The sequence below is a fragment of the Pseudopodoces humilis genome, chromosome 12, assembly GCF_049639895.1.
Source record: "Pseudopodoces humilis isolate 2021_Gansu_Grassland_sample_001 chromosome 12, ASM4963989v1, whole genome shotgun sequence".
NCBI lineage: Eukaryota > Metazoa > Chordata > Aves > Passeriformes > Paridae > Pseudopodoces > Pseudopodoces humilis.
The window spans coordinates 1,257,758-1,329,846 of NC_142211.1; the positions used below are offsets into that span (position 1 = coordinate 1,257,758).

At 44.7% G+C, this 72,089-nt stretch overlaps 2 protein-coding genes across 2 annotated transcripts; one reads left to right on the forward strand and one right to left on the reverse strand.

Moving 5' to 3' along the window:
- Window positions 1–2,892: 2,892 nt before the first annotated feature.
- Window positions 2,893–50,061, reverse strand: LOC148183268 (E3 ubiquitin-protein ligase RNF38-like). Its single transcript, XM_088061374.1, has 8 exons — window positions 49,982–50,061; window positions 49,056–49,098; window positions 47,917–48,078; window positions 46,710–46,816; window positions 36,647–36,731; window positions 33,401–33,522; window positions 32,232–32,331; window positions 2,893–2,955 (listed from the first exon to the last, which is right to left on the reverse strand). Exons 1-8 carry the CDS (start codon window positions 50,059–50,061, stop codon window positions 2,893–2,895), a joined length of 762 nt encoding a protein of 253 aa, XP_087917500.1.
- On the forward strand, window positions 24,398–25,711 carry LOC148183269 (uncharacterized). Its single transcript, XM_088061358.1, has one exon. The coding sequence runs from the start codon at window positions 24,398–24,400 to the stop codon at window positions 25,709–25,711; it is 1,314 nt and encodes a 437-aa protein (XP_087917484.1).
- Window positions 50,062–72,089: the final 22,028 nt, after the last annotated feature.

Genomic DNA, 72,089 nt, shown 5'->3' on the forward strand with positions numbered 1-72,089 from the left:
TATGCTGCCTTCCTGTGAGCCCCTTCACTGGCCAAACATGCTCAACCCCAAAGAAAGCACCCAGATGGCTGATTGATGTGGCAGGAGGTGACTGCTGCGGCACGTCCATCTCGGGCCGCACCATGGCTTCTATAGCGGCGGCTACGACCCTGGACTCCGCCTTCATATCTTTTAAGGTATCCAGCACAAGTTTACATATTGAACCGAGCACTACTACGTCTTTACTTTTTCCCGTGATTGCCGTTACCTGTTGTTCTAATTAGGAACGGCGGGAAAGAACGACACAGACTCTCAAGGGAGTCAGAACAGGAGAAAATCCTCTAGTTTATTACTCCAGGTCTCTTTATAGACCGATACGTGGAAAGTACAGAAAGGAAACTCTTATTGGTTAGTAAATCACTACATCACCATCATTGGTCAGTGGGGTTCACCACCCCCTGACTTTCTCCTGCAAGGAAAACAAGAGGACAGACAAACAGCACCTGGCAGTTGTTTTCAGTTTCTGAGGATTGTTTTGAAATCCTCCTATGAATTTCTCAGGCTAGCTTCTCAGGCAGGACTGAGAGGCCATGGGGCCTGCAGCCTGCTCCAAAGCTAGCATCCACAGTTACCCACATCAGAGCCCTTATATCCATCCATTCTTCCACTGCAAAAAGCAGTGGGGGCACCGAAAAGCGCCGATTTTCATCAGCCCATATAATGAGCTTTTCCAGGTCCTTTTCCCTGGCTGCTTCGCCTCGTTTAACGATAATACTAAGAAGCAGTTTTTTAGCTGCCGCAGACTCCACATCCATTTTTCATGCAGCCATGGTGGGAAGAGGGGCGCGACCCCTCACTTACTCCTCTGCCTTCGGACTCCCCCAGCGACCTGCCCCCTTTTCCACGGGTCGCCTATCCAGTACTGATCCAAGGCAGCGCCTATCTGTGCTCAGATCTGCTCCACCAACCTCGGTCCAAGGCTTCGTCCCACCATGCGTGGACCCGTTGAAGTCCCCCTGCCCACAGGGTCCCGTTTGAAGTGCCAGATATTGAGAGACCGCCAGCTATTCACAACCCTTCACAGAAGTAAATGTGAACACCATTTATTTCTATCTTTAGCACACCTTTTATAGGGTTCTACAGGGTCCGCGGGATAAGCAAGTTACTATTGGCTAATACACACAGGTTTACATTCTTTCTCTTATACACAAGGATATTGTTTTGCTTTACTCTCTCTTCTGCAGGAAGGTTTCAAGGACTTTAGACTTTAATATCACGACTTATTCCAAAGGCTGGTTTGTGCAGACAGGCCATTACTAATATATAAAATATTACAACACATCCCTTGATTAACTATGGAATGTTTAGAACCAGTTTTTCACTAAAACGTCTTTAAATTCTTAATAGTCTGAAGTGTTAAAGAAGTCAATATTTTCAACCACACAACTAAAAGTATTATTTGAAAGGTAGCCAACTGAAAGTTAATTCCCATTTCACAACATAATTTGTTCTGGATGGGGTACCAATTTATTCTTCTACAGCACAACATTCTGGAGACCTGACAGAGAAAGAAATGTTTTCATGCTAAGCCTATAAGAAAATACAGAAGTCTAAGGAGCAGCACACCTAAGACAACTATATTCTAGCAGTGAATGACCATCAACCCCTTTTTGATGCACAAAAATAAAAAAAATTACTTCTCTGAAAAGCATTAAAAACTTTATTTTGTTCATTAAGTCACAGGAATAAAATCATATCCTTTTACAAGTTATTTTAATTGTATACCAATTCTTTTATAAACAACATCAATGATTAAAATCAATGTTTGTATACTAAAGGAGTATATACTTAGCAAGTATAATGGTCAAAGTGAAGGAACTTTGCAGAAGACCCTCAGCACCTTTTCAAGTTTATTTTGGAGGAGGGGCACAAATTACAGGAGCTTCAGAACTTAAGTCTAATCTGAAATCAACTATATATAAATAAAATCCAGCTAGAAGAACTGAGAAGAACAGAAAAGCTTCAACATTAAAGTCACCAGTTGGAAGTGTTAATATTTTTAACTGAGTTATACAATATGGCAACTTTATATTATATTGATAATATAAGCAATAAACTTGTCATACTGAAATTTGAATTTCCTATACTGTATAAAACCCCATGGTTACTCACATACTGAGTAGTGAACACACTTTAGAGGTACACTTAAAAGCCTCCAATAAAGGGGAAGCATAACATCTGTTTGAACAGCAAGTTAAAAAGTCTTTTTTTACCATTAAGTATTTTGGGGAGGAAATATTAAATGTCTATAATTGCAACACCCTTTGCATTCAGTGCGTGACTCCAAACATAAGGAAAGAAACCAGCATACGGTTCTAGTACTGTTTAAATAATATAAGAATATACATTGCAGCATAATTAATACTACATACATACATTCCTAGTATGTGCTGGTATATATGTTCTCAAACATATATACACACCCTGTCACAAGTGCACTTCATACATCTTCTCAAACTCCCATCCATTCATTCCCCCTCATAGTATCTGAAGGTAGATTGCTATGTTGTTTGGAGCTACCACTTTTTATAAAAGCACGTACTAAAAGATTATGTCCATTGTAATCTCACAGCAACACTCAAAATGATCCCACAAAAGCCAGGAAAAGTTAGTGCACACACAAAACAAGGCTAAGAAAGTCTTTGGGGTTCCAATCACAGTTAGTATAACAATCTCCCAATTGTGAAGACTAATGATAAGCTTTATAATTGATTAAGTCACAGAGTGCAAATCAACATCCATTGACTCTTTTGTGTGAATTGAATGATGGAAGCTACATGGGTAAGTTCAATGGGTAGTTCATATATACATGTGACCAGGAACAGCCAAACCAGATTTGTGCTCTTAGATTAATCATTCTGAATCACGATGCATTTCTGAAGCCTTAGCTCCGCAAATTGGGCAGGTACGATTTGCCTGTAAAACCAGAAATAAAAGGAAGTTTAATGCACTGACAAATACGCTTGTTACAGTAACAGTGTCTGTAACCCAGAAACAAAATTAAATTGACACTTGCAGTGATCAAGAGTGCCCAAAACAGACACACACACACATACAAAAAAGATAAACGCAGCATATTGTTTGCTGATACTTTGGAGTATGTGAAAATGACCTACAAGTTTTGTAAACTCAAAAGAAAAGCAGTGGGTAGAGAAATCCACCATCACTAGAGAAGCAAGACAGAGGTGGAAGAATGTGCCCTATATTAGGGCATCCTAGTCTTTACTATGACCCACAGCTTTTTAGACTCTCACTATCTTGTTATCCCAGCAGAAGAGCAGAAGTCTATCATGCAAATTTGGCCAAAGTTTGAAAGTGAGTGAGGTGGGGGAAAAGAAGGGTTTTTAGCAACAGACACAACACACAATCTGACTAAACAGCTCCAAAGCTGAACATGCAGAGAAGTTTAGCCTTTTAGTGAAAAATTTGTTGAGAATGCACTGATTCATAATATTATTCATGCTGGAATGATCCTCTGAAGGTCTCTACGTCAGCCTTCTGCTCAAAGCAGGATCAACTGTAAGGTCAGACCAGATTACTCAAGTTTCTCTCCCATTAGGTCCTGAAAATATCCAGGAAAGAGGCTGCACAGCATCTCTGGTTCCCTGTTTGACTACTTGCTTTTGTGTATTTCATCAAATTAATTCCCCTTCACATCTTAACATAACCAGTTTAAAGATGAATTGAGTGCATATGATATATCATAGGCTGCAATATATGTATGTATGTATGTATAGGCTCTCTTAACTTGCTATTCCTTCAGTCAAGCTAACTTCCTGTAATATAAGAGCTGCACAAGGAAACTGCAATTATCATAAGAAACATTAAATAGAAATATTCTAGCTGAAATAAACCTTATTTAGAAGAAAAGGATTCCTAGACTGAGCCTTCAGGGTGAATACAGGTCATGTTTTCAAGTTTTTCTTTGTAATTATGACTAAATCCTGCTTTAAAAAAAGGTTACTCATATATTTCTTTGACTCAGTGTTGGAGGTTAGTGTTTTTCTTTTTTTTTTTCTTTCTCTCAGGGAATTTTCTCCCCTTTGTTGCCTAAGAGATAATACTGACAGTACTTATGAGAGACAAAAGATGGGTGCAGCTGGCTGCAGTCTCTTAGCTTGGGGGCTTTTTCTGGGGAAGGGAAGAGATACTGTGAGATTTTGGCTGAGGGGTGAAGGACTAGGCTCAGCTCCTTGCTCTCTCTTGTTCTCAGGACTGGAGGAAGAGTGGTGCTGTTGCTGATGTGGGAAGAATTCACTGCCACCGCAGAGTTCCATCTCTTACCATTTCTCCTACCATGAGGGAGGCCTTGCTTGCAAGAGCGGCCAATGAACTGCGACCTTATTAACACCCGACCTCACTGGGAAGGACCCTCACAATCTACTTGGGTGCCCCAGGGGAAAACCCAGGACCCCAAGCCTCTCCAAGGGAGCATCTCCCATCTGCTTTCAGGAGCCCGGCTGCCGCTGCCCAATCCCACTGTTTTCTGTTGCTGATTTTGGGTCTTTTGCTACACTTTAACTTGACACCCCATGTCTGCCTGGATCCCTGTGGGTCCTGCTACAGCTGCAGAATTTCTGCTACATTTTGTTTGTCACCGTGGGTGTGCTTGCCTCTGCTGTTCCAGCTTGCTGTTCAAAAGTTCCTGCTATGGTCTGTTTCACCATCTGGAGGGGCACTGAGACCAGCTCCCCCTGTAGGTTTGTAAAGGAAGCCCCTTTTCTATCTCTTCCGCCAGCTCGCCTGCCATTACTCACATGCAGAGAGACAGCTGAACCTGCGCCACAGTACTCCCTGCAGCTGCAGGGGAATCATCACACTTGCCCTGTCCCACCGGAAGCCAACAGTGCCCCTGCTGGCTGTGACCATAACTACACCAAATGCTTAAAGAACGGGAAGAGACCATTTAATGGGTTTTCTGTTTTGATTTGCTGTTGCTGCCGTTGTTTTTTTGTTTGTCTTGTTATATATATATATATATATGTAAATAACTGTTATTTCTTTTCCCATATCTTTGCCTGCAAGCCCTGTAATTTCAAAGTTATAATAATTTGGAGGGAAGGGGGTCACATTTTCCATTCCGAGGGAGGTTCCTGCCTTCTTTGGCAGACACCTGTCTTTCAAACCAAGACACTCAAGGAGTTAGGATATCAATAATCAATCAGGTATTGTGAAACATGATAAAACTGAGAGCTGAAAAGCCCGACAAGCAAAAAGATTATTCTCTCTCCTGTTAATCTTGTCCCATTCACTGTTTAACCTCTTTTTCATGAGTCTTCAGCCTTATGTAACATGGATTTTTTTCTCACTGTAGTCTAATGTATAGGCACATAATTAATAATTCAATATAAAATAGGTTTTCCTCTGGAAATCTCATATTGCCTGAAAAAGTCTTTCTATGTAGGGTTTTATAACTATAGGACAGACAAAAATTCAAATTTAATATGTAGATGTGTCAAAGTTTGCTTTGATGCCCTCTACTGTTGCATCACCAGCTTGTAATGGGATAGTAAGCTTTACTAAAATTAACCAATGATAATGTGTTCCCTTGCACAATTCATCATCATGAGATATGAATTTAAAGAGCAAAAGTTATTTTACCCCAGTCCCTAAACAGTCTAAAACTTTGTGTTGACATAGTGTAACTGTACTCCTTTTAAGAGCAGATTGCAAAAATCTTTCAGTTAAAGAGAAACCTGCCTAGTTGACACTTATGCTGATGCATTTTTATAAAGTCAGTCATCCTTTAGCCAATACTAGTGTTAAAAGTATGCAATTTCTAAGTTTGGTTAGAAGCATCAGCACAAAATCACTACAGTTCACTTCAGATTACTAAAATAAGAATTCCCTAGAACTGTTTTTCTCCCATTTTGCTCGTCTCTAAGAGCTATTTTCACTATCCTTTGATTACTAATTGAAAGTGCTTAATGTAACATAAGAACTGCCATACTGAGTCCAACTAAAACTTCATTTAACCAAATACTCTGAACTGAACAGTGATCAACAGCAGATGCATGAGAAAAAGCATACATAATAGAATCATAGAATCATTAAGGTTGGAAAAGACCTCCAAGATCACCAAGTCCAACCTTTAACCAAATACCAACACTAAACCATACTGTCTGTCGCCCTGAGAATCAGGCCCTCGATATTGTTTTTCTACATGCTTTAGCCACTTTCCCAGGAAAGTAACTATAAACATAGGTGTTTATACATTCCATTAAAGATATGTCTTTTGATGGACATCTCTCACAGCCAGTGCAGTTGGGAAGGTGTTAACCTGACTATCCAATCCCTGGTTGTGGTCAGAAACTTATAAATACTGAAAGGAAAAATAAAGCTTTCTCTTTCATTCACCACACCTGGAACTGCGTCCGTGTGAATCATTTTGTGTCCAACAGCGATATCTGGTGACCCTGATGTGTGTTGCAGGTGATGGCTGCAGGGTACTGTCTAGCCCTGGGGCCATGGCTGCCTTTGGGTTTTTTCCTATGGAAGCCCTGGTTGTGGGGGTGTGACGTGCTGTTTTTGATCAGAAATGGACTGATGTTTCAGATGCTGACTTCCAGCAATTGTATGCCTATGGGAGAGCTGAAGGTTTTTTTCCTGTGGTTGAGGCGGTTTTTTCAAAGCCAGCATGGGACACGTTAGGCGATTCCCTGATCTGGGCGATGTCTGTGGCATATGATCACCACCTGGCCCAGCTGCTGCAGATCTGGCGGCAGTGTCACTGTGCTCTGAACAGCTGTGCGTCCTCTTCTGCCAGATCGGTAGCCACTTTCTCTGACCTGGATGAGAGGGACGGGTCTGACTCCAGTTGTGGGAGCGAGGCAGAGCTCTCCCTCTCCCCGGTGACGCGGAGCTGGGGGGAAGCTGTGTCTCGGGTTCCGAGGTCGGCTCCCCCAGGGCTGCCAGGGCCCCGGTGGGTTGGATCCTGGCCAGCGGGCCGTCGGGGGCAGCGGAAGCCTGGGGCGGGGTTGCCCCCTTTGTGTGCCTTCCCGGCGCAGGCCGATGGGGAGCTGCCTGAACAGGGGGCGGTGTCAGGGACAGTCCCATGTCTCCGTTGCAGCTGGGCTGTGCCCTACCCCGCCATGGGGGACAAAATGGGCCCAGGCTCTGCGCTGGCGGCCGCGCATGCGCACACTGTTCCAATGGAGGAGGGCCTGGTGCCACTCCGCGCAGAGCCGCTGGTGCCAATTCTTGGGTTTTGCGCCCCCGCGAAAACGCTGTTAGTGGTGATTCCGAGCGCTGCTCCTCCCGTGCTGGATTTGTGAGGTGTGGGGACGGGTGCTGCGAGTGGTGCGGACACCGGGGCAGCTTCTCCTGGCTCCATGGTGCGGGTTTACCCTCCTGCGAGCCCAGGATGACCCCTGGCAGCAGAGTGGGATGGTGCACGGCTCCGCGTGCCGTGCCTCTACCTGCGCCTTGGTCCCCCCGCCCCGCGCTGGAGGCGGGCTGTGCCGAGCTGGCTCCACCCCGCCCCTCCTCAAATTCCTGGGCATTGCATGAGCCTGTGGCCACGGCGGATCGGGGTCCTGCGCTGTTTACTATTGGCTCGGGTGGTGATGCCGCAGGGGCGAAGCCAGTGGCCTCCACGGGCAAGGCGTCCCAGGCTGTTGGAGCTTCTTCAGCTGGTCTGTGGACTCTGCACCCCTGCCGGATGACTGTGCGGCCACGGGATCAGGCATGATTTTGGGGCACTGTGAAGGCTCAGGTTGATGAGGTAGCTGGCTGTGATTCTGAGCACAGCCCCCTGGATGGCGGGGATGGCTCCTCGGGTTCTGCTGGTGTTATGACGGCTGTGGTGTCAGACGCTGTTGTGGGGTCTTCCGGCCAAGTGCCTGGTCCTGTCTCGGGAAACTCTGTGAGACAGGACGTAGCAAGCGAGGCCGCTCCTCTGGATTGGTATCAGGCATTCCCTGTGCTTCAGGATGCGGCTCAGAGGACTCATCAGCCGTTATCCTAGAAGGCCTTGGCGGATCTCAGGGAGACAGCTGAAAAACATGGGCTGGGGTCAAATGAGGTTATGCAGGCTCTTTGGGGCCTTGTGAGTGGTATCCTGGTACCTTATGATATCCGGAGTATAGCCCGTGTTCTTTTTCAGCCGGTGGAGTATGGCATTTTTGAGGTGGAATGGGCTCAGATAGCCTGTCAAGTGGTGCAGCAAAATACTGCCTTGGGTGAGCGGGATCCCAGGCGGGTGATTGGCTCTGATGCTCTGCTGGGTAAGGATGGCTTTGCTGAAGTTAGTAGGCAGGTTGGCCTTGACCTTATTGTGCTTGAGCAGTGCAAGGAGACAGGCATGGTGGCGTTGGTGAGGGCCATAGAACTGGCTGCCCCGAAGGAGCCTTTTGCAACTGTTGTTCAGCGGGCTGATGAGTCTTTTCTGCATTTTGTGAATTGGCTGACTGCTTCTGTGGAGCCACAGGTGCAAGATAGTGCGGCGAGGCAGTTTGTGCTCAGGAGTGTCGTGAAGACTAATTGTAATGCCGTGTGTCGGAGGACCATTAGGGCGCTCCCTGGTGATCCCTCGCTGACACAGATGGCATGGGCTTGTGTAGAGGAAGGTGATGCTGCTGAGGAGCCCCCTGCTGTGGTTGCTGTGCTGTGGCCAACTTGGGTGAAGCCACAGGGTGGGCAGCGGCCACAGGGTGGGCAGCGGCAACAGGGGACTGCTCAGGCCAGCAAGAAGCAGAAAAAGATGGCACAGGGGGCCTCAGCTCCTCTGTTTTACTGTGCATGGTGTGGTTGGCCGAATCATGCGGCGAATGTGTGCAAGGCAACAGTCCATGCCAATGGTCAGCCTCTGTCAGGCTCAGAAAATGGGAAGCCAAGCACGACGGGGAGACACGCTCAGACACAAGCCTCTCTTCACACCCTGGAGCCGATGGAGGTCTGCTTGGCCAGCTCATAGCCAGCACCTCTGGCTCAGCAGGCCTTGAGGTCTGCACAGCGGACACAGTTGTCTTGGACTCTTGCAGGATGTACAGAGTTCCTTTGGATGTTTTTGTCCCAGTGGGTGAGGGCATGAGTACTTTTCTTGTGGGAAGGCCTAGTACCACTGCTCAGGACATCATTGTGCACTTAGGAATCATTGATTCGGATTTCATGGGGTGGATTTATGCCATGGTTTCCATGCTCACCCCCCTATTACTATCCCTGTGGGAACCAGACTTACTCAACATGTGCCTTTTAAGTCTTGTGTTCGCAGAGCGGATAACCAGCTGTGGGGAGATGGCGGCTTTGGGTCCACTGGGCCGCCTCAGATTCACTGGACCACTGTCCTTACTGCCAAGGATCGTCCTGAATGGGTCTGCACCCTGTCCATCCCTGGTGAGACACGGTCAGAGGTTAGCCTCAGCGGGCTTCTTGACACTGGCGCAGACATCACGATTGTCAGGTTTGCCGACTGGCCCCCAGAGTGGCCCTTGGAACCGGTGCGGACATCTGTCGCGGGGTTGGCAGGAGCAGCACAATGCTATGTGAGCCAGAGGCCCGTGTTCGTCACAAACACCGAGGGAGACATGGCCATGGTTTGGCCCTACATCACGAAGGACTCACGGATAACTCTCTGGGGGAAGGACATTCTGGCTGCATGGAGTGTGCGTATCGGGACAGATTTTTGATGGGGCCACTGTGTTGGAGGGTGCAGACTGTCCTACGCCACCCATACACTGGCTGGTGGAGAAACCCATTTGGGAGAATCAGTGGCCCCTCCCTCATGATAAACTAGTCTCCCTCCATGATTTGGTGCAGGAACAGTTGGACCAGGGTCATCTGGAGCCTTTGACCAGTCCCTGGAACACTCCTGTTTTCTGTACCAAGAAGTCCAGGAAGTGGAGGTTGCTGCAAGACCTCTGGAAAGTTAACGCTGTGATGGAAAGCATGGCGCAGTTGCAGGTTGGCATGCTGTCACCCACCATGCTTCCTGCTGATTGGCCAGTCCTCATCGTGGATCTGAAGGATTGTTTCTTTACAATTCCTTTGCATCCCAATGACAGACCAAAATTTGATTTCTCAGTGCCAGCTGTCAATAATGCTGACCCCGCACAGAGATATCAATGGAAGGTTTTGCCACAGGGCATGCGGAATTTGCCTTCCATTTGCCAATGGTATGTGGCTCGAGCCCTGTCTGGAGTTCGCAAGCAGTTTCCTGATGCTCATCTCTATCATCATACAGATGACATCTTGGTGGCTGCGCCCATCCAGGATGAACTGCTGGAGATTCAGCCTCGGCTGCTCAGTGCCCTGCATTCTCATGGGCTGCAAGTGGCTCCAGAAAAGGTTCAGCGCCAGCCTCCTTGGAAGTATTTGGGGGTCAAAATTTTGGAGCGAACAGTCTAACATCAAGAGGTGCAGTTTGTGCATTCAGTGAGGACACTGAATGACGTCCAAAAGTTGGTGGGTGTTGTCACTTGGTTGCGTCCCTATTTGGGACTGAGCACAGCACAGCTGTCTCCCTTGTTTGCTCTGTTGAAGGGAGACTCTGATTTAAAGTCACCTCGGACACTGACCCCAGAGGTACAGCAGGTGCTGGAGGAGGTTCGGCGAGCAGTTTCAGCTCGTCAGGTTTATTGCATTGATCCTTCCATTGATGTCACTGTTTTCATTACCACTCCAGATTTACATCCCACAGGTATCATTGGTCAATTGAATGATGAATGGTCCGATCCCTTGGATGTCCTGGAATGGGTCTTCCTGCCCCATAAACAGCAGAAAACAGCAACTGCATTGTTTGAGCTGATAGATCACTTGATTGTCAAATGCCGGCAACGGTGTTTGCAATTGATGGGTGCGGATCCCGCAAAGATTGTGCACCCGGTACCGTGGGAGGACTTTGATTGGAGCTTTGCAAACAGTATTTCTCTGCAGAGTGCTCTGGAGAACTTTTCCGGGCAGATCACTTATCATCTGCTCAGCCATCAGCTGCTGCAGGTGGCAAAATTCACTGAAATTTCTTTGCAGCCCAAGAATAGTCAGGAACCTCTGCAAGGCCTCACCATCTTTACTGACGGTTCGGGGAGAACTGGGAAGGCCATTGCTACCTGGAAGGACGGATCTGAGTGGCAGGTTCTGGAGAATCATGAAGATGGGTCGGCCCAATTGGTGGAATTACGGGCTGCCGTCATGGTGTTTCAGAAGTTTTCCCAGGAACCTTTCAATCTGGTCATAGATTCCGCCTATGTGGCGGACATAGCCCAGCGATTGGGTCATTCGGTTTTGAAGGAGGTCAGTAATCCTGCCTTGTTTCATTTACTGAAGACCCTGTGGTGTGCCATTCAGGCCTGGGTGCATCCATATTACGTCCTGCATGTGAGGAGTCATACCAATTTACCAGGGTTCATTGCGGAAGGTAATGCGAGGGCTGACAAGTTAGCTAACCCTGTGTGGGTTACACCTCAGCCTGACACGCTCCAGCAGTCTAAAGCGTTGCATGGGTTTTTCCACCAGAACGCACATACTTTGAGGAAACAGTTCCAGTTGATGTCTGCTGAGGCCCATGACATTGTTGAGTCTTGTGACGACTGTAATGCACTTGCTGCACCTTTGCCAGCAGGGGTAAACCCCAGAGGCCTTAGGGCCTTGGATCTTTGGCAGACGGATGTCACCCAAGTTGCCAAGTTCGGTCGGCTCTGGTATGTGCACATCAGTGTGGACGCTTTCTCCTCTACCATGTGGGCTTCTGCTCACACAGGAGAAAAGATCCGCGATGTCATTGTCCATTGGAGGCAGGCTTTTGCTGTTTTAGGCATACCTTCTGCTGTGAAGACCGATAATGGTCCTGCTTACGCCTCTCAGAAGGTGCAGCAGTTCCTGCAGTTGTGGGGTGTGTCACACAAGTTGGCTAACCCTCATTCCCTGATAGGTCAGGCTATTGTGGAACATGCTCATGGTACACTAAAGCGAGTTCTACAGAAGCGGAAACGGGGAATGTAGGGTGAGACCCTGCACAGTCGGTTGGAAAAAGCTTTGTATATCCTCAGTCACCTCACGGTGCCACAGAACTCTGATAACCCGGTCATGTTGAATCATCACCTTTCACTGCGGGCTTCGGATGAGCCGCATAACCTCAAGCGAAGGTTCGAGTGAAGAATTTGGTCACCAAGCAGTGGGAAGGTCCTTTTGACCTTATCGCTTCGGGGCGCGGGTATGCATGCATATACACAGATACTGGGGTACGCTGGGTACCTGAAAAATGTGTTTGCCCTGACCTGCGACCGCAAAGGCAACATCCATCCAACGAGTAGGTTGGAGACCGTGACCAGATTGAAAGCCATCCGATGGATGGGCCATCGCATGATGACTCAGATGCGGGTGACGTAAGTGATCACCCCGATGGCCTGTCCATGAGCAGACATTGATGCCAGACACGTTCTTTTTTTTTTTTTTTCTTTCTTTTAATGAGAGGGGTGAGATGTCACCCTGAATTTAAAAGCCTTCTGATATTGTTTGGAACATTGTTTGTCTTTCTCTGTTAATTTTCTTTGAGTGTTTAAGATATTGTTTGTTTTCTCTGTTCATTTTTCTTTTTTTCTTTTTAACAAAGACAGGGTGAGATGTCACCCTGAGAATCAGGCCCTTGATATTGTTTTTCTACGAGTTCTAGCCACTTTCCCAGGAAAGTAACTATAAACATAGGTGTTTATACATTCCATTAAAGATATGCCTTTTGATGGACATCTTTCACGGCCAGTGCAGTTGGGAAGGTGTTAACCTGACTATCCAATCCCTGGTCGTGGTCAGAAACTTATAAATACTGCAAGGAAAAATAAAGCTTTCTCTTTCTTTCACCACACCTCGAACTGAGTCCATGTGACTCATTTCGAGTCCAACAACGACAATTGTCTACTCTTTTTTTTGAACACTTTCAGGGATTTCAGGGATGGTGACTCCACCACTTTCCTGGGGAGCCTGTTCCAATGCTTAACCATTCTGTCAGTGAGGAAATTTTTCCTAATATCCAATTTGAACCTCCCTGGCACAACTTGAGGCCATTTCCCCTTCTATCACTATTTGCTTGGGATATTTCCCTGACACATTTCCCTACCTTCCAGCAGCCTGTGGGTCAAGTACTTTTTGACACAGATGCAATGTCTCTGCATTAACAACCCTCACCTCAGAAGAATTATTTTTTAAAAAACTTAGCAACCTTCACAGAATTTCAGCATCCATCATGTCATGGGGTGCATGACACCCAATGGTCCTTGTTCTCATTTCAGAAGAGAGAGCAAGCTATTTTTCCTTGTTTACTTTCTCTCCATGCCACACATAGAATAATAAAATATCTCAAGTTGTAAGGGACCAATAAGGATCATTAAGTCCAACTCCCTTCTCCTTTTAGGGCTACCTAAAACTAAATAATATGACTAAGAGCATTGTCCAGATACTCCTTAAACTCTGAGAAGTCTACTGCTGTGACTGCTTCCCTGGGGGTCCTGTTCCAGTGACCAACCTCCCTCTCAGTGAAAAATCTTTTCCTAATGTCCAATATGAAATTCTTGACGCAGCTTCTTTCCATTTCCTTGTGTCCTATTGCTGGTTACCAGAGAGAGATCAGCATATCCCCCTCCACTGCCCTTCTTGAGAAATAACAGAATCAACTAGGTTGGAAAAGACCTCTGAGATCATTGAACCCAACTTATGACCTAACACCACCATTATCAACTAGACCATGGCACTAAGTGCCATGTCCAGTCTTTCCCTAAACACCTCCAGGGACGGTGACTTCACCACCTCCCTGGACAGTCCATTCCAATGTCTAATCACCCTTTCTGTGAAGAAATTCCTCCTAATGCCCAACCTAAACCTCCTCTGGCACAGCTTGAAGCTATGTCCTCTTGTCCTGTCTCTAGCTGGTTGGGTAGAGGCAGACCCCCACCTGGCTACAAATTCCTTTCAGGTAGTTGTAGAAACGTTGAGGGTTAGGTGTCCTCTTTTTTTTGTTTTGTCGTTCTGGCCTGCCCGTGGAATTTTTACCCATTAGCTGCGGAGACAACCTAACTGTGGGTATTTAGTGGGTGATTGATAAAGGACAAAGAGTGGCCGGGCCCAGGGGGGGAAGGGGGCAGGAAAGGAGGGTGGGGACAGTTTTTGGCTGGCTTCTTCGGCTTCAGGAAAAGACATTTTGTTTTGCTGGGTCGCGGAGCTGCTGCGGTGGGGAGAAGGGAATTTCGCCATCACCCAGACGGAGCTGCTGCTTCTTCTTCTTCCCTCTTTGTTGGTGGCCTCGCACCCCCTGTCCTGCCGGGACGTGTGGCAGTGCCAGGCACCGCCAGGGAGCTGCTGATACACCTCATCCACCAGCCCAGGATCTCAGCTCATCCCTGCTGTTTCCAGCCGACTGTTCCTTGGAGCCCTGCAGGAGCACCGGGACTGCCCGCCCGAGGGGGTTTGTGAAAAAAAAGCCTCTCCCCCATCCCATCTCAGCCAAGAAAGCTGTCCCGGGGTCCCTGTTTCTGTTTTCTTGTTAATGCTGTAGTTATTGTTGTTTGTTTGCCTGGTTATACTAGTAAAGAACTGTTATTCCTATCCCCAGATCTCTGCCTGAAAGCCCCTTGATTTAAAAATTATAATAATTCGGAGGGAGGGGGGTCTACATTCTTTCATCCCAAGGGAAGCTCCTGCTCTCCCTAGCAGACACCTGTCTTCTAGAACCAAGACAAGAAAGCAATAAGGTTTCCCTCAAGCCTCCTTTTCTCCTGGCTAAACAGCCCCAGCTTCCTCATAAGACCCTTCACCAGCTGTGGTACTTTGGCATTTAGGAAAAAAAGTGGGGAAACATGCACAGAAGTGATTTCTCTGAGAGAGGCTGCTGGGAATTTCTTCTCTTACTGAGATCAGGCCAATAGCTGGCCAGTTCTGAGAGCTGACAGCATTTTGCACCACTGAAAAGTAAGATCACCTTTGGGAATACCACCAATTAAACCCAAGCCCGGGAACTGCTTCTCTTTTTGTTTCCGGCTTTGAAAGGTATCAGAGCTCTAGTGTGGCTGGCTCCGCTCCCCCGTGGCCTGTGCGGCCTGGGGAGGGGGTGCTGAGCCGGACTCCAGTGGCTCCTGGGTGGGGAATGGAGACTGTGGGGCTTCCCCTGTCCCCAGGCTGGGCTGGGCTCTGCTGTGGCCCCTCTTGGGAAGCCTTCCGGGTCCCATTCCAGTGGGGTGGCTGAAGCCCTTCCCAGGGGGGCCCCCGGCCCTAGGCTGGGACCGGGCCACGGCTGCTGACATCTTGCTGATACCCTCTTGCCCCCTCATGGCCCACACAGATGGCTCCAAGCTGAAAACGGTCTGCTCCCTCCCTGCAGCTGCTGGGCTGAGAGAGACACCTGAAATCTGACACCATGAAGGCCTGTGCGGCTTGGGCCAGATTTAACCCTTTCACTACACAGATGAGACCTGCAGACTTAATCCCCTCTCCAGAGAGAGGAAAGTGGGAAATCGACATGTAAAAGACAACATGAAACATCAAGATCAGTAAGAGAAAGAGTCAAGCTCCAGATGGAAGGAGAATGAGGAGATGCTTTAATAAGCTGAAATATTCTTTTGGTAAGGCCATAGAGATGAACAATAATGTTCTGAAAAACTCTTTTAATTCATGAAAGAGTATTGGGGGGATTGAACTATTCAAACTGTAAATCTGAGCAAAGGTATCCATTGATGAAACTAAGCAGATGGTAGAGTAACTGTGATCTCATGAGATGCTGAGATGATTGAACAGAGAGAGAGATGAGAGCTGATGAAGACCCTTTGCCCCAAGGGAGAGAAGAAGTAAACCTCTGTTCCCAGAGATGATCACAGAAACAGATGAAGAGAACTTTTGTCTTTGAATAACTCATCCTTAAAATAATACCCATTGAGTTTATGGCCCATGAACACACCTCTGAGTAGTGTGAAAATGAGATTAAAGCATAATGGCAGAGTTTTTTCCCAGGCAGCTGCCAGTCATGGAAATGAAAAGCCACAAGAAAACTGTTTTTCTTGTTGAGAAGTCTCTATGGAATGACAAGAGAAAACTCCTCTCTCTACAGAGACTGATGAAAAAAACTACTGTATAGTTGGTACTGCTTTAACATCCCAGGTTTTGTCTCTACGGTGTCAGCTGGGAAAGGAAAAAAGTTGGGTGGGGAGGAGAAAAGATTTCTGGAGGTTTTATTCTGGTTTCTTATTCTTGTAGTCCTATTAATAAAGTTTCTTTATTCCTTTTAAGTTTCAAGCCTGTTTTTCCTTTCTCCTAATCCATATCTCACAGTAAAAAATTATTAAGTACTCTAGTCATTTTTAGCTAGTGCTAAAAACCACCACACCAGCTTTGTTGCCCTTCTCTGGACGTGCTTCAGCATCTCAATGTCCTTCCTGAATTGAGGGACCCAGAACTGGACACAGTGCTCAAGGTGTGGCCTCACCAGTGCCGAGCACAGGGGGAAGTTGTTGACTGAGATGAGGTCACCCCTCACCCTTCTCTTTGCTGAACAAACCAAGTGATCTCAGCCACTCCTCATAAGTCTTTCTCTTGAGGCCTTTCACAATCTTGGTCACCCTCTTCTGGACACAGTTTGATGTCTTTTTCATACTGAGGCATCCAAGACTGCACAGTACTCAAGGTGGGGCTGCACCAGTACAGTGTAGAGTGGGAGAATCATCTTCCTTGACAGGTTAGTTATGCTGTGCTTGATGCACCCATGGACACAGTTGGACCTTTTGGCTGCCAGGGCACACTGCTGACTCATATTCAGCTTGCCATCCATCCAAACCACCAGATCTCTTTCCATGGGGCTGCTCACCAGTGTCTCTTCCCTCAGTTTGTTCATATAGCCAAGATTATCCCATCCCAGGTGTAGAACCTGGCACTTGATCTTGACATGACTAAGCTTTATGCAATTATATGCTTTAATACATCCAGTGTGGAAAAATGCTTCAGCGTTGTCCCAGACCATAGACATGACTAGCAGGGGACTGGAAAATATTCTGTACTGACACTTGCATATATGTTAATTTGAGCTAGTTGATAATCTCTCTATATATCAGTCTAAATAAATATCTATGAATGCTAACATGCTTTAAAAAATATTTCAAGTTCGAACAACACATTACAGTCATCTAGTTGATTCTCAGACATGTTCTTTTACTGAATTCTGAACCCAAGCACAGATTTCATTCAAATAAGCTATCAAGAAAAGACAAAGATCAGTATTGTGGAAAGATTAACACCAGTCCTAGAATTTAGTATTACCTTTAGAATATATTTGTGGTGATGCATATTTCTGGGAGTTACCTGGTTTCTGTGTAGACCCTCCCTGCAGCTGTGATGTGTTTTCCCTCCCCTCCCAGTCCCTGAAATGTTATCCCATTGGTTGGTGTTATATGTCCCCCCGCCCCTCTCCCGAGGTTTGAAAAAGCCCAGGAAGGAGAAACCCGGTCTCTTTTTCCCCTGGAAACCAGCTAGAATAAACATCCTCTGTTACTCCGGGGGGAGAAGCAGCACTTTTTGGTCTTTTTCTTGGTCATGAAGGATCTCCCTGAACCCCTCCATCGACAGAGCTAGCTTGGATTACTTCGAAGGGCAAAGGGACGATCTCTTCAGGTGGCGACCAACATTGGGGCTTTAGATCCCCTCGAGATGGCTGGAAAACACCCCACGGGAGTTCTAACAAGCCTAGGTACCGTCACCTACCCTGCAGTTTTTACTGACGGGGGTCAGGTTGGTAGCTCGGTGGGTACACGAGTCAACTCGGACCGAGAACCTTTTTTTTCTTTTCTTCGAACACCGCGCGTCCTTCAGGAAACAGGTACTAAAGGGGGGTGCGGGGGGTGTGGGAGATCCGGCGGTTGTTGTGGGGTTTTGCGAGGCATGGTGGTGTGGTGTGGTGCTGGTGCCAGAGCCTCTCCCCGGTATCGGGACCGAGGGAGCCCATATGGCACTACACGTGGTGTGGGGGGGGTGCACCAGCGGCGCGTCCCGGGCTCCGTGGTGGTTTTTAAACCTGGACCGCAGTTTGGATCTTTTGGATCTTTTCTGCTTTTTGGGAGGAAAAAAAAAAATGGTTAGACCAGCCTGTGTAGTAAAGCCTTAAAATTGGCCATGGGTACTCTTTTGTCTACACAGGAAAGGAATAAATATTCCCTTATTAAGAATATTTTAAAGGCTGGAAATATCAATTTCTCAAAAAATAAGCTGAGGAAATTAGTAAAATGGGGTTTTTTGCATTTTCCGGATTTGAATGTTGATTCCCTGCCTGACTGGGAAAAGGTTGGACAAGCCCTTACTATGCAAGTTGAATTGGGGGACAGCACAGCTGGGAGATACCTCCCCCTGTTCCTTTTAATTCGGAAAACGATTCGACAGAGGCAAAAGCCTCCAGCTTGCTCTTCCCCTTCCCTTCCCTCAGCCCCCCCGTCAGAGGGTTCGTCCCAGGCATTACAGGCAGACAAAAACTGCCCGTACCCTTCCCTCCCTGCAGAAAATCCCAAAAAACATAGCTTTAAATCCTCCCTGCAAGGAGGGGAGGGGTCTGCTGAACTTACTCAAGAACACATGGCTGAGAGCCAAGATGGCGCTGGCCACGTGTTACCTGGCCACATGGTGAATCCTCCTGTGTATCCCCTTTCTCCTACCCATGATCCCTCCCACCCACCGGTTCCCGCCCCCAACCCTTATCACAACCCCTTTGTTCCTCCTGACATTCCACCCTGCACCACCCCCCAGCCCTGCCTGGCCCCACCCTATGACCCTGCCCACCGAGGCTGTAACCCTATCCCCTATCCCTCCGGCCCCTGTCCCGCGGGGAGGAGGGGCGGGGAGGGAGAGAGTTACACCCTTTGCTCCTGCAGAGGGGCAGGGGGAGGAGGGGTGTCCCGGCCCTGCCCCCCGATGGGGGGGTGCCAGCCTACCGAGCCTGGTGTGGGGGGGCGCAGGCTCTCTCCCGGCTCCTGCAGGGGTGGGGCGGGGTCTCTCCACAGGCCCGATGAGGGGTGCAGACCCCCGGGACCCGGCGTGGGGGGGGGGCGGCCCCCCGCCCGGCTCCTGCGGGGGAGGAGCTGTGTCTCTCCACAGGTGTGGGGAAGGAACAGGCACCCCGGAGCCCGGCATGGGCGGGGGCGGGCTGAGGAGCCCAGGGAATGCCAGCCCTGGAGAAGATGAAGTTATGCTAACAGCAGCCCCTGTAGTATACAGTAAGAGCAGAGGAGCAATGCGATTACAACATCAGCCTTTCAATTATCAAGTAATCAAAGATATTTGTAAAATTAAAAATGATTTTGGTCGTGACAGTGAAGTCTTAAGGGGAATAATAAGAACTACATTGAAATCACAGGATTTAATTCCTGCAGATATTAAAGATTTATTTCGGTGTTTGCTAACTCCCTCTGAATATGATCTTTGGGAAAGCTTATGGAAAAGATCGTTAACAAAACTCCTAGCTGAACTCAAACAAAGTAATCAAAATGCACATGATACAGAGAACAATGAAATCACTTTAGAACATTTATGTGGGGAGGGAAATTGGATTAATCCTGCTGATCAAGTGAAAATATTAACAAAGTTTGTTGCAGATAAAGTTTGTGATGTGGCTGAAAACATTTTTAACCAATTACCAACAGTTGATATTCAAGTCAGTTATGTTAATATTAACCAGTTTCCATGTGAGAGTTTCTTACAGTTTGTAGATCGTCTGAGGCTACAGATACAGAGACAAGTTAAAGAACCAGTGGCCCAGACGGAACTGCTTAAAGAAATGGCCCAAAGAAATGCCAACGAGGCTTGTCGTAGAATAATTCTGAGTCTTCCTATCAATCCTCCACCCACCATAGCAGATATGATTGAAGCGTGTGCCCAGAAAGCAGACTTGTACAGTGTACACGACAAGAAACCAGACAACCCAAGGACAGTAGCAGCAGTGACACCAGGAATGAACAAGCCACAGATGTCACCAGGACAGCTGCAGCACATTGTCTGTTTCCAGTGCAAGAGGCCAGGACATTTTGCAAGGAACTGTCCTCAAACCCAGCAACAAGGGAAACAGCAGAAAAAAGACTCTGTTTTAATGGGAAAAGGGGAGGAAAGGGAGAGGGGTGAAAAACTGCAAAAGTATAATTGCGAAAAACGTTTGCCTAATAAGGTCTGGCAACCGCAAAAGCGATTCAGACTTGTAACTTCTAAAGCTTTTTGTTTCAGATCTGACCGCTGGGCTGTCATTGGAGTAGATTTGCAGGATAATTCACAAGACCTGGCTGGACTGGATAGTAGGTATTTTGTTATTGGAGACACAGCACACACACCAATAGAGATTGAGGTGGCTCCCATGACAGTTAAGGGAGACCTAACACACCTCATTCTCTTAGCAAGGTGCCCCCAACCACCTTACTATATAGACAAAGGGCAGGTAATAGCCCAGGTGATCCCTGTTCCAAAAGAAGTCCCAGTAGATGACAAAGCACCAGGAGTCTACTGGGCAGAAGTAGTGGGTGAAGAGAAGCCCATTATGGGGTGTAATTTAACATATAAATCAGAACATCTCCATGTAGAAGGGTTAATTGATACTGGGGCAGATGTGACTATCATACCAGAGAAGGTGTGGCCCTCACATTGGGAACTACAACTGGTGGCAGGAGAAATACAAGGTGTTGGAGGGATGAAACTGGCTAAAATTGCTAAAGATATCGTCCAGATCAAAGGCCTGGACAGTAGGATAGCTAGTGTCCGGCCTTTTGTTATTGACTACAAGTGCCCCCTGTGGGGGAGAGATACCATGTTGCAGTGGGGGGTGAAATTAACAATTCCTGAGACACCTCAGGATTTTTGATAAAGGCCACTGTAGAGTGTCCGGTCCAAAAGTTATCTTTGCTAGATAATGATCCAATTTGGGTGAACCAGTGGCCTCTCAGCAAACAAAAACTTGGGGCGCTAGAAAAATTAGTGGAAGAAGAATTGGCTAAAGGACACATAGTAGAAACAACCAGCCCTTGGAATTCCCCGGTGTTTGTAATAAAAAAGCCAGGGAAAGATAAATGGTGTCTCCTTCAAGATTTAAGAGAAATAAACAAAAAAATACAGGACATGGGATCTCTCCAACTAGGTATGCCATCCCCGACTATGTTACCACAAGATTGGTTACTAGCAGTACTGGATATTAAAGATTGTTTTTTTCAAATTCCCCTGCACCCAGAGGATGCACCAAGGTTTGCCTTTTCCATTCCTACCATTAACAGGGAAGCTCCAATGAAATGATACCACTGGACAGTATTACCTCAGGGGATGAAAGCCAGCCCCTTCATCTGCCAGTGGTATGTGGGGTCATTGCTGTCCTCAGAGCATGCTGCAAAGAGAGAGGCTATCATTTTGCATTACATGGACGATATTTTAATATGCTGTCCCAATAACAACATACTGAAAGACACCCTTGACCTAGTGGTTAAAGTTCTAACCTCTGCTGGATTCCAATTGCAGGAAGACAAACTTCAAAGGATGCCACCTTGGAAATACCTGGGCCTGGAAATTACTGCACGGACTGTTGTTCCACAAAAATTGGAAATTATTGGTAATCCTAAAACTCTAGCAGATCTCCATTCTCTATGCGGGTCACTAAACTGGGTCAGGCCGTGGCTAGGTCTCACAAATGAGGACCTGAGTCCCCTACTCAATTTATTGAAAGGGGAGAGAGAGTTACTGTCTCCTAGGGAGCTGACTCTAGAAGCAAAAACTGCAATTGAAAAAGCAAAAAAGGCCTTGACAGAAAGACAGGCACACCGCTTCAAACCTGAGCTGCCTTTCAAATTTATTGTCCTGGGGAAATTGCCACGCCTACATGGGTTAATATTCCAATGGGCCGAGGGGCAGAGGGATTCACTCTTAATAATAGAATGGATTTTCCTCTCCCATCAAAGACCCAAAACTATCACCAAGCCACAAGAGCTGATGGCTCAGCTGATTGAAAAAGACGGGGTAAGGCTGTGGGAACTGGCAGGTTGTGACTTTATGTGTATTCACCTCCCAGTCAGGCTCTCTGGAGAAGGCAAAAACTCCCCTGAGAGACTGACCAAAGAGATGTTTGAGCATCTGCTGCAGAGCAATGCTAACCTCCAGTTAGCTCTGGACAGCTATAGTGGGCAAATTTCAGTTCATGCACCATCACACAAATTGTTTCATGAGGAATTCCATCTCATTCCTCGTGAGAAAAGGAGCCGAACGCCACTCAAAGCTCTCACAGTGTTCACTGATGCATCTGGGACATCCCACAAGTCGGTGATGACTTGGAGAAATCCACAGACTCAGCTTTGGGAAGCTGATGTTGAGTTTGTAGAGGGGTCACCCCAGATAGCTGAACTAGCTGCGGTCATGAGAGCCTTTGAAAAATTTCCAGAACCAGTTTGGTAACTGACTCAGCCTACGTAGCAGGAGTGGTGTCCAGAGCGGAACAGGCAGTTCTCAAGGACATTGAGAACGAGCATCTCTTCAGATTGCTTTCAAAACTGATTTATTTGGTTTCAAATCAAGAACAACCTTTCTATGTGATTCACATAAGATCGCACACCCCGTTGCCAGGTGAAATCGCTAAGGGGAACCGGAAGGCAGATTCCCTTGCTGCCCCAGCCGAAAAGGTATGTCTCCCAGATGTGTTTCAGCAGGCAAAGATAAGTCACCAGCAATACCATCAAAATGTGCCAGGACTGATTCGTCAGTTCCAGCTGACACGGGATCAGGCTAAAGGCATCGTGGCTACCTGTCCCAATTGTCAGCTCCAGGCAGTGTCATCATTAGGCATCGGGGTTAATCCCCGAGGCCTTAAGAGCTGTGAGGTGTGGCAAACAGATATCACTCACATCCCCAGTTTTGGTCGCCTTAAGTATGTACATGTGAGCATTGATACATACTCAGGAGCAGTGTGTTGAGGGTTAGGTGTCCTTTTTTTTTTTTGTCATTCTGGCCTGCCCGGGGAATTTTTACCCATTATGTGCTGGGACAACCTAACTACTGGTACTTAGGAGTGATTGATAACGGACAAAGAGTAGCCGGGCCCGGGGGGGGGGGGAGGAAGGGGGCAAGAAAAGGAGGGTGGGGACAGTTTTTAGCTGGCTTTTCTTCGGCTTCGGGGAAGGATGTTCGTGTGCTGGGTCGCGGAGCTGCTGCGGTGGGGAGAAGGGAATTTCGCCATCACCCAGACGGAGCTGCTGCTTCTTTTCCTTCTCCCCTCTTTGTTGGTGGCCCCTCACCCCCTGTCCTGCCGGGACATGTGGCAGTGCCAGGCACCGCCGCAGAGCTGCTGATACACCTCAGCCACCGGCCCAGGATCTCAGCTCGTCCCTGCTGTTTCCAGCCGTCTGTTCCTCGGAGCCCTGCAGGAGCACCGGGACTGCCCGCCCGAGGGGTTTGTGAAAAACAAAACCTCTCCTCCATCCCATCTCAGCTGAGAAAGCTGTCCTGGGGTCCCTGGTTCTGTGTTCTTGTTATTGCTGTAGTTATTGTTTGTTTGTTTGCCTGGTTATACTAGTAAAGAACTGTTATTCCTATCCCCAGATCTCTGCCTGAAAGCCCCTTGATTTCAAAATTATAATAATTCGGAGGGAGGGGGTCTACATTCTTTCATCCCAAGGGAGGCTCCTGCTCTCCCTAGCGGACACCTGTCTTCTAGAACCAAGACACAGTGTATGCCTCTGCTCATGCAGGAGAAAAGTCTGTGCATGCTAAACAACACTTAGTGCAGGCCTTTTCCGTATTGGGAATCCCTAAAGAAATTAAAACAGATAATGGCCCAGCATATAAATCCAAGGAGTTCCTGGAATTTGTCTAGCAGTGGGGAGTGGAACATAAAACTGGCATCCCCCACTCCCCCACAGGTCAGGCTGTAATCGAGCATACACACCAGACGCTCAAACAAGTCCTAGCCAGGCAAGGTAGTGAGGCAGTGTGGATGTCTCCCCAACAGAAACTCTGTAAAGCTCTGCTTACCATTAACTTCCTAAACTGCTCATTTGAAAACATGAATCCTCCTGTGACTCGGCATTTTAACAGTGGTGATCAGTTTAAATTGTCACAGCATCCACCGGTGTTAATCAGGGACCCTGAAACTTGGCAAAACAAGGGTCCCTATGAACTTGTCACCTGGGGGCGAGGTTATGCGTGTGTATCCACCCCTTCAGGCCCCCGATGGATTCCTCAGAAATGGGTAAAACCTTTTGTTCCAAAGAATCCAGCACCAGCAAGAAGAGAAGAGAAGCAAGTGGCTGTCGCTTCCAAGAGAAGACGCCGCTGAAGAGAGCAAGAAGAAACCTCTCTAGTCTCTGACCTGCATACTGTAACTGTGAATGTGTTTTAAAGAATGTCTGTTTCCTTTGTTTTAGAAATAACCTACCTCTTACTCAAACCCATGATGAGCCTTAACCCTGCTGTCATCCTGCTCGCACTGAGCAGCCTGACAGCAGCCTGGATCGTCCCACAGCCACGCCAGAACATCTGGGTGACCCTGGCACAAACACTCCAACAGGAAAACATATGTCTATCGACTGCAGCAGCAAAAAATCCTATGTCTACCTGCCTGGCAGGAATTCCCTTGCAGCATGATGAATTCACACACAGCTTTAGTACACTGACTCCTGAGGCGGATAATAAACTACACAGCACTCATGTAGAAGCAGAGTTAAGAAACCCAGTAGAAGAGTGGCTACCCCATTTTCCTAAGGCAACCCAGGAACCCCAGGAGTTAGAGCTGCTGGGTTCCTCCCCAGCATCATACTGTGTACACTTTAGGGTCAGTCCTCCGACTCATAAAGAAACATTCCACCATATAGTACAACATCGAGAAGAGTTCACAGCAATAAGGTGGTGCCGTGTACTAAGCTACATCAAGGTGCACTCCTCAGCTCATACACACCCCAAAAGCCTCCCCAAAGGACTGTTCCTCATTTGTGGGGACCGTGCATGGGCAGGAATTCCATCCCGTCTCCTCGGAGGGCCGTGTACCATAGGGCGTCTATCACTGTTAGCGCCCAATCAAACATTAATTGGCGAGTGGACCCATAAAAGCAATTTGACCAAAAAAATTCAAAAGAGAAGTGCTACAAAGTTAGATGAAAATTGTGACTCAGAGATTTTCCGTTGGTCCAAATCAAAAAGAATTGCTGCATCCATTTTCCTTCCCTGGGTAGCTGCAGCCAAGGCCTTAGGTGAATTGGGACACCTAGAATGCTGGGTGGTAAAACAAGCAAATTTGACATCTAATGCCATAAGTGCCCTCCTAGAAGATGAGGAAATTACCAGGCAGGCGACACTTCAAAACCGTGCTGCAATAGACTTTCTCCTGTTGCTCCACGGGCACGAGTGCCAGGAGTTCGAGGGTCTCTGTTGCATGGATCTAACATCGAAAGCTCCTAACATCCATGCCATGCTCCTAGAGATGAAAAGCATGATCGGACAAGTCAAGCAAGAAGCAGATGACTGGTTCAATGGACTGTTTAAAAACTGGGGACTCTCGGGGTGGTGGGCTTCAGTAGTGAAAACTATTCTGTCACTGCTAGTCATTGTTTTGCTAACGGTGTTAGTGTTTGGAGTGCTAAGCAAAATACTGTACAGAAGCATAATTAAGCTAATCTCAGCTACCTCAGATGTCAACCATATAGAGTTGGCAGACCGGAGTAACCCTCACCAGCCTGCAAATGGGAATTGGTGGGCCACTTCAGGTCAGTAAGTCGTATAAGCTCGTTACCTTTCATTTAATTACATATATCAAAGTAGGGGCAGATGTGGTGATGCATATTTCTGGGAGTTACCTGGTTTCTGTGTAGACCCTCCCTGCAGCTGTGACGTGTTTTCCCTCCCCTCCCAGTCCCTGAAATGTTATCCCATTGGTTGGTGTTATATGTCCCCCCGCCCCTCTCCCGAGGTTTGAAAAAGCCCAGGAAGGAGAAACCCGGTCTCTTTTTCCCCTGGAAACCAGCCAGAATAAACATCCTCTGTTACTCCGGGGGGAGAAGCAGCACTTTTTGGTCTTTTTCTTGGTCATGAAGGATCTCCCTGAACCCCTCCATCGACAGAGCTAGCTTGGATTACTTCGAGGGGCAAAGGGACGATCTCTTCATATATTGGTGTTGTGGTTTAGGAATGGCATTATCCAATTTAGTACTCCTGCTAAAGCCACACTGCTGCTTGCTCCCCTCCCCTCCTCCAATGGGAAGCACAAAAGGCAAAGATCACAGGTTGAGAGAAGAACAACTTAATGGAAATAGAAATGAGGTAAGAAAATTAACAGTAACGACAATATTAATAACAAAAGGTGTAAGACAAGGAAATGATTTATATGTAAAATAAACCAATACTGGACCATTCCTTTCTCTCACTGAAAGAAAGGTCCTTCTTCCTGGAAGCGCAGGAGAGAGTCCCTTTCCCCTGCCCCAGGCAATGATGTCAGGTGGGGGGGCAGGGGGAGCTTGTTTGCAATAGCAGAGACTCTGGTCTGTACTGGAGGGTCATAGGACACTTCTTTAAATTCCTAGAAGTCCTCTTTAAATTGCTGGAGGTCCTTGGACAGTCTTTTCACAGATGAGACACAGGCCCATAGGGAGAGAAAGATACTTCCTTCATATAGCTTGAGTTTGGTAACCAAATTATCTACTCTTTGTTCTCTTTCTTTACATGACATCAGTGCCAATGAGTTGGCATATGCTGATGGCACGCACCGTAGGAACTTCTGCCACATGGTTTGTGTACACTGGACCTCATCTGAATATATAGGGGGTTGCTTGTTATTTCCATCCTTATAGAGTACCTCCAGCACACACCTAATTTTCTCGGGTACTGCATACCTTACTCCATGGCATTCCACTTGTCTCAGTGCACTAAAAGATCATCCTTGAAAAGATACCTTTCCCTCATACTTGATAGGAGTCACCTCCAGAGGCTGTGTTTCTGTCCTCTTATCAATCCCCTTGTTAATGCCCACATCCTGGGACAGAGATCCCAGTTGCTTGGCTTCACTACCACGTAGTTTCATATCATGGGACGCAATATCCCAACATCGGAGCAGACAGGTCACCAGGGGCTCATGCAACTAGTGGCTGAAATCTTTTTGCACATCTCGCAGTTCATCTGGGAATAGGGATCAGGTGATTATATCTGGCCCTGCCTCTTCCTCCTGTTCTTCAAACCCTGCTTCCTCTTCATCCCTCACTGTTGCAGCTGGGTCTGGGGGTCTCTCTGACCCCAAGCTCTGACAGCAACAATCCCAGATAGACGTCCTGGGAAGGAGCTGCTGTCTGGGGAGTTCCAGGCAGTTTCCAGCCAGGGGTAACCCTTAGGAGTGTGGGCTGAGGCTTCAAATGATCAGCTCTTTTAGAAGTGATTTCTGCTCTTGCAGTGATAAGTTCAGATCAGCCTAGCCAGCTCCGTTCACGGGTTACCTCAGCCATGCATAGACAAGAGACGGGAGACCATGTGGCATTCTGCTGGAATTTTTTAATGCAGGCTTCAGCGAAGGGGGCGAGTGATGATCTACCACTGATCTGGGCAAAAGCTGGGGTTTTTATAGGGAAGGGAAGAACTGGGAAAGGGACAAATGGTCTGAGATTGGGATAAGATGACCAATAGTTAACAGGGAGATAGCATGGGGTCCCGAAGCAGGAAGGGGTCCACAGCTTAGTCACCATGACTAAGCAGTCTTATCTTAGGGGGCATATCTCCAGTGAGGAGGCCTATCAGAGGACTGGGCTTCCTCCACACCTCACTAAGCAAACTGATTTGGTATTAGATTTCTTTTTCTGTATAGGGGTGACTGATACTGGCATGGGTTGTTCCTCTGGTTTAGTTGCAGTTTGAGTGGCCACAGTATTTGTTGGTCTGCTTTCCTTCTCCTCTCTCTGAGGGTGCTGTCTAGTGACAAGCAGTATGCGATAAATAGTAGCCAGAGCCCAGCACATTGCATAGCTTTGCACCTCTCTGGAACTGCCACAGCATTTTTCTTACAAATATTCCTTCACTTTATCAGGGTCCTGTAGTGGCTCAGGGTGAACTTCCAAACCATTGGAGCAGAATAGTCATTCAAAAACTGACCCATGTCCTCCCACATTCCATGCCACTCATGACTATCCACCCTCAGGGCAGATCTCAGAATGACCTTTCTAGAAATCTCTTTTGTAGTTCTAAACATGGTATGGACCACACTGAGGAGACCTGGGAGACCTAGCAATAAGAACATGCTTTTCTTAACATCCAAAAGGAATTCCAAATTCTCAAAAACTGTTAACAGGCCTAAAGAAGGAAAAGGGGGTGAAAGGATGGGGAAAATCATCCTCCCCTGTTTCCCCCACAGGTTGGGTATGATTAGTAATGAATTCCCAGAGTTAGCACCCAAGGCCAGGGTAGGAGAGCAACATTGATTACACATCCCAAATGACCCTCACTGCACTTGATGTTATCATGTCATAAACTGATATCCCACAGTACAGCAACAAAGCAATCCTGATCCCTCTCCTTGCTCTGAAAAAGAGCACCAAGAGGAACACATAGAGGAATATACACAAGGTTAGGTGCCACATTCACATGAACAGAGCAAGCAACATTGTGACCAGTGGTGCTGTACCCAATACAGTATATGCTTAGATCAAATTTTGTTTCCAACCCGCTCTGGTCAGATCTGTTGTTATCTCAACCCTTTGTGCCACACATTGGGTGCCAATTGTGGCTGTCATGGTTTAGGACTGGTGTTCTCCAATTTAGTAGCCTCACTAAAACCACACCACTGCTTGCTTCCCTTCCCCCCCAACTGAAAGCACAAAAGGCAAAGATCATGAGATAAGAACAATTTACTGGAAACAGCAATGAGATAAGAAAATGAACAGTAACAGCAACAATATTAATAACAAAAGATATAAGACACTGAAACAATTTACACATAAAATAAAACAATACCGGACTGTTCCAACCACCATGCTTTCTCCCATCAGAAGGAACACCCTTCTTCCCATGGCAAGAGAGAGTCCCTTTCCCCTGCCCCAGGCAATGATGTCAGGTGGTATCAAATAACATTAGGGTCTTTACCTCTGTTGTGGGTTAAGCATTGGCTAAAATCACTAGTGCACGTACTAGAATTATTTATTCATTTCTTGCTCTGAGATATGAATTAGGAGGAAGGCAAAGCAGGCTCAAAACTTAAAAGGTATAAAAAAAACTTTATTAACATAACTAAAATAATAATAAGAAGAATTAGAATAAAGCCTTCAGAACACTTCTCCTCTTCCCACAACTACTTTTCTTTCCCACAGAAAACATAGAGACAAAATCTGTGATTTTCAATCAGCTACGACCTCTACAATAGTCTTTCACCAGTTTTTGTAGGGAGAGGAGTTTCTCTCACCATGCCATGAAACAGTTCTCTTGTGGCTTCAATGTTACAGCGAATCAGCTGCCCAGGAAAGGAACATCTGTTCACAGTGTGGAAGTCCCTCCCATGCCTTGCAGCTTTCCCAAAGCTGCTTTCATGGGCCATGTCAACTTATGGGGTACTATTTTAAGGATGAGCTGTTCTAGCATAAAAAACTAAAAGTTATTTTTTCTCTGGGAACAGAGGCTTTTCTTCTATCTCTGGGGCAAAGTTTCTCATTTCTCTCTGTTCAAGCTTCTCATTAGATTGCAGCTTTTCAGCATCCACACGCTCCAGCACAAGTGCCCTTTTCTCATGGGCTACAGGTGAATGCTGCATCCCTCTATGCACTTAATGAATTACAGGGAAAAAACAAAGTCTGATATATCAAAAAATATATCTTTACCATAGCCCTACAAAGAGAATTTCAGCCCAAGACCAATTGTAGTGGTTTAGCTTCGCCAATTTGAGTTTCCCAGACATCACACCAAATAGTGTAATGTGTAATTCAATCAATGTGAAACCACCACACCAAGGCATCTCCTCATTCCCATCCTAACTAGAATTTGACTCCTTCTTTACTGACCTCAGTGTCCTATGTTGTTTTCCTTATGTCTTCACCTTTTCCTTTTCCTGATTTGGGAAAGAATTTGTGTTCATAGGTTCATTTGTTTTCAAGTTTTATCAATTGAAACAGTTTTTATAGAGTTCTGCAGCACTGAAAAGTTGATCTCATTCAGGCTGTGCATCAGGGAGATCACTTGCCATGCCTCTTGCTGCTGGTCACATGGTCTCTGCTGACACCATCCAAGCCGTGCTGGCTGCCAGCTCCATTCAGCGCTTTTCTTCATGCGAAGCGCTGAAAACAAGAAAAGCTGCTGCTGCCATTTTTATCCTCTCTGCAGCATGGCTGGCTAAAAGTAGCTAAACAAAGTTCATTGCGAACCATACCAAGGCAGCAACGGCTGTGTGCCATTGTCCTGGTTGCATCAATTTTTTCAGCCCTGCAGTCCCAGCCACGTAGACACTCCTGGACCAGGCTGGCGGCGGCTACTCCCGGCCCCTGGCTGCTCCTGGCCTCAGGGCTGCTCCAAGCCCCGATAGAGCCTCCAGCTGGCATGGTCTGGTGATGGCACTGGAAAAATGACTGGCGGGCTCCACTGGGAAGGGGCCCAGCCCCTCTGGGAAGGGGACCCAGCCACCTGCCAGGACGGGGCCTGGCGGGCTCCCCAGTGAGGGGCTTGGCAGTCCGCTCACCACCCCTCAGGGGGCAGAAAATCTTGGCTGAGCCACATGGGACCAGCCCAGCCTGGCCACACAGGCTGCACAGGGACAAGTCAGCCAGTTACCTCTTCAAAAGCTGGAAGCCAAGAGAGAGATTTCCCAGGCTTGCCCATCTTTAAAATGTGAATCTCACAGAGACGAACCCAGCTTCTAAATGGCTCAATAAGTTGCCAATTCTCAGAGCTAGCCAGCTAATTGTTTTTGCTAGGCACAGAAGGTCTTAGCAGCACCTCCCAGAAAAATCATCTCCATGGGTAGCTTCTTCCCTCCTCACCAAATGTCAGTTAATGCAAAACCAGCACAACCTCAGCCCCTCCCACTGATCTGGGCCAAAACTAGGACAACTGGTTACACTAACCCAAAGTTGTTTTCAGACTACTTTTTTTTTAATCCTATCATTATTCGTGATCGTCCATTGACCAAAAGACTACTGCCAATATCAAATACAGTACTTCACTTTATGCACAAGTATTCTACTGTATGCAAGAAGCAGTCATTTCCTTCCCTTTATAAAGCCTAGAAATTATAGAATTATAGGACTTGAATAAAGTAAAAAATGTGTAAGGAATACATTTGTCAGCAAAGCATGAGAACTTTTTTTCTTAAATAGATCTTAAAATGATGCAACATAAGATTGCATCTATAATTCTCTAGGAAATATTTGACATGCTTCATCACATAGGACTTTGAAATATTTGATACTGCAACACAGACTATAGATACATTAAAGTAAATCTGAATAGAATTGTTTAAAAAGACAAGAAATGTAGGAAAACATTTTAACAGAGCAAAGGCATGATATTTTAGTCAAAGCCTGTCTGCACAACCCAGCTTTCAATCCAGGCGACAATTCTAAGGACAGTGTCCTTGAAGCTCTCCTGGAACAGTGAGAATGAAGAAAAACAATGGCATTGTGTATAAGAAGAAGAATGTTAAACAAAATGTATTAACCAATAGTAGCTTGTTAAGCCATGCAAACCCTCTAGGACCCTATAAAAGTGTGCTAAAGATAGAAATAAACGAAGTTCACTATACCTCTATGAGGACTCAGTCAATATTTTGAGCAGTTTTCCGTTAAAGCAACTTATTGCACTGTCCTGCTTCTAGGTCTTCCCCACAATTTGTTTTGAAAGAATATATCATAACATACATAAAGACATAACTTCTTGCTAAGTCCTTTTTTTTTTCAAATCTCTCTCAATCATGTCTTAAAACTTATAAAGATAGATAATTTTTATTTGCTCCAAGAATACAAATTCATAATGATAGGAAGGATTCTTATAGGAGCACTTTCTACTCGTGAAGATTATTCTCCTTGTATTCCTTTTAAAATTACCCTATTTAAATTATTATTAAAAATAAATATATTTTGTTAATGGCTAAAATTAATATTTCTATAGTGCAAGGAGACAGCAGAAAGAATATAAATTTGGCTTGTGCACTGTTTTGTTATTTCAGAGACTAAATATTAAAAATAGGAAATGAAATTAAATTAAATGCAGTAGAAAACTAAAGAAAAATTAAAACACAAACTAGGACATAAATTGCATCTAGCACAGATTTTATTTACTTTAAGCCCTTTATCAACACACTTGGCATGAAACTCGTGGTTACAGGGTAAGACTCTAAGTAGCTGCTTTGACTCAAAGTCACACATACACATTACACACCTAAAAAAAAGAGCAAATATTTATAAACTTTACCATTTAATAACAACAGGCAACTTATAAGGTGTGTCTGCAAAAGTGTTTTTTAAAACCACTGGAGTATCTACAGTGATCAAACTTTTGTGGGTAGAGATCTCTAGTGGACCAGTGTAAAAGGAGAATTTCTTTTGCTTTTTCACCATGGTTTCAAATCCCAAAGCAGACAAGGGAGTTCACTGGTCCAAGTAGTAAATAGTTTGTATTACCATAATTCAAAATACTTGAGCTCATGCCTGCTGATATAAACAGGCAGTGCAAACCTTATACTTCTTTCAGTTTTAACTTCAATTTTAGCTACATTAAAAAAAAATCCCAGAGAATTGCTTTGAGTATTTCTCAAAGCCATAGTTGATTAAAGATCACATGCATTTTTACTATGAAAGATTTCTCCTTAAATTACATCTATATTCTGTTGTACATATTTTATAAACACATTTCTTCCCCAGGGATATCATCAACTTAAGTTCTCCGGTATTTTTATTTTTCTTATTCTTTACTATGTTAAAAACAACACTGAAGGTTGCTCTAAGTGGAACATCAGAGAAAAAAACTTCTTCAGTTCAATTTCAAACATTTGACAGCAGTGTATATAACTTTTACTGTCTCCCACCTATATCTCATTTCTCTGTTATGCAGATTTTTCAAGTAGAATTTGTCTTAAAAATAAGAAAATATAACTGTAGACCTCAAAGATTTTCAAAAGCTCTTTCAGGAGCACTTTAAACTTTAGTAATTGGAAAATATTTCAATATAGGCTAAATTCCAAGTTTTCTAGTATGGCAAACAAAAATTTTGAAAACTTTTTTAAAATACTGAATAAATAAATTTGGACATATAACTGAAGTGAGACTAGGCAGAATTTTAAAGTCAAGAAAAATTATATCTGACTTGAAAAATGGATTAATAAAATTTATCTTTTTTCTTTGGGCGCTTTTAGAGCATTTGTGTTACAGTATTTGCCTAGTTTAGGCTGCAATCTGAAGGAATGGAAACAGTAATGTAAAGTATGTAACTTTGAGATAGATGTACTTACAATGTCTGCTCTGATTGATGATTGCTTGGATTGAAGCTGTATGATGGAAGCTGTTCAATGTCTGCCTTTGTCAGTCCTCGAGGTTTGGCTTCTCCTAGACGTTCTGCCAAATTCAACAGTGCCTACAAAACAAGGAATTTGGACTTAACATTCATTTCCCCAACAAGCTCCAGCTCTATCAGAAGTGATTTCTTCTGCCACATCACAGATGGCAAAACCCACCTCATTACAGAATCTTCTGAATCAGAAGGGATCCACAAGAATCATCAAGTCCAGCTCTTAAGTGAATGGCCCATATGGGGACTGAACACGTGACCTTGGCATTATTAGCACCATGCTTGAACCAACTGAGCTAATCAAGGTATGTTTAGACTTGCTTCTCTCTCTACAACTGCAAGAACTATGGAAAGATGTAGTAGTTTAGATTCGCCAATTTCGTTTCCCAGCCAATGCACCAAATAAATGTTGTGGTTTTAAAGCATTAGCTAAAAAAATCACTAGAAAACTTACTCATGTCTTGCTGTGAGATATGGATTAGAACAAGAGCAAAACAGGCTTAAAACTTAAAAGGAATCAAGAAAATTTATTAACAAAACTACAAGAATAAGAAACCAGAATAAAACTTTCAGAAACCCTCTTTCCCCACTACCCAACCATTCTCTTGTTCACATGACAACATAGAGACAAAAAAAAACCTGGTGGTTAAAACAGTCCCAATTTTACTATAGTCTTTTCATCAGTCTTTGTAAAGAAAAAGAAGTTCTCTTTTGTCAGTCTATGGAGTTTTTCACAACAAAACCATTTTCTCATGGCTTTCTATTTCTCTGATGCCAGCCGCCAGAAGAACTCTGCCATCAGTTCTTTCCTCCCATTTCACACCACTCTGAGGTGTGTTCATGGGCCATAGGTCAAGGGGTGTCATTTTAAGGATGAATTATTCAAAGGCAAATGTTCTCTTCATCTGTGATCATCTCTGGAAACAGAAGTTTTCTCTTTGGCTCTTAAAGGCCACAAATCTTCAACATCTCTCACTTCTTTTTCTGTTCCAGCATCTCATAGGATCACAACTACTTCACCATTTGCTTAGATCCACTCTTTGAAATACTCCATTCCCCCCAAAATACTCTGTCTTGAATTAAAGGAGAGTTTTTCAGAACACTATTGTCCATCTCCATAGTTTTAGCAAAAGAATATTTCAGCTTATTATGGCATCTCCTTATTTCTCTTCCCATCTGAAGCTTAATTCCTTTCTTCACTGTCTTTGATAGTTCATGTTGTCTCTTTACATGTTGATCACTCTCTCTCTCCACCCCTCTCTCCAGAAAAAAGGATTAATATGCAAGCCTATCTGGGTAGTGAAAGGGTTAAAATCTTGCCCAGGCCTTGTGGATGATCCTGTAATTTCTGCCGGAGCAGCGGCTGGGGCTGTTTGCGATGGAAGATTTTTTTTTCCATGGCTGCTCTGGGGGAGTGTGGCCACTGTCTCAGCACGCCGCAGGCCAATAGTTTCCCCTCCCCTTACTCGGCAGTCTCTGGTGAAACTCAGCAGCAGCAGAAACTGCAGCCGAGCCAGGAACCGGCCTGGCCTGGCGGGCCCACTGTACAAGGCCCAGCGAGCCCTCTGAGAAGGGGCTCCTGTGACTTCACAGTCTCCATCCTCCCCGGGACCTGCAGAGCCCCAGCCAGCCCCGCTCCCCCTGCAGCCTTGTCCGGCCTGGGGGAAGGTGGCTGAACCAGAGCCCTGTTACCTCTTCAAAAGCTGGAAAACAAAGAGAACAAGAAATTCCTGGGCTTAGGTTTTAAAGGGTGGTGTTCACAGGTTGATCTCACTTTTCAATGGTCAAAACTACTGTCAATTCTCAGAAATGGCCAGTTATTGGCCAGGAGAAAAACTCCCATCAGCCTCCAGCAGCTTTAACTTCCTTAGGTGTTTCCCTTTGTTTCTTAAATACCAATCCAACACAGATGTCTTTCAAAGTTTGATCATTGATGAATTGTTCTGAACTGAATAAGATCATATTATTGGGATTGCCAAATATCTATGACCTAACGGTTAATCACTTCTGTAACTGTATTCACAGATTGATACATGTTTTACTTTGGAAGTTAATTCTCTTTTCCCCATCCCCCACATAGCTGTGTGAGTAACCAGAAGAAAATGTTGACAAACTTGCTTTCTAGGAATATGCAATGAGCCTAGCTCTATGTGTCCAAGAGTTTAAAGGGACAACTTTTTACTCACATTCCACTTCTTGGACTAACTGAATTGAGACACAGATTTTATGCTGAGCCTTTGGAAACAAAGGCATGACATCAAACTGAATAGAGACACTTTCTGCTTAAATTTTTTACTCATACAGGTAGAACACTGTACCTAAGTGATCCTCATGTAAATAACTTCTGCTCTCACATGAGGGCCTGCAGAAAAGCATCAGTATAAACTTGATAGAGAACTGAAGCACAGAAGAGATTTGATTAAAGATGCAAAAAGTATAGATTCTCAAATAGCCCAAAACCCAAAGTCCAAAATGACAGCTACAATATGATGCTCCTTTTAACTAGCACAATAAGCATTATAGGAAAGCCTGTCATTACACTGCCAATGCTATGCAACAGCATAAAAAGATGTCTCAGCAGAATCAAGGCAAAATAGATACATGAGGAGAGACAGGCAGCAGCTGAGGGCTGCTCAACAGAATCTGATGGGAATCCCAACAGCCTGAGAAGCAGCAAAGACAATATCTGGGATCAGCTCTCAATTATCTGACTGACATTTAATTTCAAAATATGTGACTTGCTGTGCTCTCCTTATTGTCAAGAGAAAATATTAAGAGATTCTTGTCAACAGCATGTTTACCTGAACTCATCCTACAATGTTAACACCGATCTGTGAAGATAGCGAGGCACATAAAAAGCACTAAGTTATAGCAAATTGAAAAGATTAGAATATTTATGGTCAATATTTAAAAAAAAATAAAAAGTATAAAAGAAGAGTCATATCTAGAATAGAAAGTTGAAGAATTTAAGCATTGCTAATCTAAAAGGATACATTTGAGGAAAGGTAACATACAAAGTAAGGGTGTTTCTAACATCCAGTGTTAGAACCTAGTATGGAAAAATGTTTCTACATTCTGTCTTCATAAACATTACATTTATTTAATCCGATTTTTGTCTTTGAAAAGCAAAAACCATCGAAGTTCATGTATTAACATCTGGTCCTCATGAATTTGTACTTCACACACCAACCTCATAGTTTTCTACCTCTCCATCTTCCACATCCAACTGAAAACTGAAAGCTGGTCCAACTGCAGGTGTCACTGGAAGCAATGATCTGCCAGAAGAACAAACAACAGTAAAATTCAAAATCTTCCTGAAGGAAAGCCTGCAAACATATGTCAGAGGTAGAGTTATGTTATTGATCCTTCTTAAATCAAGAAATTCTAAGAATCAGTAAAAGGTTAAATTTTAAATTACGAATTAAAATAATTAAGACTTTTGCATCACTTTTTGGTACTTGCTGTATTGCATTTTTAAATTGCATGCATATTACTATGAAACCTCATACTTACAGTAAGGTTCAGTGTTATTACAGAAATTAATCTCTTGGTAGCCTGCATCACATAGTTAATAGTAATACTGAACAGTTTCCAGATTTAAATTTGACTTATATATCAATGAAGATTAATAACCCAAATTAATTTAGCTCCCTAATACAAAAGCATTCAAGCACTCAGAATAGAATAGGATAGTATAGAATAGAGTATTTCAGTTGGAAGTGACCCACAGAGATCATCTAGTCCAGCTGCCTGACCACTTCAGGCCTGACTAAAAGTTAAAGCATCTTATTAAGGGCACTGTCCTCTTGAGGGACCCCCGAGCTATTCACCAGTCTTCACAGAAGTAATTGTGAACGCTGTTTATTTCTATTATTAACACACCTTTTATAGGGTTCTACAGGGTTTGCGGGCAGAGCAAGCTACTATTGGCTAGTACACACAAGTTTACATTCTTATCCTTGTACACAGGAATATTGTTTTACTTTCTGCAGGCAAGTTTCAAGGATTTTGGCCCTTAATATTACGACTTAACCCAGAGGCTGGTTTGTGCAGACAGGCCTCTACTAATATATCGTGTCCCCCATCTGCTGAAAAACTCTCTATAATTCCCCCGTTTCCTTTTTGCACAAACCAGGCCTTGGATGCGGCTTGTACTACACTTCTACGAACACAAGATAGCATACAACCTACAAGCATTATCACCATTATCCCTATAAATAGCATTCGTCCCCACTCTAGCACAAGAGACTTCAACCACCCAGTGATGCCCCAGCTGGCGAACCAACTCTCAATGGGGTTACTATCTTCCTTCAGGGCATGTAACCTATCCTGTAGCTGGCGTAGTTGCTTATGGATGGAAACTGAATGATCAGTAAGATTCAAACAGCACATGCCTTCAAACTCCTCACAACCATGTCCTTGCGCTAAGAGCAAAAAGTCAATTGCAGCTCGGTTTTGTAATACTGCATGACGTACACTACTCACATCGGCTGAAAGTTCACTCAACATTGTGGATGTTAAGTTTAATTCTTTCCTAGTCCAGCAAGCGAGCCTTTTTAGGGTGGCTAGACTTTTGGCGGCAGCTGCTCCTGGAATGAAGAAGGAGGTTGCCCATATTATACCGCGATTCCAAAAGTCTGGGTTTCTAACATCATTACACTGTAACTCATTTAGGCTTCGCTTGGTCCGTCTATTGATTTTCATTTTGTCAGCCACATTCAGCAATTGATGTAAGCTTGGGTGGAACAAAGTAAGTTTCCCAAGATAACATGGCCCTCCATGTGGACTAGCAGGAATTCCATTCCATGCCCTATCCCCACAGACTAGGAAGATGGAACTAGGTAAGCGCTTTGGTAGTTGTCCTGTGAGATTGCATCGTGAGTAAAAAGCTTTACTCTCAGTGGCAGTAACGAGATCAACTATGGGGTTGACTGTAGCCCAGCGCTGTGTTGCTTTGTCAGGATGATTTTTTGTTGGGGGCTCAAACATCATCCATCCACCTGAGGTATTGGTGGAACCTAGCAGATCTAACTCTTCTGGGGGTCTCATGGTAACATTAAGAACCTCAATAATTTTTGCTTGCCATCAGGCTTCAAGTTGTCTAGATGTGAAGCCAATGGTGCGGTTGCACTCTTGCAGCATTATCGATCGATTTAGTCGAGTCTCATTGCTAACTAAACCTCTAAAGGCTGGAGGATCCCATTCAGGGACTCCTACGAGACAGGTGCGAAAAGGATCTCCAGGGGTAGCTAGGCTCAAACACATTGATTTTTGACCGGTCAGGTGTGCTAAGGTGACCCATATGTTCTGTCGCTTTTGGATATCAGTCAGCAGACAGCTGGTTGGGGTTACACACAGCACAATTACCACAAGCAGTTTGTCCCATGCAAATGGCGTTATGTTTGCAAACTCACGGCTAAAACTTTGATCGTTAAGTGAACTTTCAAAGATGCTTACGCCAGCTCTTGAAGGGGGAATACTTATACCTTATACTAATATAATAATCGCTACACACACTAAATTTCTTATCTTAACTCTTATCTATCTACTTTAACACACGTGCTTTGGTATATATGTAGTCTAAGCGTGAAAGCAATTTGCAAAAAGGGTAAACACACAACTAAAATTTGTTTCGTGCACAATTAGATAGTCTCTGCACTCTTCTCAGATCTTCACAGGAATTTCTCACAAACAGACTATGATTTGACACAATTCAGTCCTGAAACATTTGTTGTTCTCGTGGTGTCAGCTGACAGCCAATCAGGGATTGACTGAGGGCATCAACGTTCTGATTGTTCCTCAGATCCTTCGTGGCTGGTTTGGTCCATTGGCCAGGCACCCACAGCGGTCCAGTATCTGTGGAAACACAACTGTAACCACGCCCGTTAAATAGCAATGGACTTGGTCCCTCCCAGATACCTGTTTTTGGGTTTTTGTAATATAACTTAACCTCTGGGGTAGCTTGCATCTTTACTTGACTAATGTGAATGACCACCGGGGGTTGCTCTAAATCCCCAACTAAACTGAGGAAATTTAGAGTGAACAACACTTGCTGCAATCGAATGGTAGGGTCTAACTGTTCTGGTGTTTTTTGCTTATTCAAGTACTCTTTTAGGGTCCTATGGGTTCTCTTTACAATGGCCTGTCCAGATGACACATGGGGAATTCCAGTTACATGTTTGACTCCCCATCTTTGTAAGAATTGAGAAACTCGTGTTCCTACATATGCAGGCCCATTGTCTGTTTTTATTTCTTTCGGAACTCCCATTACGGCAAAGCACGCTACCAAATGTCGAATTACATGTATGCTTTTTTCTCCTACTTGTGCAGTGGCCCAAACCATTTTTGAAAAGGTATCTATTGTAACATGTACATATTTGAGGCGACCAAATTCAGGCACATGTGTTACGTCCATTTGCCAAATCTCACAGGCTTGAAGACCCCTAGGGTTAACGACTAAGCCTAGAGTGGTTCCATATTGACTGCACTGTGGACAGGATTTTACAATGCCTTGTGCATCTGTTAAGCTGATATTAAATTGTCTCTGCAAGGCTTTTGCGGCTTGATGAAAGAGAGCATGACTCTCTCTTGCAGCTGCGAAAGAGTCTCTTGGTGCTGCTACAACAGGACTGACAAGCGTATCAGCTTTTGCATTGCCTTTTCCGAGACCTAATTCTGTTTGATGACTGCGGATGTGAATGATGCAACAGGGCTCATTTCTGTCCTCTAGCTCTTTTGATTTGAAAAAATAGTTGACACAATCGCTTATTATCTGGTGGTTTGATGAGAGCGTCTTCAATACGTTGTACCACTCCTACCACGTACAATGAATCTGATACAATGTTCAGCTTACTGTCTCGCCAATGAGACAGTGCCCATGCGACAGCTGTAAGTTCTAATGTCTGCAATGAGTCGTGTGCATCTCCATCTAAAATTTAACTTCTCCAACTCGAGTCTTCTTGCCAGGTACAGGCTGCCTTTTTCCGCCGACTTCCTGCATCCGTGTATACTGTAAGGCTTTTTACTGGCTGCTTCACGACTTTGGGCTGTTGCAACCACCGCTGTTTTAAGATAATCTGCAGGCGTGGGTCGCTAGGTTGCCTGTTGTGTACAGTCCCTGGATAGCTGAGCAACGCTAATTGAATTGGTTCTGAGTGTCTCAGCATCCACTCAAGATTTTCTATTGTTATTGGCAGACTGATATGTTCCGGCTCAGCACCACTAATTTCCACAATTCGTGTTCTCGCCTTTTTGATGAGATAAGCAATTGCTTCTGTTCTCTGCCAAATACTCATTGGTGGTGTATACGGTGTAAAAATCCACTCAAGGATCGCTAGAGGCTCTGCACATTTCTTCGCTGATTGCGCTAACTGTATCTTCTTGGCAGGCTGCTTGGCACCTCGACGGCTCTTAGATGGGCCTTCTCCCCCTTTCTCTTTTTGCCAAGCAGGCCACTGGAAGGTGATAGCACATGGTGCAACAGAGTAGTTACAAATCAGAAGTCCCAAAGGCACATCTGGCAATCTTCTGTCTGCTAGTGTTGAAAGCAGTTTCTTCCCTAGATAAATGAGACAGCTCTTTTGATCTGCCGAAAGGGTAATCGGAGCTTGTGGGTCTGTACCTTTCAAAAGGCTCATTAAGGGTGCTATCTCATCATTTCGGATACCGGCAATGGATCGTACCCATTGCAGATCTCCAACAAGCCTTTGTGCATCATTAAGGGTGTGGATCTCAGTGATTAATTCCAATTTTTGTGGGTGGACTGATGAAGATGTCAAAATCCACCCTGGGTACTTCCATGGAGCTTGTCTTTGAATTTTTTCTGGGGCAACCACCAAGCCTTTTGCTGCGAGCTGGGCGGTGATAAATGTGAGATCTTCATCTTGGAATGGATCACGTTGACAAAACAAGATGTCATCCATGTAGTGATAAATAATTGTCTGGGAGAGCTTGGCCCGCACAGGCGTCAGTGCCCAGTACACGAACAGTTGGCACATTGTTGGAGAATTTTTCATCCCCTGTGGAAGGACCACCCACTCAAATCTCTGAAACGGACTTTCTTTGTTGATTGACAGCAAAGTGAAGGCAAATCTCACTGTGTCTTCTTTCTGCAGGGGTATCGTGAAGAAACAGTCTTTCAGATCTATGACTAGAAGATGCCATTCTTGTGGCAGCATTGTGGGAGAGGGCATCCCTGGTTGTAACGCTCCCATTGCCCACATTTGGTCGTTTACCTTGCATAGGTCATGCAGCAATCGCCATTTTCCAGACTTCTTTGGGATGACAAAAATTGGAGTATTCCATGGGCTGAGCGATGGTTGGATATGCTTTGCTTGTAGCTGTTCCTTGACAAGCTCATGCGCAATTGCTAGCCACTCCTGGGATAGAGGCCACTGCTCAACCCACACAGGCTCATTAGATTTCCACTGAATCCTTGGGGTTGGCGGCCTGTCAGCAGTGGCAATTACCGAAAAGGCGATTGATTGGGGAGAGTTAGTGTTGCTCCGAGCTGGCTGAGAACGTCTCGACCAACGAGCCCTCCAAGGGTTCCAGGCAAAGGCATGACGTATGGACATAAGGTGGTAGTCTGTCCTTCAGGAAATCGAAACTGGACCGGGTGTACACTTCTCAGCGGTGTGGAGTATCCTCCTACACCTTGTACCGAGCTTAAGGCTCTGTGGAGAGGCCATTCTCTTGGCCACCAGACTCGGCTGACGATGGTGACATCAGCTCCCGTGTCTAGCATCATCTTGACTCTTTGTTGCTTTGATCCGTGGCACAGGGTGATTTCAGTTAATGGCTGATGACTCATTTGTTGAATGAGATTCACCACTGTGTCTCCTGTTGACCCAAATCCTTTGGCTCCGCGTTCAGGAGCACTTCGAAAAATGTCTTTCTCAGTTGCCACCTTTTGAAGCAACACCAATTGAGCAATTCTTGTTCCCTTTTTGATTGTAAGTGGAGGAGCTAGAGTGTAGGCATACACTTGGATTTCACCAATGTAATCAGCATCGATGACTCCTGGGAGAACAATAAGTCCTGCAACTCCAGCAGATGATCTCCCAATCAACAAAGCACCAAGTGCACTGGTAGCAGAATAAACAGGTCCTGTAACTCCAGTTGGGATTTTGCGGACATTGCTGTCGATGAGTGTGACATCTACTGATGCTGCCAAATCGATTCCCAGGCTTCCCTGTGTTGCTGGTGGGTTGAGCTGCTGAATAGAGTTGGGCCGGCAACTTGTGTCCCCGCACGGCGGCTCCTCGTGCTCTTGATCATGTTTTTTGCAAAGCGACATACAGAAGTAGCATGCTTGCTTGTCTGGCAGTGATCACACCACACAGTAGCTGGGCAGAATTTTTGAAAGTGCCCTCTGTTGCCACATCGAAAACAGATGCCTGGAGGTGTGGGGGAGGGTTTGCATCCACTTCCCAGCTTGCTGACAGCAGCAGCAATCAGACTTGTGGTTGGCTTGATGGCTTCTGCAACAGCATTGGCTACTAGCTGTCCTTGTTGCGTTTGATTTACTTGCAGGGCAATATCTAGCATGTCTCCCACGTCTGCTTGCTTTGGGAGTGTGGCAAGAATAGGCTTTATCTTCGAGTTGGCATTCTCAAAAGCTAACAGTTTGAACATGTTCTGTTTTGCCTCTTCAGTCATGTCATTCTGAGCTTTAAGGGCTGCTGACAGACGATCGATGAAATGAGGATACGGTTCCGTGAGGCCTTGCCGTATTGTTGTGAAGGAAGGATGAGGTTTTGAATCAGGCACAGCATTAAAGGCTTGATGAGCGAGCTGTGCAGACAAATGATGCATTGCAAGAGGGTAGTTTAACTGTACAGCCATATGACTGGAAACTCCTGAACCGGTGAGCATGTCAGGATTAAGTCCATACAATACATCATTTTGATCTCGAGGTCGATTGGCTTCTAGAACTGCTAACCTTTTCCATTCCTTCTCCCACACCATAAGCTGTGTTGGAGTTAAAAGCAGACGTGCGAGATTCTGGCTGTCTATGGGACTGTTAACATCAGAGGTAAACAGCCAGTCCAATGCAGTGTTTGCAGCTTCGGATTTGATGCCATTCTCAGTAACTGTCTTTTTGGCTTGCTGCAAGATCTTCCAGTCATGCTGTTCATAACGTGGATTTTGCTGATCATATAAAATGGGACAAGCAACTGCCCCTGCTGCTTGCCATTCTCCCTCCAGAATTGCATCTTGAATGATGCCGGACCACCTCTGCTGTGCTCTGTGTTTTCTGCTCTCTTCCTCCAGGGTGATAGAGCTAGAACAAGGTTGTGGTGTTGACAGTGTTTCCAAAGGTGGAGCAGATGGTTCAGGATGCAGCATATCCTGTAATTGTTGAACTGACTCTGCTCGTTGTCTTGGTGTTTGCTGCAGGGCTGCTTTCTCTTGTTGAGGCTGTGCTTTATTCGCATATAGGGTTTGTTCAATTCGAGCTTGGAGCTGCTGCACGAGCTGCTCTATTTGATGTTGCCACCCCAGTAGCTCCTTCTTTGCCATTGCGTTGTCATCAATTGGCTCTGCTCCTGCTGCAAGCCGTCCGTCATCGGAGTGCATAGAGATGTCATCATCGGAGGGGAGAGGGATGTCCTGCGGTCTTCCCCAGTGAACGGTAGATGGCATCGAAGGGTAGATCTTCGGTTTGTACTTTGTGGCTCTCGTTTCTGCTGACGTATCAGGCTCCGCCTGGCTGGAGCTGATGCCCACTCCTTCCGGGGGAGCCGTCATTTCTACATCCGCATTCGGCAGGGTAACTTCCGGCTTAGGCTCTGCCGGCGTGGCCAGAGCTGCAGAGGGTTCCGCCGGCGCGGCCGGAGCCACATCGGCGCACCCCTGGGATTTTAAAAGTTCCGACACGGTGCTACACTGCTTCCCGGTAAGCCCCTTCGCTGGCCGGACATGCCCAACCCCGAAAAATGCACTCAAACGACTCGCGGACTCGGCAGGGGGTGATTGCGGCGCGTCCGTCTCGGACGGCGCCATAGCGTCTATGGCAGCTGCTGCTACTGAGGACTCTGCCTTCATATCCCGTAGGGCATTTAACACAAGTTTCCAAACTGAACCGAGGGCTACTACATCTTTACTCTTTCCCGTGATGGTCGTATCCCACATCAGATTCCCGACATCCATCCATTCTTCCACTGCAAAAAGCAGTGAGGGCACTGCAAAATGCCCACGATTTTTCGCCCATATAATGAGCTTATCCAGGTCCTTTTCCCTGGCTGCTTCGCCTCGTTTGACGAGGATACTGAGAAGCAGTTTTTTCACCGCCACAAACTCTGCCTCCGTGCTGACGGCAAACCGCAAGGGGGAAGGTTGCGACCCTTCTACTACGCCCTTGCCTGGGCCCCCCCCAGCAGCCTGAATTTCCACGTACTACCGCTCCGCGTCTCACCGCGCTCAGGCTGCCTATCCGGCACCGATCCAAGCCCGCGACGTCTAACGCCCAGATCCGCTCCACTGACTCCAAAGCCCCTCTGCCCGCAGGGGTGTCCCTGGTCGGAGCGCCAAATCTTGAAGGACCCCCGAGCTATTCACCAGTCTTCACAGAAGTAATTGTGAACGCTGTTTATTTCTATTATTAACACACCTTTTATAGGGTTCTACAGGGTTTGCGGGCAGAGCAAGCTGCTATTGGCTAGTACACACAAGTTTACATTCTTATCCTTGTACACAGGAATATTGTTTTACTTTCTGCAGGCAAGTTTCAAGGATTTTGGACCTTAATATTACGACTTAACCCAGAGGCTGGTTTGTGCAGACAGGCCTTTACTAATATATCGTGTCCCCCATCTGCTAAAAAACTCTCTATACTGTCCAAATATTCTGTCCAAACTACTGACAGACTTGGGGCATCAACCACCTCTCCGGGAAGCCTGTTTCAGTGTTTGACCACCTTATCAGTAAAGAGATCCTTGCTAATGCAAAGTCTGAACCTCCCCTGACAGAGCTTAGAACCGCTCCCATGCATTCTGCCACTGGATACCAGGGAGAAGTGATCAACACCTCCCTCCCCACTTCCCCTCCTCAGGAAGCTGAAGGGGTTACCCCTCAGTCTCCTTTTCATTAATGCACATCACAAAGATAATTACAACATAGTACTGGGCTAACTTCCACACTGACAGCAGACCAAACTATGCATTCCCATATAACATGGATTTGGCCAGAGAAGAACCTCTGCAGATATAAAGGGAAAAGCACATGATTTTTCTGTTTTTTTCTTTAGTTAAAAAAGCATTACCATCCCAGAATAATAATGTGTCAAAGTTTATTGCACAACCATAGAAATAAAAAATCCTCAGCACCATAAATTAATCAGGAATGATTGTGACACACAAGCAATCTTGCCTGAGTAAACAGACAAGCAACTATAATATCAGAACAGACTTTGTCAAAATGCACAGTGCAAAATTTAAAAACTTCAATGAGTCATATATCCTGGTGCTACTTTGATGCAAGCCAAGCAGCAGTCAGAAATTATAGATGTTGTGACAAAACAACAAATGACAAAGTTGGATTATCTCCATCAATGACACCTTTAAAAAAAATCTTCATTTTCCAAGCATTTTGCATTAATTTCCAAAACAGAACATACAAAGAATAAATTCCATGTCACACATCTAATCTACAGCAGATGGGATCTACTTTAAAAGGTTACTGATAATCCCTTAATGCTACTTCTACCATCACTTCTCTTTCAGAAATGGTTAATCAGGTGCAGAAGTTCAAAAGCTGTAACAGATTATTGGAAGAAACTCCCTCAAACAAAAAAACCCAAAACACACACATACCCAGGAAGACTCCCCTCATTATATTTCAGTAATTAAGAGTAAATTTATTTACCTGGGGTATTTTTTGGGTTTTGTTTGTTTGTTTGTTTAAGGAATGTTAGATCTTTATCCTACATAAGTAAACTTTAGAATATAACCATGGGTATAACTCAACTGTTATCCAAGAACAAAGTGCAATCATTCTACACTGAATATGTTGAAGGAGATTTCAACAGAAAAAAGAGGCATAGAAGATCCCCAAACTACATTATCATCAAACTGTTCACTCATTTAAATAGACTGGAAACTTTAAAAATAGCTACAAGCTTCCTTATTCCTTGGGATTGTTTGAACTGTTTATAACCTGTGATAGAGGCCAAACATAAAAAAATATTGAGGGGATCAACTAGCTTGCAGAGTTATTTCATAGTCTATGAGTATAATCTGCTTTGGACTTACAACACATATGGTAATAGACTGGGATGGTACGAGTATGGTGGTATTGGGTGCTGTGATAGGTATCTACTCAGCCCTATGAGTCTTCGAGGCATAAAAGGTGGGTAAGGCTGTAAAAAGGAAGAAAAAATTCTTGTCTTATTTAATAATGAAATTAAATGAAAAGTGAGTGTTGAAATACATTTTAAATAAGGCATTATTAAAAAAAAAAAAAAAAAAAAAGCTAGCCCTGTCCAAGCCAAAAAGTACCAGTCTTTTAAAAAAGAATTTTTTTGACCAACTAATCTCATCAGTAATATACAATTATACTATCCTGCAGGAAATAAAAAGTAACAATGCTAACCAGAAACCCTTGTAAGCTAGTGTTGGGGTTTAGGAATTGTATTCCCCAATTTAGTACTCCCACTAAAGAGATCATGAACTGCTCCCCTACCCCCAATGGGAGGCAAAAAAGGCATAGATCACGGATTGAGATAAGAACAATTTACTGGAAACAGATATGGAATAAGAAGATGAGCAGTAACAGCAACAACATTAATAACAAAATTATATAAAAAAGAGGGTGATTCACATGCAAAAATGCTCACTGGGGACCCTGGGCAACAGTGAACAGTGGTGGATGGGTTCCCAACCCTGCCATGCTCTGTTCCACTGGAAAGCCACACCCTTCTTGTCAGCAGACAGAGTCCCCTGGCAATTTATGTGAGGTGGTACAGAAGAACTTCCTAGCCATGCTCACATGGCTTCAGGCTCTGCCTCCTCATGGCTACTGCAAAAATTAATTCTGTCCTGGATGGAACCAGTACAGCTAGCTAATAAGCATTTTGTAAGGCTTTGTATATCAGCTGGTTTGGACAGGCAGGACTTGAATTGGTAAACATGCTGCAAACCAAAAGCCAAGGGCTTTCAACTTGCCACAATGTGCCAGCTTGTGTAGTTGGTTGGGTAAGAATGAGAATTTTAAACAACATATATACAGGAGTTCTTTCACTGGTATAAGCCATGCTTTCATTCTTCCAAGTTTGAGCCCTCAGACTCTATGAAGTAAGTCTAACCCTAAAATCCAAACACCCTGACTTTCCACAGCTGCAGCCACTAATGAAATTAAATTGCAAAAATGCCATTTTCAATAAAATGGTTATAACTTAGAGCAAAGATCAAGACATTGAACTGAGCATGCATGAGGATGTAGCACAAAACCAATACTTACTATTCCAAATGAAACCTCTTGGTGTAAAGAATTGTGGGTTAAGAATTGGATAGAAGCTGAGGAAGTCAATGTTGGTGGATGAGGTGATGTAGGGTAGGTAAAGCTTCCTAGAGGAAGATGCTCTCCAAGCAGTTCTACTTCATTGTCTATCCTTTGAAGTGGCTAAAAGAAACATACAGATTGCTGTATTAATAGGAAAACAGTTTTAATATTTATTTTTTAATACCAAAAAAACACAACTCCAATTATATGTTTTGAGGAGATGTGAAAATTTTATGGAGTTGGTATTTGTGACAAGGTTTTAGTAGCAGAGGCAGGGGGCTGCAGGAGTAGCCTCTGTGGGAAGAGGTAAGGGCTCCTTTGAGCCAGACAACTGGTTCCAGTTGGCTCAGCAATAGACCTACCCACTGAAGGTCAGAGCTGAGCCAATCAGCAGTGCTGATAGTGCCTCTGTGAAAAACTATTTAAGAAAGAGGGAAAAAATAGCTGGATGGTTAGTAGGAGGAAAGAAAAAAAGAATGAGAAACAGCAGAGGGAATACAGAGGTCAGAGAAGGACAATGATGAGGTGTTCCATGGCATCAGAGCAAATATTCCCTGCAGCCCATGGAGGACCCACTCTGGAACAGATTGATATTTCCAAAATAAACTGTGGCTCATTGAGAACTCATGCCAAAGCAGATTTTCCTGATAGGACTGCAGCCCATGAAAGAACCTACACAAGAGCAAATTTTTGTGACAGATTGCAGCCCATGAAAAACCTATGCCAGAGTAGAGGAAAGGTGTTAAAAGAAAGGTGCAGAAGAGAATGACTGCTAGACAGTGACCATAACCCTCAACATCTCCTCCCTCTTTTGCCACTAGGGCAGAGAGAGGAATCTAGAAAAGAACCGCTATCAGTGGATGAGGATCGAGTCAGAGATTTATTACTTGAGAGAACTTGATCCATACAAGGCCATGGGACCAGATGGGCTACATCCAAGTGTGCTGAGAGAACTGGCTGATGTCCTTACCAAATTGCTATAATCCTTAAAGGATCATGGAGATAGGGAGAGATCTGTGACAACTGGAGAAAAGCAAAAATTTTATTCATCATCAAAAAAGGAGAAATCTGGGAAACTACAGACCAGCTGGCCTTACTTCAGTCCCTTGGAAAATCATGAAGTCCTCCTGGAACATATTTCTGGGTATATGGAAGAAGGAAGTCAGAACGGCTATACTGAGGAAAATCAACCAGATTTTCTAGTATGATAAAATGACTGGAATTGTGGATAAGGGGAGAACAGTGGATGTCATTCACCTCAAATTTAGCAAGGCTTTTGACACCATCTCTCAAAATATTCTTGTAAACAAGTGTAGCGGGCTGACTATTGGCCAAATGCCAGTGCACTCACAAAATCATCTACTCATTTTCCTCTGCTATAATTGAGTAGAGGAAGAGAAAAAATCAGTTAAAATAAAGCTCATGAGGTTGAGATAAGGATTAGGAGAAAATAAGAGTAAGGCAAGTGCAAAACTTTAAAAGGTATAAAGAAAACTTTATTAAAAGAAAAATTATAAGAACCAAAAGAAACCCTTAAAACACCTCTCCTCCCCCAGCCCCTCTTTCCTTCCCACTGACAACGTAAAGAGAAAAAACCTGGGACTTTTCCAGTCAGTTTATCACTTCTAAAAAGAATCTTTCTTCAGTTCACTTAGGGAGAGGAGTCTCTGTGAACTTTCAAACATTGGTTTAATTTTCACAAATAGCAGCCCGCCGGGAATCTGCAATCATGAAGTTCCTCCTGTGCTTTGCAATCTTCCCACAACTGCTTTCGTGGGCCATTTCAGCTTATAGGGTACAGTTTTTAAGGGTGAACTGTTCTAATATAAAAGCAAAGGGTCCTCTTCTTCTGTCTCTGAAAGCAAAAGTTCTCTCTGTCTCTCTGTTCAAGTCAGATCACAGCTTTTCAACATCTACATTCGCCAGTTCTCATGGGCTGTGGGTGAACACTACATCCCATCCCCCCCCCCCCAATACGCTTTATAAATTACAGGGAAACTGTTGTCTTAATAGTCCTCATCACGGCTTGCAGAAGAATCTCAGCTCCGACTCCCGGAGCACCTTCTCTTCCTCCGCCTTCTCCACTGACCTTGGTGTCGCCATGTTGTTCTCCTCACTTCACTTTTCCCTTGTTCTCTGATTCGGGAGAGAATTGGTACCTGTAGGTTCGTCTGTTCTCAAGCTCTATTAGTTGAAAAGATTTGATAGAGTTCTGGAGCCCTGAAAATGTTAATCTCATCGGGGCTTTGCATCGGGGACTTGCCTCTCGCTGTTGGTCACGTGATCCCTGCCGGGCACTGGCGCAGGGGCCGCTCCCGGCGCTGATCTCAGCCGCATTGTTGCTCTCGGCACCGGAACGGCTTTATCAGCGGCAAGATCTTGGCTGCCGCGCAGGGGCCCAGCGGGGCCTGGCCCAAGGCCGCTCCCGGGGCCTAGCAACTCCCCTCCGCCCGGTGGCCGCGCCGGGGCAGGGCCCGGCCTGGCCCTTCACTCTCTTGTAGAGAGCAGGAAGTAAGAACTTTTCCGCGGCTTTTTTTTTTTTTTTTGTTAAATATTATTCATAGAGGCGTGTTCAGCTTTTCTAATTGGCTTAGTGGTGTGCCCATCTTCAGAGATACCCAGCTATTGGTCTTCCCAGGCATGGAGAAAGTTGTCAGTGCTCCTCACAGAAAAAATCACTTCCGTGGCTGACGTTTTTCCTCATCACCATAATCAATTTAATGCAAAACCAGCATTGGATGTTACGATCTGGAAGGTTGGACAACTAGATGGATAAAAAAAATGTTTGTATGATCAGGCTTAGATCATGGTGGCTAATGGATTATAACTCTACCAAGATGCTGGTTACAAGTGGTATACCACAGGTACCCATCCTCTAACAACCTTATCAGTCACCTGGAAGAGACAGAGTACGTGCTCACGAAGTCTACAGCTGATCTCAAATTGTAGGGAACAGTTCATACACTGGAAGGTAAAGCTGCCATACAGCAGTATGTGAACAGGCTGGAGAAATGGGCCAATAGGAACCTAATGATATTCAACAAGGACACATGCCAAGTCCTGCACCTGAGAAAGAAGAACCCCTGGCAACAATCCAGACTGGGGAATGACTGGCTGTGGAGGAGCTCTGCTCAAAAGGCCCTGGGGCCCTTGCTAGACAGCAAACTGAACAGAACACAACAGCGTGCCCTAGCAGCACAAAAGGCTAGCAGTATCTTAGGCTGTATTAACAAACAATAGCACAGCTAGTAGATTGAGCAATGATTTTCCACCTTCTACTCAACACTTGTTAGACCTCATATAAAATACTACATCCTGTTTTAGCACTCAAATACAAAAAAAAAAAAAAAGACATTATTAAAATGAAACAAGTTCAAAGGAGGCCCACCAAGATGGTCAGGGGATTGGAGCATTTGTCTTATTAGAAGAGCTTGAGGGAACTGAGCTTTTTCTGCCAGGAGAAGAAAAGGCTCAGGGGAGCAGGGAAGGAAATCTAACAGTGGCTTTCCAATACCTGCAGAGATTTGATCCTTAACAAGGACCCAGGCTCCCTATAGTGGTGCACGCTAGAAGGACAAGTGACAACGGGCAAAAGAGGTTTTAGCTAAATACAAATACATGGGAGGACAGATTCTAAGAGAATAGATATATTGCTGAAGGCAATCTTGCCCTTGATAAATTGCAACTGTGCTAATTACCAAAGAGTGGGACCAGCCTTGCCCTTAATAGGTCACAGCTATGTCCACTAAGGATGTGAGTTATAAAAGAGTGGGTTAGGTGGCTAAAAGTTATTTGGAGTCTGCTGGCACTGCTATGAGGAGGAAGGGTTGGGTGGTTATGTGAGGGACAGACAGGGTTAGATGGTCCTGCAGAAGGAGGAGGGAAAGAGTCAGTGCTGTATGGAGCTGCCTGGGGGAAGTTTACAAAGAGAAAGCTATGAGAGTTTTTAAGATAAGGGATTTTATGTTGAAGGACCCCCGAGCTATTCACCAGTCTTCACAGAAATAATTGTGAATGCAGTCTATTTCTATCTTTAGCACACCTTTTATAGGGTTCTACAGGGTTTGCGGGCAGAGCAAGCTACTATTGGCTAATGCACACAGTTTACATTTTTTCTCCTACACACAAGAATATTGTTTTGCTTTACTCTCTCTTCTGCAGGCAAGTTTCAAGGATTTTAGCCCTTAATATCACGACTTATTTCAAAGGCTGGTTTGTGCATACAGGTCTTTACTAATATATAAAATATATCAACAAAAAGGTATGAAGAAAACTTTATTAACAGAACTAAAATAATAAGAAGAATCAGAATAAAACCTTCAGAACACTTCTCCTCCCCCTGCCTGATTTCTTTTCTTTCCCAACTGACAACATATAGACAAAACCTGTGGTTTTCAATCAGTTACCACCTCTACAATAGTCCTTCATCAATTCTTGTAGGGAGAGAAATTTTCTCTCGCCATGCTGTCCTGGGGTGACTTTATGATACTGGTATCCCCAATCATCTGGTTTATGTCATATATTAAGTTCTGCACCTTTAAGACTGGCTTTGAGAGCAAGAGAGGGGGAAGAAGAAGCGCGCAGTTTGTGTTAAGGAAAAACATCACTCCCCCACACATCTCGCTGGCTGGACTGTGGTGTCTGCAGCACGGATAGACAGCGGGACAGAGCTTCTCTCTGGCTTTTAGTTAGTTCTAGCTAGCTGAGGCAGAGGAGTTCCCTGGACCTTTGTTTTTTTTTCCCAATTTTCTTGGATCTGTGCAAGTCTGCTCTGGACTGAACACCCAGCCAAACCCCGGGAGCTCATGCCTGTGGCCCACCGGGGCCTGGGCCTCGGCACTTTCCAGCGCCGGAGGGACTGATAAGAACCTGAGCGAGCCGAGCTACGCCACATGAAAAGGACTTTTTTTTCTTCCTAGGTTTGCCATCCCATCGAACAGCAAGAGGTTTTATTATTTAATATTACTCAATTTCTGTTAAATAAACAGCTTTTTCCACTTCTCTCCAAGGAATTTTTTTTTTTTCTTTTCCCGGACCAGTTGGTGGGGAGGGGCATTTCCCTGGGGAAATCCCCATTTGGAGTTTTCCTTCCTAATTTGCCTTAAACTAAGACACATGCCATGGAGACATCTCCAGAAGAAACAGTTCTCTTGTGGCTTTTAATTTCCATGAATAACAATTGTCTGGGAAAAAATATGCAATTGTGAAGCTCCTCCCATTTTCACAGCCTTCCCACAGATGAGTTCATGGGCCATGTCAATTTATGGGGTACTATTTTAAGGATGAGCTGTTCAAAAGCAAAGGTTCTTTTCATCTGTCTCTGTGATCATCTTTATCTCTGGGAACAGAGGTCTTCTCTCTCTAGGGGCAAAGGGTTTTCATCATTCTCATCTCTCTCTCTGTTCAAGCTCATGGGATCACAGCTACTTCAACATCTGCTTTGCTTCATTATGGATGCCTCTGCTCACATCTACAGTTTGAACACTCCATCCCCCCATACTTTCTCATTAATTAAAGGGGATATTCTAGTGTGTCATAGTCCATCTCCTTACTAAAAGAACTTTCAGCCCCAATTCTAGGGCATCTCCTCATTCTTCTTCCATCTGGGACTTGACTCCTTCTTTACTGACCTTGGTGTCTTCATGTTGTCTTCTACGTGTCTTCACTCTGTCCTTTTCTCTCCCTTGAGAGAGGATCAAGGTCTGCAGGTCTGCTCTGTGCAGTGAAAGGGAGTTAATATCTTGCCCAGGCCTGCAGATGGTCATGATGATTTCTGCCAGGCAGTGGCTGAAGCAGTCACGGTGATGAACTTCAGGCCACACTGGGCCCCTCCCCCTGCCCAGCAGCCACTGGGGCCACGCGAGGGCCATGGCGGAGGGGACCTGGCCTGGCCCGGAGCTGCTCCTGGGGCCCAGTGGACCCCGGCTCAGAGAGCGCTGGCAGTGGGGGCAGGGCTTAGTGTCAGCAAGATCTTAGCAGCCGTGGCCCTGCAACCTCCCGTCCCCTGCCCAGCCACCGTTGGGGTCCGGCCTGGCCACACAGGCCACGGCAAACTGGGGTCGGTCCAACCAGAGCCCAGTTACCTTTCAAGGCTGGAAACAAGAGAGAAATTTCCCAGGCTTGCCTATCTTTAAATGTGGATTTCACAGAGACGGACCCAGCTTCTAAATGGTTAAACAGATTGTCAGTTCTCAGAGTTAGCCAGCTATTGGTTTTTCCAGGCACAGAGGAAGCTCTTAGCAGCTTCTCAGAAACATCATTTCTGTGGGTGGCTTCTTCCCTCCTCACCAAACATCAGTTAATGCAAAACCAGCACATACAAGAACAACTACAATTGGGTCACGTAGTCGCCTCCACCAGCCTGTGAAACACACCTATTTTTGTTATTCCTAAGAAATCAGGAAAGTGGAGACTTATACAGTCTTAAAAACGAGATTCACTTAATAAATTATAAAAAGAATTTAATATAAATAAAAGACAATTAGGAGACATAAGAAATAAAGCAAAGGGTTAAAACGGCCGGGTGCCCTGGCGCCTTGCCAGTAACACACCTGGTATCCCAGGGATCTCCTTTTTATCCCCTCCTTGCTGTGAGGGGTTAATGCATATTCAAGCATGTCCCCTCCCTGGTTCCGCCTTCTTGGATCATGCTCTTCACAGTTTTATTTTCTGCTGGTCAGCATATATTTTTTGCTGGTCATCATTATTCTTGCTGGTCAGCATTTTTCTGGAGTTTGGTTTCCTTTCTTTTTGCAAATGGTCAGGGCAGATAACAGTCCGGGGCCATCATCCTTCCCCTGAGGACAGCTGGGCTTCATATCTTCCGCTGATAACAGTTTGGCCTCTATTGTTCTCTTGATAAGAGTTTGGGCCCCACTGTCCTTGCCCTCTGGGGTTCCCTTGCCTTGTACCTAGGAAATTCTTTTAAGCTTAAGACTTGTTAGCAAGAAAAAAAGTACATACATAGCTAAAAAGTATTTAACATATAATATTCATCTGCGAAAGCCAATATCACAATACAAATTTATAACAACAGGATCTCAGGACAGTCAATGCAGTCATGTCACCTATGGGGTCATTACAACCAGTAATACCTAACCCCACGATGATTCCCAGACATTAAGAATTGGTAATAGGTGTTGCAGTGCATTAAGATATATGGTATGTCCCTGAGGATAAATACACCCTTGAGTTTGTATAATGTTATGCAGCAGCGGCGGAGGTGGCCGGAGCACCGCTACTTCCCTGGAGAAGCTGCCCTGGAAAGGGCTGGCCAGAAGTGCCCGTACGTCTTCAGCCCGACAAGTGATTTCAGCTCAGCTCTTGAGGCAGCGTGCAGGCGACGCGGATGAAGGGACGAGAAAGCTGTTTGGCGTTCCGCTTAGGACTAGCCTTTATTCAGGTAGAGCCTTTAGCGAAGGGAGCTGGTGACAGCTATTCTGCTGAACAGGGGAAAACTCCGGGTATTTATAGGGGAGGAGAGGGGCAGGGGGAAACCGGAATACATGTATCAGGGTGGGATGGCAGGGGGGAACACCAATGGAGTGTAACAGTTTAACATAACTAACTCAAAGATCCCTGGGAGTGTTACTTTTCTCTCTCTTACAGAAAAGTATCTTGTCTCCAGGGTAAAGCCAGGATCTCGGGATCGGGGGTTTCCTCCGCCCCCACAATGTTAGTCCCTTCCTGGCCTCCCTTCCTTTTTCCCTATCCCATTGGCTGTTACCCCCCGTATCTCCTCACCTCCCCCTCCCCCTAGTTTAAGAGAGAGCACTCAAGACACCTCTCTCTCTCTTGCCCTGGGCGATTCACGTACAATAAACCCGGGACCACGTCCCACAGGATTGATAGATTGATCTTCCTTTGTCTAAATACCCAAGTTCATGCTGAATATATTATAGAACCCCCCCCCCCCCCCGCCCCCCCGCCCCCCCGTGGTCTGTGTAGGGCGGACACATCTCCACGGAGGACAAGAATGGAGGGATTCTCATAATAATTACAGCAGTAATACTTGATTTAAAAGACTGTTTTTTCACAATTTCTCTACATCGTGACAATGCACCTAAATTTACCTTTTCTTTACCATATATTAATCATGAAACTCCCATGGAATGATACCACTGAGTTGTCCTACCCCAGGGTATGAAACACAGTCCAACTATTTGAAAATTTGTCATTCATTCAGCAATACAGCCAATACAGCAAAAATATCTGTTTTGCTTTATCACTATATGGAAGATATTTTAATTGCCTCTGACAGCATGACGTTGAGTGATTGCCTTGCAGCTTTAAAATAACACTCACCAACAGAGGCCTGTACATAGCCACAGACAAAATTCAAACAGAATCCCCTTGGAAATATTTGGGCTTTAAACTGCTCAAAACAACAGTCACTCCAAAGCCAGTAACTTCAAAAACTAACATGCTCATTGAATGATTTGCAAAAGTTACTGGGAACCATTAATTGGATTTACCCTCTATTGGGAATTACAACAGAAGAGTTATCTCCTTTATTTCAATTGCTAAAAGGGGACCCAGACCTCTCTTCCCATAGGCAATTGATGAAAACTGTCCAAAAGGCTTTAGAGACTGTAAGTCATAAAATCAACAAATCCTTTGCCACACGTCAAAACCCAGATATGCCTTTGCAGCTGTTCCTGATTTTACAGTCTTTCTAACCCTATGCTCTTATTGGCCAATGTGATGTGCAAGAATGTCATCTCTGGTTATTAGAATGGATTTTCTTGCCACACACTTTTTCAAAAACTATAACCACTCAACTCAAAATGATTATCTGACTGCTGTCGATGGGACGACTCCGATGTCAGAGCCTAACAGGATATGATCCAGCAATGATACATCTCCTTATTACTGCAGCAGAGTTAGAAAATCTTTTCAGGGATTCACTGTCATTTCAGGTTCCCCTTGGGGACTATAATGGACAGTTTGTTCACACGATGCCTCGGCATGCATTGCTGCAGTCCTTCAAAGAACTTCCCTTCCAACCAAGATGTCTACAGTCAAAAACACCTATTCCTGATGCAGAAACTGTTTTCACTGATGGATCAGGGAAAACACACAAAGCTGTGACCCTGTGGAAAAATGATACAAGACAATGGGAACAGTCAATAACTTTTCAACCTGGATCTACCCAGCTAGTCGAACTGGCAGCTGTGGTAGAAGCATTTAGTCTTTTTTCACAGGAACCTATTGTTTGTGATTCTCTTTATGTTACAGCAATCATCGAGAGAATAGAACACTCATTCCTGAAGTTCCTGAAGGAAGTCTCTAACAGAGATATTTCTGTGTTATTAGCCACTTCGTATAACCTTTTACTTCACAGGTCTCATGAATACTGTATTCTACACCTTAGGTCACACACCACCCTGCCCAGACCTATAATGGAAGGTAATGCCAGAGCAGATGCTCTCGCCCTGACAGTCACTATACCACAGAAATTAGGGCAGGCAAAACTTTCTCATGATTTGTATCATCAAAATGCCCAAGCACTGGCAAAACAATTTGCCTTAACCTTGCCACAAGCTCGAGATATAGTGAATGCTTGTTTACAATGCCAGCAAACTTTTTCCTTACCACAAATGTTAGGTACAAACCTATGAGGGTTAAAACCTAATGACATTTGGCAAGCAGACCTTACCCATATATCAAGTTTTGGGATTTTTAAATTTGTGCATGTTTCTATTGATACTTTTTCAGGTTTCATAGTAGCAACAGCTCACAAAGATGAAAAATCAAGAGATACCACCCAACACTGGCTGCATGCCTTTGCTACTATGGGCATGCCTCAACAGATAAAAACAAATAACAGACCTGCATATGCATCTCGAAAAACACAAGATTTTTTCCACACTTGGGGGATCAAACATGTTACAGGTATTGCCCATTCTCCAACAGGACAAGCCATAGTGGAAAGGGCACATTGCACATTGAAAACAATGCTACAAATGATGCTTTAAGCTTTAATTTTCATATTTTTTATATTCTGTGTTGCCTAGGTGTGTAGTTTTGAGCTTCTTATTAAGTGTTAGTGAGCTCTCTTCATAGAGTAGGTAGACAAAACAATTCCTTTTCTAGATTGATATCAAGGACAATCGTTACAAGTTTCAGCCCCAAAAGCATAAACAATGGTGAACTGAAGAGAGAAAACAAGAATGGGACTTCATAACCTGAAGCTGTGATTGGACAATTAACCCTGATATACAGATGGACCAAGACTTATAAAAATATGAGACCTCGTGACCAGTCATCCATTTTGTGACCATTTTTTAGGTCTATCTTGGGTGTATCCCTGGCCAGGCTCTTGTACTGCCCAAGGTATATCCTTTAAGGCCTTTCAATAAATACCTACTTTATTCTTAACTCTGTCTAGCTGCTGTTCTAGGTCAGCCTTCTTAAGGCATCTCAGAAGCAAAAAAGGGGGAATCCCATAGGCATGCTCCTTCAGGAGCTGCTTGATAAAGCAATCTATGTTTTAAATTTTTTGAATCTTTCCACTAGGGATGACCTCACAGCACATCAAAGGTGCCTGGGTCAGAAAACTGATGGAGAAGGAGTTCACCCAGAAGTTACATACAAAGATGTACACAGTGGTCAGTGGAAAGGTCCAGTTCCACTGTTAGCTCAGGGGAGAGGTTATGGATGTTTTTCTCTGCCCACAGGACCATATTGGCTCCTGGCGAGATACATCAAACCCAGCCAAGGACGACAACAATGAATATTGCTGTCTTTTTCCTGCTATACTGCCATCAAATGGCGGAAGGAAGAATCTATTGGGCACACATTTTTGACCAACCGCTGTTTCAGCCTCTGACCTGGTGGGATCCAGAACATCCCCTCAGCAACAATGGAATGGAATGGGTAGGAGGAACTTGGCTTCCTCCCCTAGATCAGGTTGTTGTAAATACATATATTACTAATGCTTCTTATGTTACTGACTTACCATCTATTTGCTTAATGTGGAATCAGATTAATACCTTTTCACCTTTACCTTGTGCCAATTTTTCTATGCAATTGCACTTGATATATGAATCCTCAGAAAAAAAATTTGTCTATTACATTACAGACCATTCTATCTCCAGCAAACCTGTGGATGCCACCCCGTCTCATTATCCCAAATGTCGTTTTACATCCATTTCCAATTTACAACGCTTGGAATGGACATCATGTTTAGGACAACAACCACAACAATTCTTACAGTATGGGAAAATAATTGATTTGGAACCACACAGTATCCTTAGAGAAAAGAGGACAAATAAAATCATTCTTCCCTCCCAAAAGGCAAACCACAGCATTTTTTTGGCTTGATAGTGAAATGGCCAGACCCTTAATTCAATATTATCTAAATAATAATCAATCACATGTTCATAAGCATCTGTGGAAAATGCTGTTACTTGCATTCAGTAATACCATATACCAGGTGAACTTGAACAAGAATGCTACCATTGCAAATTTAACATTGCTAAAGAAACAATCACTAATGACTTGTACTTCACACCCATATGTTTTTTGCTTTAGCTGATTTTTCAATTGATTATAGGAATGGCTTGTATTTTCTGCCTGCTAATTGTTTTGGTTTTAAATAATGTGTAACCAATGAAGATATTAATATCTTTTCTGTTCTTCTTCCATTTAAGAGAAGACCAGAAATTTGGGTACCTCTAAATTTGACTAAGACTTGGGAAGGACAAGACGGACTCTCACAATTGGCTTGACTATTCCAGAAGGATATAAAAAAGAGTAAAAGACGAGTTTGCAAATTTCTTGGTTGGTTGATCTTTGCCATCTTTACTGCTGTAATAGTTTTAACCACAGCCTCTGCAGCTGTTGCAGCTTTAACTAATTCCATTCAAACTGCCCACACCATGGGACAAGCTCTAACCAATATTATAAAAGAATTACAAACACAAGAGCAAATTGTCAAACAAATAATGACCAGATGAAATGTCACCCCAAGACACCTTAGAAAGTGCTCTATGGATGCTAAATCTGAACCAGAGTGCCTGTGGCTATTACAAGCTACACAGAGCTCGATCCTGCCTGAGAGCTAGCCTGAGAAATTCATAGGAGGATTTCAAAACAATCCTCAGAGACAGAAAACAACTGCCAGGTGCTGTTTGTCTGTCCTCTTGTTTTCCTTGCAGGAGAAAGTCAGGAGGTGGTGTGCACCACTGACCAATGATGGTGATGTAGCAGTTAACTAACCAATAAGAGTTTCCTTTCTGTACTTTCCACGTATCTGTCTATAAAACAGGCCTGAAACAATAAACTGAGAGAATTCTCCTGTTCTGACTCCCTTGAGAGTCTGTGTCGTTCTTTTCGCCGTTCCTAATTAGAACGACAGTGCTCTTTTGTAAATTGGCAAAAGACTTGAGGCTCAAAAACCCGCATATCTTTACATTGCGATTGGGAACACATGCATAATTCTCTATGTGTCACTCCTCTTCCATGCAATGAAACTGAACAAAATTGGGAAACAGTTAAAAACCACCTCCAAGGAGCCTTTGATAAAGCCCCTAAGACAAGATATCCACTCACTTCACACTCAATTAAAAGATCAGCTCAGAGATTTGCAAACTCTGGAAGAGCAAAATGTACTGATAGACTTAAAAAATTATCTTCCATGGCTAAATAAAAAAAAAAAAAAGGTTTTCAGGAATAAATTTACGAGTTTGGGTTTTTATTGGATTAGGTTGTCTAGCAGTGATATCTTTTTTAATTTTTTATCTTGTCCTTTTCAACATAATTAGAGCCATTAAAGGCACACAGAAACTATGGTTGCACGCACTTTGTTCATGACTCCTAAAAATTTAAAAGGGGGAGTTGTGGGGTTAACAGGTATTGGTGTAAGAAAAGAGTTAAACAGAGAATGACGGCAGCAACACCAGCATCAGGTCTCTCTGACATGGAGTGTACCTGAGACAGAACTGAATGAACGAGTTTCTACTTCTACGTCAACATAGATGCACACTCCTCCTGCAGACTCTTCATGCTCCTTTACCATAGCTTTGGAGAAAACAATGGAAAATGTCAAGAGGACAGATTTATTGTAGGACTGTGATCACATCTGTAAGCTGCAACCAAAAAAAAAAAGCTCTTAGAAGTAAAGATATATATACTGATGGTTCTGAATAAACCTTAGATTCACCCAGGTTCACTCAGACACTCTGTCTCTGCTGGTGGGTCTTGTCTCTTCATGTATCACATGCATCCTTCTTGGGGGGTTCTGTTTGGGTTGGTATGCTTTTACTAACTACAGCTTTTGATTGTTTGGAGACCATTGTTGGAAAGAAAACCCAAAACCAACCAACCCTGAACACAAAATAAAAAAACCCAAATCAAACCACTAGCAGGAGGATGTCTGCAATCCTGCCTGCTTGCGTGCCTGCGCAAACTGCAAGGCAAACTGCTGGGCCATGACCTCAAAGATGTGACAGGCCCCTGTTTGCCCACTCCTGTTCACCATGCTCCCAAGAGCCTTCTTTTAATTGCATCTCCAATGATCAGAGGAAGCCCCTCCCTGCACCTGAACGGCTGGTGAGATACCTTTGCTCCCCTCAGGATTTTGACCTCCATTCAAGACTGCCACTGACTGTCACATCCTCAAATAGTTTATGAGCAGCAGATTCAGATGTGCATTCTCCCAGTTGGCCAATCCAACTGTTGCCAGATGAAAAATTGTTTGCACCGTGTGGGATAATATAATGCTTATTCTTCAAAAACCACTGGTCTATGGAACCACACAATGCTTATTCTGTAGGAAGAACTGGAAAGCATCCAGCCCAGTTTTGCCAACTTTTACCACTTCACCAAGTACTAAGGCATGACTTTGGGATCATCAACCACCAGGAACCACCAGAGACCCCCAGAACAGAAGAACACATGAGTAAAGGTGAGGAAAAAGATGCTAATTATTTTAGGGAAATTATTGTCATCTGTATGTTTATTTTGCAAAAATCAATGAATATGTATGTAAAATACAATATATAAGCAGGGAGTCATTCTGTACTCAGCATGCATGATTTTTGGAAGAGATATCAACTTGAGCATTCAGAAAAATTAAGAATGCCCGCTTCTTAATGCAACATTGGTGTTAAGGAGATTTTACTTTTACCAATTTTTGGTAACAGTTTTGGCACTCCAGATCGGACCTACTCCTAAAATTCAATGGATCCAAGGGATCGCGGGACTTCCAGCCATAACTGAGGGATTCTCAGGGAGAACCTGCAATCCCTGGATGGAAGAAAATTGGAGCAAGACCCCTGGTAGGATAAAGACATTCTTCACATTAAAGGTGACATGATTTTACACAATTTAAAGAGGTAGACACTCTAAAATGAGTTACCTCCCCTTAATTTTAATCAATCCCTTTCCACTAATAAGGAACAAATGTGAGTAGATATAAGTTTAAAAATAGCAGTTTACTAACAGGCGGAACAATAACAGGCAAAAAAATAACAGTAAATAACCACTAGACACAAAACTGCTAAATCTCACCCCACAGGAAAAAAGAGAGACCCAAAATGACAGAAACAACCTTTCCAATATGGTGCCCACCCCTGGTGATTGTGTGGCTTGAAAGACAAAGAGGAAATTACGTCAGCACTCTATCCCAAGATGCCATGTTCTGGGAGACAAAGGGAAAAAGGATGACTGACCAAAAGAACCCTCCTGGGAAGGTAGGATCTTGCAGAGCAGTTCTAGTGGCAGATGAAGACTTGCCAGTATGTATGGGGTCAGCTCTGCCACCAGCTGCTTCCTCCTGGCACCCACTGGACTCTGCTGGTATTGGTGCTGATGTTCTCCATGCTACGGGTGTGTTGGGGGGGGAAAAAATGGTCTGTCTGCACCAATGCAGGTTGACCCAGCCCCTTGAGACTGGCTCAAGCTCCACCGCAGGTAGAGTTTGCAAAGTCCACTCTAAAAACAGTTTCTATTTGCAAAATGCATTTTTTCTGAGTTGCTACAGTTGCAAGCCCAGAAACGCACCCAAAGCAACTGCCTCCAAAGCTAAGACTATGCCTTCAGCACACGCTGCCAGGCAAAAGAGGGCAAACTGTCTGGGAGAGGCAACTTAAAAAGCACTCCTGTTTTCTGGCTGCAGGGTCTTAAAGAGACAGAAACAATTTTGGGTACAGATAGCTATGGAATACTATAAAATTTTTGATAACCCACATTATCCACCCCTTATTCCATATCATCTTTTTAACACCCAGAGTAATACCTTATAGCTGTAAAGACACACACACATATATATACACATACATCTGTATATAGATACAATTATTATTACAGTAGCCACTGACCATCCCCTAGGATATGGACTGAGATCATTTGGTCCATGACTGATATAACTGGAGCAGTCCATTCTCATTGTCCACGGTAGTTAAGACATGCAGTGGCAGTGACATTCAGCAACCAGTGTTACGTATGTGTTTAAACATTAAAGGCTGTTCTCACACAAAGTCAAATCCCCTTGAGGTACAGAAAGCATTTCCCCTCTCTCTGCATTACCCACCAAGTGTAACCTGGTCCTTGAACAAAAACAGTCCCATGGATGGGTTTTCTTTCCTTGAGGTGGGATTAATCCAAACAGTCTTTTCTAACATACCTCTCATATGCACCACCAGAATCTTATCTCTGTCTGTTGTATGCAGGGGTTCAGATTGGGCAGGGCCAGCTCGGTTAGTGGAACCTCTGGTGTTGACTAACCAGGTATCCTTTGCTAAATGCAGATCCCACTGCTTGAAGGTCCCACTACCCAGTGCCTTCAGTGTTGTTTTTAACTGTCCATTGAACCATTCAACTTTCCCAGAGGCTTGTGAATGATAGGGAATATGTTGCTCACACTCAACACCATGTTCTCTAGCCTAGATATTTATAAGGCTATTCTTGAAATTAGTCCCATTGCTTGACTCAATACTTTGAGGGGTGCCATGTCACCAAAGGACTTGCTTTTCAAGGCCCAGGATGGTGAGGCATGGGGTATTTCCCCAGCCATGCAGTGGTTGCTTCTACCATTTGTGAGCACGTAGTACTTGCCTTGGCAGGTTTGCGGTAGTGTGATGTAACTGACCTGCCAGGCCTCCCTATACTTGTATTTGGACCACTGTACCCCATACCACAGGGGCTTTACCCACTTGGCCTGCTAGATTGCAGCGCATGTTTCACAGTCATGGGTTATCTGGGATATAGTGTCCATGGTTAAATCCACCCCTCAGTCACAAGCCCATCTGTATAATTGCATCTCTTCCCTGATGACCTAGCTAGAAATAGTTCACCCTTATGTTGCCAGTCCAAATCTACCTGTGATACCTTGATTTTGGCAGCCCAATCCACCTGTTTGTTGTTGTGATATTTCTCATTAGTCCTACTCTTAGGCACATATGCATCCACATGACAGACTTCCTGAAGTACTAAGGCCTGAACAACAGGCCCTGAGCCAAAGTTGACCTCTAGATGAACCTTCCAACCAAATGTTATATGTATCCACTCATTAATGAAGTACTGTTATATGTACCTATTCATTGGCAAACATTTATTTACCTTTCCATATTTAGAAACTGGACAAGGCAACATCTGGCCTTGTTTGGGGATGTAGGATCAAAGACAACTCCCTTGGTTTCTCCTTGAGCCCTGGCCAGGCTTTGGGAGAAAGCCAACAGGAGAATGAAATCAGATGTTCCCGCACTAGAAGTTATGTCAGCTTGTTTGTTCAACAGTATAAAAGCTGGGCTAGTCTCAGAGCAGTTGGGAAGCCTTGTGGCCTGCAAAGGTGGACACACCAGAGGGATTCCTAATTACTGGTCATGGTTCTCTAGTCCTTTGCTCTGACAGTGGCTTTACACAGTTGATGTGCAGATCTGGATGAAAGGTAAAGTATTAGGGTAACTGGTGATGTATCTTTCTTAATCACTAGGCATTCTTTTGTAGCAATGATAAGGTGCATTGCTTAGCTTATCCTTTTGTGATTATTTGCAGTTTTGCATTAGAGTAAATTACACTATTCATTAATTTGGTGTTGCCAGAGATTGTAATGTTATAGTTTATGGCTTACACATTTTTATGAAGGATTTTTGTCCATTAAAACAGTATAATGAAGCTACACCAACAGAGCTGTGCCAAAGACCACCACATCCTGAATGGGCCCCCTGGGCTGAGGCCCTGGACTGTAAGTTGATTTGAGATAAGATAAAGAGACATTGTTCTCAGGTCTGGGCTGGGGAAGAAGAATACTTCCACAGAAGGATCAAGCCCAGCGGCTTTGGGGTGGAAACCATAGCCCCAGGCTTATCTGCTGCCAGGTTTGCACAGATTCTCCCCCAACCCAGGGGGAAGGAGGAGGGTTCTGAGTGTGTAGCCTCTGGTCAGAGGCAGTGAACGCTCATCATCTTGCACAGATTAGATCAGCTGTGGGGCCCCCCACCCCAGGAAAGCCACATCTATGAGACATTCATGTGAGGGGCAGATGAGGAGGTTTCATGGTCTATCAAAGCCCCCCCCCCAAACAGTTCCCCAGAACCTGCACCAGAGCACTGCATGTGATGCAAAAGGATGCAACTGACCCAGTCTTGCAAGAGAATGTCAAACTTGCCCTTCCCAGGGGAGGTACCTGAGCATTCCCACCTGGCCCAAACATATATTAATCTATTGGATTCTATACTTTTTGGCAGGAGACCATCACCACCAAGGAGACCAGATGGAAGGGATCAATGAGACGTCATTGGGACCCACAGAGGGGTGATGTGCTTCTACTTAATCTCTGTTGCACTTCCTGTCCCCCCCCACCCCTTTTGCTATTTCTTTCTTTCTCTTTCTCTTTGCCTCTTTTACCGTCAAATAAAATATATCAATGTTTTTGGTATCAACATTTGTGGAGGAAGCCCAGTCCTCCAACAAGCTCCCTCCCTGGAGATCTATCCCCTAAGATAAGACAAAACTACTTAGTCATGGTGATTAAGCTGCAGACTCCTTCCTGCTTCAGGACCCCATGTTATTTCCCTGTTAACTATTGGTCATCTTATCCCAATCTCAGACCATTGGTCCCTTTCCTAATTCTCCCCTTCCCTATAAAAACCCCGGCTTTTGCCCAGTTCAGGGGAAGATCGTCACTGGCCTACTTTGCTGAAGCCTGCCAATAAAGAATTCTGCGGAACGCCACACAGTCTCCCATCTCTTGTCTACACGTTGGCTGGGGTAACCCATGAGCAGAGCTGGCTGGGCTGATCTGAGCTGATCACTAGAGACGAAATCACTTCTAAAAGAGCTGATCACATGAAGCCTCAGGCTGTGCTCCTAAGGCTTACCCCTGGCTGGAAACTGCCTGAGACTCCCTGGATGGCCACTCTTTCTCAGAACCTTTATCCGGGATCGTTGGTGGCAGAGCTGGGGGTTGGACAGGCCCCCAGCCCCAGCCTCGACAAACATTTAACCTCATTTTGTTTTAATCTCATTCCAGGGAATATTTTGAACCTCAGGATTCGTAATTCACAGAGAGCTCTTTTTGCTCCACTGTGAATAGAGAAGATTGTAATAGGTGTCTGTCTCTGACCCTACCCACTGGCAAAACACTTTCACAGTCAGTTTCTCTACCTGGGTATCGATGTCTTCCCATTCTTCAGCAGCCCATACAGATTTTCCTTTGCATTGCAAATTGGCCTTTTTCCATCATTACAGTCACTCCCATAGAGTGTTTGCTACCATGCTGTGACAGATTGGCATTTTAAAAAAAAGTAGGAAACACCTAAGGAAGTTAAGGCTGCTGGAGGCTGAGGGGAGTTTTTTCTCCTGGCCAATAACTGGCCATTTCTGAGAATTGACAGTAGTTTTGGCCATTGAAGTGAGATCAACCTGTGAACGCCACCCTTTAAAACCTAAGCCAAAGAATTTCTCTCTCTGGTTTCTGGTTTTTAAAGGTAACAGAACTCCAGCTGGCTCCCTTCCCCAGGCCATGCAGCCCAGGCGGAGGCCAGGCTGGGCTCTGCTGCAGCCTCCCAGGAAGCCTCCAGGGTGGCTGAAGCTTTCTGGGGGGCAGGGGCCGGAGGGGCGGGGGGGGGGGGGGGAGCATCTTTAAGCGCCACTGAACTGAAACCCAGCTCCATTAATACCTGCTGCAGTTTGAGCCAGAATTTAACCCTTTCACTACCCAGATGAGACTTGCAGATTAATCCTTTATCCAGAGAGGGGAAGAGAGGGTGATCAACATGTAAAGAGAGAACATAAACTATCAAAGCCAGTGAGGAAAGGACTTAAGCCTCAGATGGGAAGAGAATAAGGAGATGCCTTCATAAGCTGAAATATTCTTTTGTTAAAACTATGGAGATGAACAATAATGTTCTGAAAAAACTCCATTAATTCATGAAAGAGTATTTTGGGGGGATGAAGTATTTCAAAGTGTGGATCTAAGCAAAGGTAATTCATTGATGGAGCTGAGGGAATGATGAAGTAGTTGTGATCTTATGAGATGCTGGAACAGAAAAAGAGAAGTGAGAGTGGGTGAAGACTTGTGGCCCTTAAGAGACAAAGAGAAAACTTCTGTTTCCAGAGATGATCACAGAGACAGATGAAGAGAACTTTTGCCTTTGAATAACTCATCCTTAAAATGACACCCCTTGAATCCATGGCCCACAAAGACACTTCAGAGTGGTGTTAAATGGGAGTAAAGGACTGATGGCAGAGTTTTCCGGGCAGCTGGCATCAGAAAAAATAGAAAACCATGAGACAACGGTTTTCTTGTGGAAAACTCTCCATAAAATGACAAAGGAGAACTTCTTTTTCTCTACAAAGACTGATGAAAAGCTACTATATAGTTGGGACTACTTTAACCACCAGGTTTTGTCTCTATGTCATCAGTTGGACAAGGAAATGGTTGGGTGGTGAGGGAAAAGGGTTTTCTGGAGGATTTATTCTAGTTTCTTATTCTTGTTTTGTTAATAAACTTTCTTTATTCCTTTTAAGTTTCAAACCTGTTTTGCCCTTCTCCTAATCCATATCTCACAGCAAGAAATAAGTAAATTTTTCCAGTGATTTTTTAGCTAGTGCTTTAAAACCACAACACTGTCATGGGGTGACTTTACTTTTAAGATAGCTTTGGGAGCTAAGGAAGTTGAAGCTGCTGGTGGCTGATGGGAGTCTTTCTCTTGACCAATTATCGGTCATTTCTAAGAATTGACAGCAGTTTTGACCATTGAAAAGTGAGATCAACTTGTGAACACCGCCTTAAGATGTAAAGCCAGATTTCTCTTCCTCTCTTTGATTTCTGGCTTCTGAAAAGGTAATAAGGCTCTGTCTCGGCCTCCTCCCCCCCCCCCCCTCCAGGCCAGACAAGGCCGCGGGGGGGGTGGGGGGGAGAGAAACAGAGCCGGCCTGCCTGGCTTAGTTTGCAGTTTCTGCTGCTGAACTGAAACCTGACACTATGAACACTTGCAGCTTTTCCAAGTCTTTAATTCTTTTACTACCTAGATAAAACATGCAGATTACTCCTTTTTACCAGAGAGACAAAGAGAGAGAGACAATCAGCATGATGAAGACAGTGACGAAAAGAGTTAAGTTTTAGATGGGGAAGAGAGAATAAGGAGATGCTTTATAAGCTGAAATATTTTTCTGTTAAAGCTATGGAGATAGACAATAGTGTTCTGAAAAAAAACTCCTTTAATTCATGACAGAGTATATTGGGAGGAATGGAATGTTCAAAGTGTGGATTTTGAGCAAAAGGTGGAGTCATTGTGATACAGTGAGGTGCTGGAACAGAGTGAAGTGAAGATTTGAGGCCTTGAGGGCAATGAGAAAACTGTTTTCCAGAGAAGCTCACAGAGACAGATGAGGAGAACTTTTGCCTTTGAATAACTCATCCTCAAAAATGATATCCCTGGACTCATGGCCCATAACACACCTCAGAGTGATGTGAAATGGGAAGAGTGAACTGATGACAGGATTTCCGGGCAGCTGGCATCAGAAAACTATAACAGAAATAGTTTTCTCGTGAGAAACTCCATAGATCAGCAGAATAAGACTTCTGTTTCTCTATAAAGACTGATAAAAAGACTCTAGCAGGAATTGGGGACTGTTTAAACACCAAAGTTCCAAAATTTTTTTGTCTCTATGTTGTCATATGAGCAAGGGAATGGTTGGATAGTGGGGGATAAAGGGGTTTTCTGGAAGTTTTATTCTGGTGTTCTTATTCTTGTAGTTTTGTTAATAAACTTTCTTTATTCCTTTTAAGTTTTAAGCCTGTTTTGCTCTTGTTCTAATCCACATCTCACATCAAGAAATAAGTAATTTTTTTAGTTACTGCTTTAAAACCAGGACATTTATTTAGTGTGTTAGCCGAGAAAACGAAATTGGCAAATCTAAACCACTACAGACATGTGCATAAGTGAGTGTAGAGGTAGAGTGCTGGCCACTTCTCTTGTTTGGCCATGTTTAAAGCCAGCTGGACAGCATTCAGCTCTTCAATCTGATTTGATTCACCTTGTCCCTTGGTAGCTTCTGTGACTTGCCATGTAGGGCTCCATACAGCTGCTGTCCCTATGATACAGCAGGATACATCAGAGAAGAGAACATATCGCCTCTCACTTTCCAGTAGCTGGTTATATGGAGGGGCCTTCTCAGCACGTCACCTGCTCTTCTTATTGTTCAGATGATAATCCTAAACTTTCACCTTCAGGCTAATTTGTGATGACTTCCAAGATCCCAGGGTGATTCAGGTTTCCTATTGAAGCTCACTGTGTGATAAGAGCAATCCACTTACTCCAGGTAGCATCAATGCCATGGTGCATTGCAGGGATTTTTCCTTTAAACATCCAGACCAGTACTGGTAGTTGGGGGGCCAGAAGCTGTGCTTCAGTACCAATCACTTCTGAGGCAGCTCAAACCACTTCGTAGGCTGCTAAGATCTCTTTTTCAGTTGGTATGTAGCTGGCCTCAAGTCCTTTGCCCAACTCCAGACCCTAGGAGGTCAGCTTCAATTCTGCCCAGGTACCTTCTGCCAGAGGCTCCAGGAAGGACCATTCTCTCCAACTGCATTGTATAGTATGTTATGTGGATGCTAAATTCAAAAAGAAAGGAACAGAGCCTGTGTGAAACTAAGTCACAGGCTTCTCATTCTGGCCTGAGAAAGCATGAGAAAGAATCCAAACTGTCCTTGGTAAAGGACAACAATCTTTGCAAGTGGTGTTTAAGAAAACAGTCAAGGGGTGATGTTGCACTTAACCAATGATGGCAGATGTGTTGCTTTAATGACCAATGAGAGTTTTACCTCTCGAACTTCCTTGAACATGTCTATAAAAGATCAAGAACAATACACTCTGCTCTCCTGTTCAACACACAAGAGAGTCTGTGTCGTTCTTCTCACCGTTCCCAACAGAGCGACATGTTAAGTACGTTCTTCACATCCTGTCCTCTCCTGACTGGCACAAGGGCTAGCGTGTGGGCAATATCCTGTTTGATGTGCACGAAGGATTGCTGTTTTTCAGGGCCCCACTTAAAATTGTTTTTCTTTCATGTCAGAAGGTAGAGAGGACTTACAATCTGGCTGTACTCCAGAATGTGCATTCTCTAGAAACCCACAGTGTCTAGGAAAGCCTGTTTCCTTGTTGCTGGTCGGTGGAGACATTGCAGCTATCTTATTGTGCTGGTTTTGCATGGCCTGGTTTTTGGTAGCAGGGGGGTCACAGATGTGGCTTCTGTGAGAAGCTGCTAGAAGCTTCCACCGTGTCTGGCAGAGCCAACTCCCGATGGCTCTGAATATGGATATGCTGCTGGCCAAAGCTGGGCAAATTAGACATGATGGTAACGCCTTTGTGATAACATATTTAAGAAAATAAGAGCAAAGTGGGAACACAGTTTTTTTTTCTAGCCAGAAGAGAAGGAGGTGAGAACATGTGAGGGTAACAACATGGAGGCACCAAGGTCAGTGGAGAAGGAGTGGGAGGAGGTACTCCAGGTGCTGGAGCCGAGATTCCTCTGCAGGCCATGGTGATGACCATGTTGAAGCAGGCTGTCCCCCTGCAGCCCATGGGGATCCAAGGGGGATGCAGAGATCCACTCACAGCCCATGGGAGGGGTGCCCATGCTGGAGCAGGTGGATACCTGAAGGAGTCTGTGATCCAGTAGGAAACCCAGTGGAGAGAGTGGGGGGCCTCCTTCCAGGCTGGAGCAGCCTGTCCTTGGAGGACTGCACCCTGTGCAAGAGTCACCTATGCCGCAGCAGTTCTGGGAGGACTGTTGCTCATGAGATTTAGAGCCATGCTGGAGAAGTTCATAGAGAACTGTCTCTCATGGAAAGAGACCCTACGGCATAGAAAGGGAAGGACTCCACTCCCTGAGCAGCGGAAGAAAAATTTGGGTGATGAACTGACCAAACCTCCCATGCCCTGTCTCCCTACACTGTTGGTGGGAAGGAGGGAGGGGTTGGGGGGAAGAAGGGATGTTTTTGAAGGCTTATTTTACTTCTCATTATCCTCCTCTGTTAGTAATAAATTCACATTATACCTCTAAGTTGAGTCTGTTTTGCCCTTGGAGTGTTTTCTCCTGGTCCTTATTTCAACTCATGAGCTATTCATTAATTTTTTCTTTCCTCTTCCCAGCTGTGGCAGGGGAGGTGGAGTGAGTGACTTTTGTGGGTGCCTGGCGTTTGGCCGGTGTCAAACCACGACACTTATTGAGCACCTCTGTTGGAACCTGTCTACATACATCTTGCTGCTTCACCTCTAGGAACTGAATTTCCTGGGCAGGTCCCTTGACTCTGTTTTATGGCAAAGCCTGCTTTCAGGAGAATCTAGATTATTTTCTCCCCTTTCTCAAAAACTTCCTCTGCTGTGTTCCCCCAATACGATGATGTCATTAATGTACTGCAAGTGTCCTGAAGCCTCACCCTTTTCCAGTGCAGTCTGGATCAGTCAATGGAAAATTCTGGGGCTGTGTTTCCATGCCTCAGGCAGTTGGTTCCAGGTGTATTGAATGCTCCTTCAGGTGAAATCAAACTGTGGCCTGCACTCTGCCACTAGAGGAATGGAGAAAAACACATTAACAATGTCAATAGTGGCATACCATTTTGCTGTCTTGGACTCCAGCTTGTACTGAAGTTCCAATGTGGCCGGCACGGCAGCACTCAG

Excerpts from the sequence above, each read along its gene's own strand:
- LOC148183268 (XM_088061374.1), bottom strand. The coding sequence starts at position 50,061 with ATGGCGACACCAAGGTCAGTGGAGAAGGCGGAGGAAGAGAAGGTGCTC. Across the intron at positions 49,099-49,981 it reads CTGAGATTCTTCTGCAAGCC|AAATATGTTCCAGGAGGACT; the intron begins GTGATGAGGACT and ends CCATATACCCAG. Across the intron at positions 46,817-47,916 it reads AAGAGGTTTCATTTGGAATA|CCTTACCCACCTTTTATGCC; the intron begins GTAAGTATTGGT and ends TCCTTTTTACAG.
- LOC148183269 (XM_088061358.1), top strand. The coding sequence starts at position 24,398 with ATGAGCCTTAACCCTGCTGTCATCCTGCTCGCACTGAGCAGCCTGACA.